The sequence below is a fragment of the Anomaloglossus baeobatrachus genome, chromosome 12 (assembly GCF_048569485.1).
Source record: "Anomaloglossus baeobatrachus isolate aAnoBae1 chromosome 12, aAnoBae1.hap1, whole genome shotgun sequence".
NCBI classification, from domain to species: domain Eukaryota; kingdom Metazoa; phylum Chordata; class Amphibia; order Anura; family Aromobatidae; genus Anomaloglossus; species Anomaloglossus baeobatrachus.
The window spans coordinates 30,182,137-30,254,225 of NC_134364.1; positions in this window are offsets into that span (position 1 = coordinate 30,182,137).

The following is a 72,089-nucleotide window of genomic DNA, read 5'->3' on the forward strand; positions in this document are numbered from 1 at the left end:
GAAGCTATTTCCTTCAGCAGACACCAGATGGGGCTGCGAATCTCGATGACATCCCCGCTTCTGCAGCATCAAGTAAACAGGTGGAGCACCAGACAATTGCTGGGTGTAGTGGCGCACACCTGTGATCCCAGCTTCCTGGGAGGCTGAGGCTGGTGGATTGCTTGAGTCCAGGAGTTCTGGGCTACCCTGTGCTATGTAGATCGGGTGTCCACACTAAGTTCTGTGTCAATATGGTGACTTTGAGGGAGCTCAGAGCTACCAGGTTGTCTTAAGGAGGGGTGAATCGGCCCAGGTCGGAAACGGAGCAGGTCAAACCTCCCGTGCAGATCAGTAGTGGGACTGCGCCTGTGAATAACCAGTGTAGAGCAGCCTGGACAACACAGCGAAACACAGACTTTTTCCTATTGGATGTGACAATCCTAACAGTGGATATCGACCCTTGCCACATGACTTAGGATAAGAAGCCAAACCAGAAACTCCATTTGCACATACATGTTCATATTCATCGTCCAGAAAAAGTTTAGTACTGGAAAATTTTATCACGTTGTCCAACAGACAGTAAATGGCGCTGTATGCATGGATGAATCCAGAGCTGATTGGGCGCCGCCAATTAGAAGCTATTTCCTTCAGCAGACACCAGATGGGGCTGCGAATCTCGATGACATCCCCGTTTCTGCAGCATCAAGTAAATAGGTGGAGCACCAGACAATTGCTGGGTGTAGTGGCGCACACCTGTGATCCCAGCTTCCTGGGAGGCTGAGCTGGTGGATTGCTTGAGTCCAGGAGTTCTGGGCTACCCTGTGCTATGTAGATCGGGTGTCCACACTAAGTTCTGTGTCAATATGGTGACTTTGAGGGAGCTCAGAGCTACCAGGTTGTCTTAAGGAGGGGTGAATCGGCCCAGGTCGGAAACGAAGCAGGTCAAAACTCCCGTGCAGATCAGTAGTGGGACTGCGCCTGTGAATAACCAGTGTAGAGCAGCCTGGACAACACAGCGAAACACAGACTTTTTCCTATTGGATGTGACAATCCTAACAGTGGATATCGACCCTTGCCACATGACTTAGGATAAGAAGCCAAACCAGAAACTCCATTTGCACATACATGTTCATATTCATCGTCCAGAAAAAGTTTAGTACTGGAAAACTTTATCACGTTGTCCAACAGACAGTAAATGGCGCTGTATGCATGGATGAATCCAGAGCTGATGGGGCGCCGCCAATTAGAAGCTATTTCCTTCAGCAGACACCAGATGGGGCTGCGAATCTCGATGACATCCCCGCTTCTGCAGCATCAAGTAAATAGGTAGAGCACCAGACAATTGCTGGGTGTAGTGGCGCACACCTGTGATCCCAGCTTCCTGGGAGGCTGAGGCTGGTGGATTGCTTGAGTCCAGGAGTTCTGGGCTACCCTGTGCTATGTAGATCGGGTGTCCACACTAAGTTCCGTGTCAATATGGTGACTTTGAGTGAGCTCAGAGCTACCAGGTTGTCTTAAGGAGGGGTGAATCGGCCCAGGTCGGAAAAGGAGCAGGTCAAAACTCCCGTGCAGATCAGTAGTGGGACTGCGCCTGTGAATAACCAGTGTAGAGCAGCCTGGACAACACAGCGAAAAACAGACTTTTTCCTATTGGATGTGACAATCCTAACAGTGGATATCGACCCTTGCCACATGACTTAGGATAAGAAGCCAAACCAGAAACTCCATTTGCACATACATGTTCATATTCATCGTCCAGAAAAAGTTTAGTACTGGAAAATTTTATCACGTTGTCCAACAGACAGTAAATGGCGCTGTATGCATGGATGAATCCAGAGCTGATGGGGCGCTGCCAATTAGAAGCTATTTCCTTCAGCAGACACCAGATGGGGCTGCGAATCTCGATGACATCCCCGTTTCTGCAGCATCAAGTAAATAGGTGGAGCACCAGACAATTGCTGGGTGTAGTGGCGCACACCTGTGATCCCAGCTTCCTGGGAGGCTGAGGCTGGTGGATTGCTTGAGTCCAGGAGTTCTGGGCTACCCTGTGCTATGTAGATCGGGTGTCCACACTAAGTTCTGTGTCAATATGGTGACTTTGAGGGAGCTCAGAGCTACCAGGTTGTTTTAAGGAGGGGTGAATCGGCCCAGGTCGGAAACGGAGCAGGTCAAAACTCCCGTGCAGATCAGTAGTGGGACTGCGCCTGTGAATAACCAGTGTAGAGCAGCCTGGACAACACAGCGTAACACAGACTTTTTCCTATTGGATGTGACAATCCTAACAGTGGATATCGACCCTTGCCACATGACTTAGGATAAGAAGCCAAACCAGAAACTCCATTTGCACATACATGTTCATATTCATCGTCCAGAAAAAGTTTAGTACTGGAAAATTTTATCACGTTGTCCAACAGACAGTAAATGGCGCTGTATGCATGGATGAATCCAGAGCTGATGGGGCGCCGCCAATTAGAAGCTATTTCCTTCAGCAGACACCAGATGAGGCTGCGAATCTCGATGACATCCCCGCTTCTGCAGCATCAAGTAAACAGGTGGAGCACCAGACAATTGCTGGGTGTAGTGGCGCACACCTGTGATCCCAGCTTCCTGGGAGGCTGAGGCTGGTGGATTGCTTGAGTCCAGGAGTTCTGGGCTACCCTGTGCTATGTAGATCAGGTGTCCACACTAAGTTCTGTGGCAATATGGTGACTTTGAGGGAGCTCAGAGCTACCAGGTTGTCTTAAGGAGGGGTGAATCGGCCCAGGTCGGAAACGGAGCAGGTCAAACCTCCCGTGCAGATCAGTAGTGGGACTGCGCCTGTGAATAACCAGTGTAGAGCAGCCTGGACAACACAGCGAAACACAGACTTTTTCCTATTGGATGTGACAATCCTAACAGTGGATATCGACCCTTGCCACATGACTTAGGATAAGAAGCCAAACCAGAAACTCCATTTGCACATACATGTTCATATTCATCGTCCAGAAAAAGTTTAGTACTGGAAAATTTTATCACGTTGTCCAACAGACAGTAAATGGCGCTGTATGCATGGATGAATCCAGAGCTGATGGGGCGCCGCCAATTAGAAGCTATTTCCTTCAGCAGACACCAGATGGGGCTGCGAATCTCGATGACATCCCCGCTTCTGCAGCATCAAGTAAATAGGTGGAGCACAAGACAGTTGCTGGGTGTAGTGGCGCACACCTGTGATCCCAGCTTCCTGGGAGGTTGAGGCTGGTGGATTGCTTGAGTCCAGGAGTTCTGGGCTACCCTGTACTATGTAGATCATGTGTCCACACTAAGTTCTGTGTCAATATGGTGACTTTGAGGGAGCTCAGAGCTACCAGGTTGTCTTAAGGAGGGGTGAATCGGCCCAGGTCGGAAACAGAGCAGGTCAAAACTCCCGTGCAGATCAGTAGTGGGACTGCGCCTGTGAATAACCAGTGTAGAGCAGCCTGGACAACACAGCGAAACACAGACTTTTTCTTATTGGATGTGACAATCCTAACAGTGGATATCGACCCTTGCCACATGACTTAGGATAAGAAGCCAAACCAGAAACTCCATTTGCACATACATGTTCATATTCATCGTCCAGAAAAAGTTTAGTACTGGAAAATTTTATCACGTTGTCCAACAGACAGTAAATGGCGCTGTATGCATGGATGAATCCAGAGCTGATGGGGCGCCGACAATTTGAAGCTATTTCCTTCAGCAGACACCAGATGGGGCTGCGAATCTCGATGACATCCCCGCTTCTGCAGCATCAAGTAAATAGGTGGAGCACCAGACAATTGCTGGGTGTAGTGGCGCACACCTGTGATCCCAGCTTCCTGGGAGGCTGAGGCTGGTGGATTGCTTGAGTCCAAGAGTTCTGGGATACCCTGTGCTATGTAGATCATGTGTCCACACTAAGTTCCGTGTCAATATGGTGACTTTGAGGGAGCTCAGAGCTACCAGGTTGTCTTAAGGAGGGGTGAATCGGCCCAGGTCGGAAACGGAGCAGGTCAAAACTCCCGTGCAGATCAGTAGTGGGACTGCGCCTGTGAATAACCAGTGTAGAGCAGCCTGTACAACACAGCGAAACACAGACTTTTTCCTATTGGATGTGACAATCCTAACAGTGGATATCGACCCTTGCCACATGACTTAGGATAAGAAGCCAAACCAGAAACTCCATTTGCACATACATGTTCATATTCATCGTCCAGAAAAAGTTTAGTACTGGAAAATTTTATCACGTTGTCCAACAGACAGTAAATGGCGCTGTATGCATGGATGAATCCAGAGCTGATGGGGCGCCGCCAATTAGAAGCTATTTCCTTCAGCAGACACCAGATGGGGCTGCGAATCTCGATGACATCCCCGCTTCTGCAGCATCAAGTAAACAGGTGGAGCACCAGACAATTGCTGGGTGTAGTGGCGCACACCTGTGATCCCAGCTTCCTGGGAGGCTGAGGCTGGTGGATTGCTTGAGTCCAGGAGTTCTGGGCTACCCTGTGCTATGTAGATCGGGTGTCCACACTAAGTTCTGTGTCAATATGGTGACTTTGAGGGAGCTCAGAGCTACCAGGTTGTCTTAAGGAGGGGTGAATCGGCCCAGGTCGGAAACGGAGCAGGTCAAACCTCCCGTGCAGATCAGTAGTGGGACTGCGCCTGTGAATAACCAGTGTAGAGCAGCCTGGACAACACAGCGAAACACAGACTTTTTCCTATTGGATGTGACAATCCTAACAGTGGATATCGACCCTTGCCACATGACTTAGGATAAGAAGCCAAACCAGAAACTCCATTTGCACATACATGTTCATATTCATCGTCCAGAAAAAGTTTAGTACTGGAAAATTTTATCACGTTGTCCAACAGACAGTAAATGGCGCTGTATGCATGGATGAATCCAGAGCTGATTGGGCGCCGCCAATTAGAAGCTATTTCCTTCAGCAGACACCAGATGGGGCTGCGAATCTCGATGACATCCCCGTTTCTGCAGCATCAAGTAAATAGGTGGAGCACCAGACAATTGCTGGGTGTAGTGGCGCACACCTGTGATCCCAGCTTCCTGGGAGGCTGAGCTGGTGGATTGCTTGAGTCCAGGAGTTCTGGGCTACCCTGTGCTATGTAGATCGGGTGTCCACACTAAGTTCTGTGTCAATATGGTGACTTTGAGGGAGCTCAGAGCTACCAGGTTGTCTTAAGGAGGGGTGAATCGGCCCAGGTCGGAAACGAAGCAGGTCAAAACTCCCGTGCAGATCAGTAGTGGGACTGCGCCTGTGAATAACCAGTGTAGAGCAGCCTGGACAACACAGCGAAACACAGACTTTTTCCTATTGGATGTGACAATCCTAACAGTGGATATCGACCCTTGCCACATGACTTAGGATAAGAAGCCAAACCAGAAACTCCATTTGCACATACATGTTCATATTCATCGTCCAGAAAAAGTTTAGTACTGGAAAATTTTATCACGTTGTCCAACAGACAGTAAATGGCGCTGTATGCATGGATGAATCCAGAGCTGATGGGGCGCCGCCAATTAGAAGCTATTTCCTTCAGCAGACACCAGATGGGGCTGCGAATCTCGATGACATCCCCGCTTCTGCAGCATCAAGTAAACAGGTGGAGCACCAGACAATTGCTGGGTGTAGTGGCGCACACCTGTGATCCCAGCTTCCTGGGAGGCTGAGGCTGGTGGATTGCTTGAGTCCAGGAGTTCTGGGCTACCCTGTGCTATGTAGATCGGGTGTCCACACTAAGTTCTGTGTCAATATGGTGACTTTGAGGGAGCTCAGAGCTACCAGGTTGTCTTAAGGAGGGGTGAATCGGCCCAGGTCGGAAACGGAGCAGGTCAAACCTCCCGTGCAGATCAGTAGTGGGACTGCGCCTGTGAATAACCAGTGTAGAGCAGCCTGGACAACACAGCGAAACACAGACTTTTTCCTATTGGATGTGACAATCCTAACAGTGGATATCGACCCTTGCCACATGACTTAGGATAAGAAGCCAAACCAGAAACTCCATTTGCACATACATGTTCATATTCATCGTCCAGAAAAAGTTTAGTACTGGAAAATTTTATCACGTTGTCCAACAGACATTAAATGGCGCTGTATGCATGGATGAATCCAGAGCTGATGGGGCGCCGCCAATTAGAAGCTATTTCCTTCAGCAGACACCAGATGGGGCTGCGAATCTCGATGACATCCCCGCTTCTGCAGCATCAAGTAAACAGGTGGAGCACCAGACAATTGCTGGGTGTAGTGGCGCACACCTGTGATCCCAGCTTCCTGGGAGGCTGAGGATGGTGGATTGCTTGAGTCCAGGAGTTCTGGGCTACCCTGTGCTATGTAGATCGGGTGTCCACACTAAGTTCTGTGGCAATATGGTGACTTTGAGGGAGCTCAGAGCTACCAGGTTGTCTTAAGGAGGGGTGAATCGGCCCAGGTCGGAAACGGAGCAGGTCAAACCTCCCGTGCAGATCAGTAGTGGGACTGCGCCTGTGAATAACCAGTGTAGAGCAGCCTGGACAACACAGCGAAACACAGACTTTTTCCTATTGGATGTGACAATCCTAACAGTGGATATCGACCCTTGCCACATGACTTAGGATAAGAAGCCAAACCAGAAACTCCATTTGCACATACATGTTCATATTCATCGTCCAGAAAAAGTTTAGTACTGGAAAATTTTATCACGTTGTCCAACAGACAGTAAATGGCGCTGTATGCATGGATGAATCCAGAGCTGATGGGGCGCCGCCAATTAGAAGCTATTTCCTTCAGCAGACACCAGATGGGGCTGCGAATCTCGATGACATCCCCGCTTCTGCAGCATCAAGTAAATAGGTGGAGCACAAGACAATTGCTGGGTGTAGTGGCGCACACCTGTGATCCCAGCTTCCTGGGAGGTTGAGGCTGGTGGATTGCTTGAGTCCAGGAGTTCTGGGCTACCCTGTGCTATGTAGATCATGTGTCCACACTAAGTTCTGTGTCAATATGGTGACTTTGAGGGAGCTCAGAGCTACCAGGTTGTCTTAAGGAGGGGTGAATCGGCCCAGGTCGGAAACGGAGCAGGTCAAAACTCCCGTGCAGATCAGTAGTGGGACTGCGCCTGTGAATAACCAGTGTAGAGCAGCCTGGACAACACAGCGAAACACAGACTTTTTCTTATTGGATGTGACAATCCTAACAGTGGATATCGACCCTTGCCACATGACTTAGGATAAGAAGCCAAACCAGAAACTCCATTTGCACATACATGTTCATATTCATCGTCCAGAAAAAGTTTAGTACTGGAAAATTTTATCACGTTGTCCAACAGACAGTAAATGGCGCTGTATGCATGGATGAATCCAGAGCTGATGGGGCGCCGACAATTTGAAGCTATTTCCTTCAGCAGACACCAGATGGGGCTGCGAATCTCGATGACATCCCCGCTTCTGCAGCATCAAGTAAATAGGTGGAGCACCAGACAATTGCTGGGTGTAGTGGCGCACACCTGTGATCCCAGCTTCCTGGGAGGCTGAGGCTGGTGGATTGCTTGAGTCCAAGAGTTCTGGGCTACCCTGTGCTATGTAGATCATGTGTCCACACTAAGTTCCGTGTCAATATGGTGACTTTGAGGGAGCTCAGAGCTACCAGGTTGTCTTAAGGAGGGGTGAATCGGCCCAGGTCGGAAACGGAGCAGGTCAAAACTCCCGTGCAGATCAGTAGTGGGACTGCGCCTGTGAATAACCAGTGTAGAGCAGCCTGTACAACACAGCGAAACACAGACTTTTTCCTATTGGATGTGACAATCCTAACAGTGGATATCGACCCTTGCCACATGACTTAGGATAAGAAGCCAAACCAGAAACTCCATTTGCACATACATGTTCATATTCATCGTCCAGAAAAAGTTTAGTACTGGAAAATTTTATCACGTTGTCCAACAGACAGTAAATGGCGCTGTATGCATGGATGAATCCAGAGCTGATGGGGCGCCGCCAATTAGAAGCTATTTCCTTCAGCAGACACCAGATGGGGCTGCGAATCTCGATGACATCCCCGCTTCTGCAGCATCAAGTAAACAGGTGGAGCACCAGACAATTGCTGGGTGTAGTGGCGCACACCTGTGATCCCAGCTTCCTGGGAGGCTGAGGCTGGTGGATTGCTTGAGTCCAGGAGTTCTGGGCTACCCTGTGCTATGTAGATCGGGTGTCCACACTAAGTTCTGTGTCAATATGGTGACTTTGAGGGAGCTCAGAGCTACCAGGTTGTCTTAAGGAGGGGTGAATCGGCCCAGGTCGGAAACGGAGCAGGTCAAACCTCCCGTGCAGATCAGTAGTGGGACTGCGCCTGTGAATAACCAGTGTAGAGCAGCCTGGACAACACAGCGAAACACAGACTTTTTCCTATTGGATGTGACAATCCTAACAGTGGATATCGACCCTTGCCACATGACTTAGGATAAGAAGCCAAACCAGAAACTCCATTTGCACATACATGTTCATATTCATCGTCCAGAAAAAGTTTAGTACTGGAAAATTTTATCACGTTGTCCAACAGACAGTAAATGGCGCTGTATGCATGGATGAATCCAGAGCTGATTGGGCGCCGCCAATTAGAAGCTATTTCCTTCAGCAGACACCAGATGGGGCTGCGAATCTCGATGACATCCCCGTTTCTGCAGCATCAAGTAAATAGGTGGAGCACCAGACAATTGCTGGGTGTAGTGGCGCACACCTGTGATCCCAGCTTCCTGGGAGGCTGAGCTGGTGGATTGCTTGAGTCCAGGAGTTCTGGGCTACCCTGTGCTATGTAGATCGGGTGTCCACACTAAGTTCTGTGTCAATATGGTGACTTTGAGGGAGCTCAGAGCTACCAGGTTGTCTTAAGGAGGGGTGAATCGGCCCAGGTCGGAAACGGAGCAGGTCAAAACTCCCGTGCAGATCAGTGGTGGGACTGTGCCTGTGAATAACCAGTGTAGAGCAGCCTGGACAACACAGCGAAACACAGACTTTTTCTTATTGGATGTGACAATCCTAACAGTGGATATCGACCCTTGCCACATGACTTAGGATAAGAAGCCAAACCAGAAACTCCATTTGAACATACATGTTCATATTCATCGTCCAGAAAAAGTTTAGTACTGGAAAATTTTATCACGTTGTCCAACAGACAGTAAATGGCGCTGTATGCATGGATGAATCCAGAGCTGATGGGGCGCCGCCAATTAGAAGCTATTTCCTTCAGCAGACACCAGATGGGGCTGCGAATCTCGATGACATCCCCGCTTCTGCAGCATCAAGTAAATAGGTAGAGCACCAGACAATTGCTGGGTGTAGTGGCGCACACCTGTGATCCCAGCTTCCTGGGAGGCTGAGGCTGGTGGATTGCTTGAGTCCAGGAGTTCTGGGCTACCCTGTGCTGTGTAGATCGGGTGTCCACACTAAGTTCCGTGTCAATATGGTGACTTTGAGTGAGCTCAGAGCTACCAGGTTGTCTTAAGGAGGGGTGAATCGGCCCAGGTCGGAAAAGGAGCAGGTCAAAACTCCCGTGCAGATCAGTAGTGGGACTGCGCCTGTGAATAACCAGTGTAGAGCAGCCTGGACAACACAGCGAAACACAGACTTTTTCCTATTGGATGTGACAATCCTAACAGTGGATATCGACCCTTGCCACATGACTTAGGATAAGAAGCCAAACCAGAAACTCCATTTGCACATACATGTTCATATTCATCGTCCAGAAAAAGTTTAGTACTGGAAAATTTTATCACGTTGTCCAACAGACAGTAAATGGCGCTGTATGCATGGATGAATCCAGAGCTGATGGGGCGCCGCCAATTAGAAGCTATTTCCTTCAGCAGACACCAGATGGGGCTGCGAATCTCGATGACATCCCCGCTTCTGCAGCATCAAGTAAATAGGTGGAGCACCAGACAATTGCTGGGTGTAGTGGCGCACACCTGTGATCCCAGCTTCCTGGGAGACTGAGGCTGGTGGATTGCTTGAGTCCAGGAGTTCTGGGCTACCCTGTGCTATGTAGATCGGGTGTCCACACTAAGTTCCGTGTCAATATGGTGACTTTGAGGGAGCTCAGAGCTACCAGGTTGTCTTAAGGAGGGGTGAATCGGCCCAGGTCGGAAACGGAGCAGGTCAAAACTCCCGTGCAGATCAGTAGTGGGACTGCGCCTGTGAATAACCAGTGTAGAGCAGCCTGGACAACACAGCGAAACACAGACTTTTTCCTATTGGATGTGACAATCCTAACAGTGGATATCGACCCTTGCCACATGACTTAGGATAAGAAGCCAAACCAGAAACTCCATTTGCACATACATGTTCATATTCATCGTCCAGAAAAAGTTTAGTACTGGAAAATTTTATCACGTTGTCCAACAGACAGTAAATGGCGCTGTATGCATGGATGAATCCAGAGCTGATGGGGCGCCGCCAATTAGAAGCTATTTCCTTCAGCAGACACCAGATGGGGCTGCGAATCTCGATGACATCCCCGCTTCTGCAGCATCAAGTAAATAGGTGGAGCACAAGACAATTGCTGGGTGTAGTGGCGCACACCTGTGATCCCAGCTTCCTGGGAGGTTGAGGCTGGTGGATTGCTTGAGTCCAGGAGTTCTGGGCTACCCTGTGCTATGTAGATCATGTGTCCACACTAAGTTCTGTGTCAATATGGTGACTTTGAGGGAGCTCAGAGCTACCAGGTTGTCTTAAGGAGGGGTGAATCGGCCCAGGTCGGAAACGGAGCAGGTCAAAACTCCCGTGCAGATCGGTAGTGGGACTGCGCCTGTGAATAACCCGTGTAGAGCAGCCTGGACAACACAGCGAAACACAGACTTTTTCTTATTGGATGTGACAATCCTAACAGTGGATATCGACCCTTGCCACATGACTTAGGATAAGAAGCCAAACCAGAAACTCCATTTGCACATACATGTTCATATTCATCGTCCAGAAAAAGTTTAGTACTGGAAAATTTTATCACGTTGTCCAACAGACAGTAAATGGCGCTGTATGCATGGATGAATCCAGAGCTGATGGGGCGCCGACAATTTGAAGCTATTTCCTTCAGCAGACACCAGATAGGGCTGCGAATCTCGATGACATCCCCGCTTCTGCAGCATCAAGTCAATAGGTGGAGCACCAGACAATTGCTGGGTGTAGTGGCGCACACCTGTGATCCCAGCTTCCTGGGAGGCTGAGGCTGGTGGATTGCTTGAGTCCAAGAGTTCTGGGCTACCCTGTGCTATGTAGATCATGTGTCCACACTAAGTTCCGTGTCAATATGGTGACTTTGAGGGAGCTCAGAGCTACCAGGTTGTCTTAAGGAGGGGTGAATCGGCCCAGGTCGGAAACGGAGCAGGTCAAAACTCCCGTGCAGATCAGTAGTGGGACTGCGCCTGTGAATAACCAGTGTAGAGCAGCCTGGACAACACAGCGAAACACAGACTTTTTCCTATTGGATGTGACAATCCTAACAGTGGATATCGACCCTTGCCACATGACTTAGGATAAGAAGCCAAACCAGAAACTCCATTTGCACATACATGTTCATATTCATCGTCCAGAAAAAGTTTAGTACTGGAAAATTTTATCACGTTGTCCAACAGACAGTAAATGGCGCTGTATGCATGGATGAATCCAGAGCTGATGGGGCGCCGACAATTAGAAGCTATTTCCTTCAGCAGACACCAGATGGGGCTGCGAATCTCGATGACATCCCCGCTTCTGCAGCATCAAGTAAATAGGTGGAGCACAAGACAATTGCTGGGTGTAGTGGCGCACACCTGTGATCCCAGCTTCCTGGGAGGCTGAGACTGGTGGATTGCTTGAGTCCAGGAGTTCTGGGCTACCCTGTGCTATGTAGATCGGGTGTCCACACTAAGTTCCGTGTCAATATGGTGACTTTGAGGGAGCTCAGAGCTACCAGGTTGTCTTAAGGACAGGTGAATCGGCCCAGGTCGGAAATGGAGCAGGTCAAAACTCCCGTGCAGATCAGTAGTGGGACTGCGCCTGTGAATAACCAGTGTAGAGCAGCCTGGACAACACAGCGAAACACAGATTTTTTCCTATTGGATGTGACAATCCTAACAGTGGATATCGACCCTTGCCACATGACTTAGGATAAGAAGCCAAACCAGAAACTCCATTTCCACATACATGTTCATATTCATCGTCCAGAAAAAGTTTTTTACTGGAAAATGTTATCACGTTGTCCAACAGACAGTAAATGGCGCTGTATGCATGGATAAATCCAGAGCTAATGGGGCGCTGCCAATTAGAAGCTATTTCCTTCAGCAGACACCAGATGGGGCTGCGAATCTCGATGACATCCCCGTTTCTGCAGCATCAAGTAAATAGGTGGAGCACCAGACAATTGCTGGGTGTAGTGGCGCACACCTGTGATCCCAGCTTCCTGGGAGGCTGAGGCTGGTGGATTGCTTGAGTCCAGGAGTTCTGGGCTACCCTGTGCTATGTAGATCAGGTGTCCACACTAAGTTCCGTGTCAATATGGTGACTTTGAGGGAGCTCAGAGCTACCAGGTTGTCTTAAGGAGGGGTGAATCGGCCCAGGTCGGAAACGGAGCAGGTCAAAACTCCCGTGCAGATCAGTAGTGGGACTGCGCCTGTGAATAACCAGTGTAGTGCAGCCTGGACAACACAGCGAAACACAGACTTTTTCCTATTGGATGTGACAATCCTAACAGTGGATATCGACCCTTGCCACATGACTTAGGATAAGAAGCCAAACCAGAAACTCCATTTGCACATACATGTTCATATTCATCGTCCAGAAAAAGTTTAGTACTGGAAAATTTTATCATGTTGTCCAACAGACAGTAAATGGCGCTGTATGCATGGATGAATCCAGAGCTGATGGGGCGCCGCCAATTAGAAGCTATTTCCTTCAGCAGACACCAGATAGGGCTGCGAATCTCGATGACATCCCCGCTTCTGCAGCATCAAGTAAATAGGTGGAGCACCAGACAATTGCTGGGTGTAGTGGCGCACACCTGTGATCCCAGCTTCCTGGGAGGCTGAGGCTGGTGGATTGCTTGAGTCCAGGAGTTCTGGGCTACTCTGTGCTATGTAGATCGGGTGTCCACACTAAGTTCCGTGTCAATATGGTGACTTTGAGGGAGCTCAGAGCTACCAGGTTGTCTTAAGGAGGGGTGAATCGGCCCAGGTCGGAAACGGAGCAGGTCAAAACTCCCGTGCAGATAAGTAGTGGGACTGCGCCTGTGAATAACCAGTGTAGAGCAGCCTGGACAACACAGCGAAACACAGACTTTTTCCTATTGGATGTGACAATCCTAACAGTGGATATCGACCCTTGCCACATGACTTAGGATAAGAAGCCAAACCAGAAACTCCATTTGCACATACATGTTCATATTCATCGTCCAGAAAAAGTTTAGTACTGGAAAATTTTATCACGTTGTCCAACAGACAATAAATGGCGCTGTATGCATGGATAAATCCAGAGCTGATGGGGCGCCGCCAACTAGAAGCTATTTCCTTCAGCAGACACCAGATGGGGCTGCGAATCTCGATGACATCCCCGTTTCTGCAGCATCAAGTAAATAGGTGGAGCACCAGACAACTGCTGGGTGTAGTGGCGCACACCTGTGATCCCAGCTTCCTGGGAGGCTGAGGCTGGTGGATTACTTGAGTCTAGGAGTTCTGGGCTACCCTGTGCTATGCAGATCGGGTGTCCACACTAAGTTCCGTGTCAATATGGTGACTTTGAGGGAGCTCAGAGCTACCAGGTTGTCTTAAGGAGGGGTGAATCGGCCCAGGTCGGAAACGGAGCAGGTCAAAACTCCCGTGCAGATCAGTAGTGGGACTGCGCCTGTGAATAACCAGTGTAGAGCAGCCTGGACAACACAGCGAAACACAGACTTTTTCCTATTGGATGTGACAATCCTAACAGTGGATATCGACCCTTGCCACATGACTTAGGATAAGAAGCCAAACCAGAAACTCCATTTGCACATACATGTTCATATTCATCGTCCAGAAAAAGTTTAGTACTGGAAAATTTTATCACGTTGTCCAACAGACAGTAAATGGCACTGTATGCATGGATGAATCCAGAGCTGATGGGGCGCCGCCAATTAGAAGCAATTTCCTTCAGCAGACACCAGATGGGGCTGCGAATCTCGATGACATCCCCGCTTCTGCAGCATCAAGTAAATAGGTGGAGCACCAGACAATTGCTGGGTGTAGTGGCGCACACCTGTGATCCCAGCTTCCTGGGAGGCTGAGGCTGGTGGATTGCTTGAGTCCAGGAGTTCTGGGCTACCCTGTGCTATGTAGATCGGGTGTCCACACTAAGTTCAGTGTCAATATGGTGACTTTGAGGGAGCTCAGAGCTACCAGGTTGTCTTAAGGAGGGGTGAATCGGCCCAGGTCGGAAACGGAGCAGGTCAAAACTCCCGTGCAGATCAGTAGTGGGACTGCGACTGTGAATAACCAGTGTAGAGCAGCCTGGGCAACACAGCGAAACGCAGACTTTTTCCTATTGGATGTGACAATCCTAACAGTGGATATCGACCCTTTCCACATGACTTAGGATAAGAAGCCAAACCAGAAACTCCATTTGCACATACATGTTCATATTCATCGTCCAGAAAAAGTTTAGTACTGGAAAATTTTATCACGTTGTCCAACTGACAGTAAATGGCGCTGTATGCATGGATGAATCCAGAGCTGATGGGGCGCCGCCAATTAGAAGCTATTTCCTTCAGCAGACACCAGATGGGGCTGCGAATCTCGATGACATCCCCGCTTCTGCAGCATCAAGTAAATAGGTGGAGCACCAGACCATTACTGGGTGTAGTAGCGCACACCTGTGATCCCAGCTTCCTGGGAGGCTGAGGCTGGTGGATTGCTTGAGTCCAGGAGTTCTGGGCTACCCTGTGCTATGTAGATCGGGTGTCCACACTAAGTTCCGTGTCAATATGGTGACTTTGAGGGAGCTCAGAGCTACCAGGTTGTCTTAAGGTGGGGTGAATCGGCCCAGGTCGGAAACGGAGCAGGTCAAAACTCCCGTGCAGATCAGTAGTGGGACTGTGCCTGTGAATAACCAGTGTAGAGCAGCCTGGACAACACAGCGAAACACAGACTTTTTTCCTATTGGATGTGACAATCCTAACAGTGGATATCGACCCTTGCCACATGACTTAGGATAAGAAGCCAAACCAGAAACTCCATTTGCACATACATGTTCATATTCATCGTCCAGAAAAAGTTTAGTACTGGAAAATTTTATCATGTTGTTTAACAGACAGTAAATGGCGCTGTATGCATGGATGAATCCAGAGCTGATGGGGCGCCGCCAATTAGAAGCTATTTCCTTCAGCAGACACCAGATAGGGCTGCGAATCTCGATGACATCCCCGCTTCTGCAGCATCAAGTAAATAGGTGGAGCACAAGACAATTGCTGGGTGTAGTGGCGCACACCTGTGATCCCAGCTTCCTGGGAGGCTGAGGCTGGTGGATTGCTTGAGTCCAGGAGTTCTGGGCTACCCTGTGCTATGTAGATCGGGTGTCCACACTAAGTTATGTGTCAATATGGTGACTTTGAGGGAGCTCAGAGCTACCAGGTTGTCTTAAGGAGGGGTGAATCGGCCCAGGTCGGAAACGGAGCAGGTCAAAACTCCCGTGCAGATCAGTAGTGGGACTGCACCTGTGAATAACCAGTGTAGAGCATCCTGGACAACACAGCGAAGCACAGACTTTTTCCTATTGGATGTGACAATCCTAACAGTGGATATCGACCCTTGCCACATGACTTAGGATCAGAAGCCAAACCAGAAACTCCAATTGCACATACATGTTCATATTCATCGTCCAGAAAAAGTTTACTACTGGAAAATTTTATCACGTTGTCCAACAGACAGTAAATGGCGCTGTATGCATGGATGAATCCAGAGCTGATGGGGCGCCGCCAATTAGAAGCTATTTCCTTCAGCAGACACCAGATGGGGCTGCGAATCTCAATGACATCCCCGCTTCTGCAGCATCAAGTAAATAGGTGGAGCACCAGGCAATTGCTGGGTGTAGTGGCGCACACCTGTGATCCCAGCTTCCTGGGTGGCTGAGGCTGGTGGATTGCTTGAGTCCAGGAGTTCTGGGCTACCCTGTGCTATGTAGATCGGGTGTCCACACTAAGTTCTGTGTCAATATGGTGACTTTGAGGGAGCTCAGATCTACCAGGTTGTCTTAAGGAGGGGTGAATCGGCCCAGGTCGGAAACGGAGCAGGTCAAAACTCCTGTGCAGATCAGTAGTGGGATTGTGCCTGTGAATAACCAGTGTAGAGCAGCCTGGACAACACAGCGAAACACAGACTTTTTCCTATTGGATGTGACAATCCTAACAGTGGATATCGACCCTTGCCACATGACTTAGGATAAGAAGCCAAACCAGAAACTCCATTTGCACATACATGTTCATATTCATCGTCCAGAAAAAGTTTAGTACTGGAAAATTTTATCACGTTGTCCAACAGACAGTAAATGGCGCTGTGTGCATGGATGAATCCAGAGCTGATGGGGCGCCGCCAATTAGAAGCTATTTCCTTCAGCAGACACCAGATGGGGCTGCGAATCTCGATGACATCCCCGCTTCTGCAGCATCAAGTAAATAGGTGGAGCACCAGACAATTGCTGGGTGTAGAGGCGCACACCTGTGATCCCAGCTTCCTGGGAGGCTGAGGCTGGTGGATTGCTTGAGTCCAGGAGTTCTGGGCTACCCTGTGCTATGTAGATCGGGTGTCCACACTAAGTTCCGTGTCAATATGGTGACTTTGAGGGAGCTCAGAGCTACCAGGTTGTCTTAAGGAGGGGTGAATCGGCCCAGGTCGGAAACGGAGCAGGTCAAAACTCCCGTGCAGATCAGTAGTGGAACTGCGCCTGTGAATAACCAGTGTAGAGCAGCCTGGACAACACAGCGAAACACAGACTTTTTCATATTGGATGTGACAATCCTAACAGTGGATATCGACCCTTGCCACATGACTTAGGATAAGAAGCCAAACCAGAAACTCCATTTGCACATACATGTTCATATTCATCGTCAAGAAAAAGTTTAGTACTGGAAAATTTTATCACGTTGTCCAACAGACAGTAAATGGCGCTGTATGCATGGATGAATCCAGAGCTGATGGGGCGCCGCCAATTAGAAGCTATTTCCTTCAGCAGACACCAGATGGGGCTGCGAATCTCGATGACATCCCCGCTTCTGCAGCATCAAGTAAATAGGTGGAGCACCAGACAATTGCTGGGTGTAGTGGCGCACACCTGTGATCCCAGCTTCCTGGGAGGCTGAGGCTGGTGGATTGCTTGAGTCCAGGAGTTCTGGGCTACCCTGTGCTATGTAGATCAGGTGTCCACACTAAGTTCCGTGTCAATATGGTGACTTTGAGGGAGCTCAGAGCTACCAGGTTGTCTTAAGAAGGGGTGAATCGGCCCAGGTCGGAAACGGAGCAGGTCAAAACTCCCGTGCAGATCAGTAGTGGGACTGCGCCTGTGAATAACCAGTGTAGAGCAGCCTGGACAACACAGCGAAACACAGACTTTTTCCTATTGGATGTGACAATCCTAACAGTGGATATCGACCCTTGCCACATGACTTAGGATAAGAAGCCAAACCAGAAACTCCATTTGCACATACATGTTCATATTCATCGTCCAGAAAAAGTTTAGTACTGGAAAATTTTATCACGTTGTCCAACAGACAGTAAATGGCGCTGTATGCATGGATGAATCCAGAGCTGATGGGGCGCCGCCAATTAGAAGCTATTTCCTTCAGCAGACACCAGATGGGGCTGCGAATCTCGATGACATCCCCGCTTCTGCAGCATCAAGTAAATAGGTGGAGCACCAGACAATTGCTGGGTGTAGTGGCGCACACCTGTGATCCCAGCTTCCTGAGAGGCTGAGGCTGGTGGATTGCTTGAGTCCAGGAGTTTTGGGCTACCCTGTGCTATGTAGATCGGGTATCCACACTAAGTTCTGTGTCAATATGGTGACTTTGAGGGAGCTCAGAGCTACCAGGTTGTCTTAAGGAGGGGTGAATCGGCCCAGGTCGGAAACGGAGTAGGTCAAAACTCCCGTGCAGATCAGTAGTGGGACTGCGCCTGTGAATAACCAGTGTAGAGCAGCCTGGACAACACAGCGAAACACTGACTTTCTCCTATTGGATGTGACAATCCTAACAGTGGATATCGACCCTTTCCACATGACTTAGGATAAGAAGCCAAACCAGAAACTCCATTTGCACATACATGTTCATATTCATCGTCCAGAAAAAGTTTAGTACTGGAAAATTTTATCACGTTGTCCAACAGACAGTAAATGGCGCTGTATGCATGGATGAATCCAGAGCTGATGGGGCGCCGCCAATTAGAAGCTATTTCCTTCAGCAGACACCAGATGGGGCTGCGAATCTCGATGACATCCCCGCTTCTGCAGCATCAAGTAAATAGGTGGAGCACAAGACAATTGCTGGGTGTAGTGGCGCACACCTGTGATCCCAGCTTCCTAGGTGGCTGAGGCTGGTGGATTGCTTGAGTCCAGGAGTTCTGGGCTACCCTGTGCTATGTAGATCGGGTGTCCACACTAAGTTCTGTGTCAATATGGTGACTTTGAGGGAGCTCAGAGCTACCAGGTTGTCTTAAGGAGGGGTGAATCGGCCCAGGTCGGAAACGGAGCAGGTCAAAACTCCCGTGCAGATCAGGAGTGGGACTGCACCTGTGAATAACCAGTGTAGAGCAGCCTGGACAACACAGCGAAACACAGACTTTTTCTTATTGGATGTGACAATCCTAACAGTGGATATCGACCCTTGCCACATGACTTAGGATAAGAAGCCAAACCAGAAACTCCATTTGCACATACATGTTCATATTCATCGTCCAGAAAAAGTTTAGTACTGGAAAATTTTATCACGTTGTCCAACAGACAGTAAATGGCGCTGTATGCATGGATGAATCCAGAGCTGATGGGGCGCCGCCAATTAGAAGCTATTTCCTTCAGCAGACACCAGATGGGGCTGCGAATCTCGATAACATCCCCGCTTCTGCAGCATCAAGTAAATAGGTGGAGCACCAGACAATTGCTGGGTGTAGTGGCGCACACCTGTGATCCCAGCTTCCTGGGAGGCTGAGGCTGGTGGATTGCTTGAGTACAGGAATTCTGGGCTACCCTGTGCTATGTAGATCAGGTGTCCACACTAAGTTCCGTGTCAATATGGTGACTTTGAGGGAGCTCAGAGCTACCAGGTTGTCTTAAGGAGGGGTGAATCGGCCCAGGTCGGAAACGGAGCAGGTCAAAACTCCCGTGCAGATCAGTAGTGGGACTGCGCCTGTGAATAACCAGTGTAGAGCAGCCTGGACAACACAGCGAAACACAGACTTTTTCTTATTGGATGTGACAATCCTAACAGTGGATATCGACCCTTGCCACATGACTTAGGATAAGAAGCCAAACCAGAAACTCCATTTGCACATACATGTTCATATTCATCGTCCAGAAAAAGTTTAGTACTGGAAAATTTTATCACGTTGTCCAACAGACAGTAAATGGCGCTGTATGCATGGATGAATCCAGAGCTGATGGGGCGCTGCCAATTAGAAGCTATTTCCTTCAGCAGACACCAGATGAGGCTGCGAATCTCGATAACATCCCCGTTTCTGCAGCATCAAGTAAATAGGTGGAGCACCAGACAATTGCTGGGTGTAGTGGCGCACACCTGTGATCCCAGCTTCCTGGGAGGCTGAGGCTGGTGGATTGCTTGAGTCCAGGAGTTCTGGGCTACCCTGTGCTATGTAGATCGGGTGTCCACACTAAGTTCTGTGTCAATATGGTGACTTTGAGGGAGCTCAGAGCTACCAGGTTGTCTTAAGGAGGGGTGAATCGCCCCAGGTCGGAAACGGAGCAGGTCAAAACTCCCGTGCAGATCAGTAGTGGGACTGCGCCTGTGAATAACCAGTGTAGAGCAGCCTGGACAACACAGCGTAATACAGACTTTTTCCTATTGGATGTGACAATCCTAACAGTGGATATCGACCCTTGCCACATGACTTAGGATAAGAAGCCAAACCAGAAACTCCATTTGCACATACATGTTCATATTCATCGTCCAGAAAAAGTTTAGTACTGGAAAATTTTATCACGTTGTCCAACAGACAGTAAATGGCGCTGTATGCATGGATGAATCCAGAGCTGATGGGGCGCCGCCAATTAGAAGCTATTTCCTTCAGCAGACACCAGATGGGGCTGCGAATCTCGATGACATCCCCGCTTCTGCAGCATCAAGTAAATAGGTGGAGCAACAGACAATTGCTGGGTGTAGTGGCGCACACCTGTGATCCCAGCTTCCTGGGAGGCTGAGGCTGGAGGATTGCTTGAGTCCAGGAGTTCTGGGCTACCCTGTGCTATGTAGATCAGGTGTCCACACTAAGTTCTGTGTCAATATGGTGACTTTGAGGGAGCTCAGAGCTACCAGGTTGTCTTAAGGAGGGGTGAATCGGCCCAGGTCGGACACGGAGCAGGTCAAAACTCCCGTGCAGATCAGTAGTGGGACTGCGCCTGTGAATAACCAGTGTAGAGCAGCATGGACAACACAGCGAAACACAGACTTTTTCCTATTGGATGTGACAATCCTAACAGTGGATATCGACCCTTGCCACATGACTTAGGATAAGAAGCCAAACCAGAAACTCCATTTGCACATACATGTTCATATTCATCGTCCAGAAAAAGTTTAGTGCTGGAAAATTTTATCACGGTGTCCAACAGACAGTAAATGGCGCTGTATGCATGGATGAGTCCAGAGCTGATGGGGCGCCGCCAATTAGAAGCTATTTCCTTCAGCAGACACCAGATGGGGCTGCGAATCTCGATGACATCCCCGCTTCTGCAGCATCAAGTAAATAGGTGGAGCACCAGACAATTGCTGGGTGTAGTGGCGCACACCTGTGATCCCAGCTTCCTGGGAGGCTGAGGCTGGTGGATTGCTTGAGTCTAGGAGTTCTGGGCTACCCTGTGCTATGTAGATCGGGTGTCCACACTAAGTTTTGTGTCAATATGGTGACTTTGAGGGAGCTCAGAGCTACCAGGTTGTCTTAAGGAGGGGTGAATCGGCCCAGGTCGGAAACGGAGCAGGTCAAAACTCCCGTGCAGATCAGTAGTGGGACTGCGCCTGTGAATAACCAGTGTAGAGCAGCCTGGACAACACAGCGAAACACAGACTTTTTCTTATTGGATGTGACAATCCTAACAGTGGATATCGACCCTTGCCACATGACTTAGGATATGAAGCCAAACCAGAAACTCCATTTGCACATACATGTTCATATTCATCGTCCAGAAAAAGTTTAGTACTGGAAAATTTTATCACGTTGTCCAACAGACAGTAAATGGCGCTGTATGCATGGATGAATCCAGAGCTGATGGGGCGCTGCCAATTAGAAGCTATTTCCTTCAGCAGACACCAGATGAGGCTGCGAATCTCGATAACATCCCCGTTTCTGCAGCATCAAGTAAATAGGTGGAGCACCAGACAATTGCTGGGTGTAGTGGCGCACACCTGTAATCCCAGCTTCCTGGGAGGCTGAGGCTGGTGGATTGCTTGAGTCCAGGAGTTCTGGGCTACCCTGTGCTATGTAGATCGGGTGTCCACACTAAGTTCTGTGTCAATATGGTGACTTTGAGGGAGCTCAGAGCTACCAGGTTGTCTTAAGGAGGGGTGAATCGGCCCAGGTCGGAAACGGAGCAGGTCAAAACTCCCGTGCAGATCAGTAGTGGGACTGCGCCTGTGAATAACCAGTGTAGAGCAGCCTGGACAACACAGCGTAACACAGACTTTTTCCTATTGGATGTGACAATCCTAACAGTGGATATCGACCCTTGCCACATGACTTAGGATAAGAAGCCAAACCAGAAACTCCATTTGCACATACATGTTCATATTCATCGTCCAGAAAAAGTTTAGTACTGGAAAATTTTATCACGTTGTCCAACAGACAGTAAATGGCGCTGTATGCATGGATGAATCCAGAGCTGATGGGGCGTCGCCAATTAGAAGCTATTTCCTTCAGCAGACACCAGATGGGGCTGCGAATCTCGATGACATCCCCGCTTCTGCAGCATCAAGTAAATAGGTGGAGCAACAGACAATTGCTGGGTGTAGTGGCGCACACCTGTGATCCCAGCTTCCTGGGAGGCTGAGGCTGGAGGATTGCTTGAGTCCAGGAGTTCTGGGCTACCCTGTGCTATGTAGATCGGGTGTCCACACTAAGTTCCGTGTCAATATGGTGACTTTGAGGGAGCTCAGAGCTACCAGGTTGTCTTAAGGAGGGGTGAATTGGCCCAGGTCGGAAATGGAGCAGGTCAAAACTCCCGTGCAGATCAGGAGTGGGACTGCGCCTGTGAATAACCAGTGTAGAGCAGCCTGGACAACACAGCGAAACACAGACTTTTTCTTATTGGATGTGACAATCCTAACAGTGGATATCGACCCTTGCCACATGACTTAGGATAAGAAGCCAAACCAGAAACTCCATTTGCACATACATGTTCATATTCATCGTCCAGAAAAAGTTTAGTACTGTAAAATTTTATCACGTTGTCCAACAGACAGTAAATGGCGCTGTATGCATGGATGAATCCAGAGCTGATGGGGCGCCGCCAATTAGAAGCTATTTCCTTCAGCAGACACCAGATGGGGCTGCGAATCTCGATGACATCCCCGCTTCTGCAGCATCAAGTAAATAGGTGGAGCACCAGACAATTGCTGGGTGTAGTGGCGCACACCTGTGATCCCAGCTTCCTGGGAGGCTGAGGCTGGTGGATTGCTTGAGTCTAGGAGTTCTGGGCTACCCTGTGCTATGTAGATCGGGTGTCCACACTAAGTTTTGTGTCAATATGGTGACTTTGAGGGAGCTCAGAGCTACCAGGTTGTCTTAAGGAGGGGTGAATCGGCCCAGGTCGGAAACGGAGCAGGTCAAAACTCCCGTGCAGATCAGTAGTGGGACTGCGCCTGTGAATAACCAGTGTAGAGCAGCATGGACAACACAGCGAAACACAGACTTTTTCCTATTGGATGTGACAATCCTAACAGTGGATATCGACCCTTGCCACATGACTTAGGATAAGAAGCCAAACCAGAAACTCCATTTGCACATACATGTTCATATTCATCGTCCAGAAAAAGTTTAGTACTGGAAAATTTTATCACGTTGTCCAACAGACAGTAAATGGCGCTGTATGCATGGATGAATCCAGAGCTGATGGGGCGCCGCCAATTAGAAGCTATTTCCTTCAGCAGACACCAGATGGGGCTGCGAATCTCGATGACATCCCCGCTTCTGCAGCATCAAGTAAATAGGTGGAGCACAAGACAATTGCTGGGTGTAGTGGCGCACACCTGTGATCCCAGCTTCCTGGGAGTTTGAGGCTGGTGGATTGCTTGAGTCCAGGAGTTCTGGGCTACCCTGTGCTATGTAGATCATGTGTCCACACTAAGTTCTGTGTCAATATGGTGACTTTGAGGGAGCTCAGAGCTACCAGGTTGTCTTAAGGAGGGGTGAATCGGCCCAGGACGGAAACGGAGCAGGTCAAAACTCCCGTGCAGATCAGGAGTGGGACTGCGCCTGTGAATAACCAGTGTAGAGCAGCCTGGACAACACAGCGAAACACAGACTTTTTCTTATTGGATGTGACAATCCTAACAGTGGATATCGACCCTTGCCACATGACTTAGGATAAGAAGCCAAACCAGAAACTCCATTTGCACATACATGTTCATATTCATCGTCCAGAAAAAGTTTAGTACTGTAAAATTTTATCACGTTGTCCAACAGACAGTAAATGGCGCTGTATGCATGGATGAATCCAGAGCTGATGGGGCGCCGCCAATTAGAAGCTATTTCCTTCAGCAGACACCAGATGGGGCTGCGAATCTCGATGACATCCCCGCTTCTGCAGCATCAAGTAAATAGGTGGAGCACCAGACAATTGCTGGGTGTAGTGGCGCACACCTGTGATCCCAGCTTCCTGGGAGGCTGAGGCTGGTGGATTGCTTGAGTCTAGGAGTTCTGGGCTACCCTGTGCTATGTAGATCGGGTGTCCACACTAAGTTTTGTGTCAATATGGTGACTTTGAGGGAGCTCAGAGCTACCAGATTGTCTTAAGGAGGGGTGAATCGGCCCAGGTCGGAAACGGAGCAGGTCAAAACTCCCGTGCAGATCAGTAGTGGGACTGCGCCTGTGAATAACCAGTGTAGAGCAGCCTGGACAACACAGCGAAACACAGACTTTTTCCTATTGGATGTGACAATCCTAACAGTGGATATCGACCCTTGCCACATGACTTAGGATAAGAAGCCAAACCAGAAACTCCATTTGCACATACATGTTTATATTCATCGTCCAGAAAAAGTTTAGTACTGGAAAATTTTATCACGTTGTCCAACAGACAGTAAATGGCGCTGTATGCATGGATGAATCCAGAGCTGATGGGGCGCCGCCAATTAGAAGCTATTTCCTTCAGCAGACACCAGATGGGGCTGCGAATCTCGATAACATCCCCGCTTCTGCAGCATCAAGTAAATAGGTGGAGCACCAGACAATTGCTGGGTGTAGTGGCACACACCTGTGATCCCAGCTTCCTGGGAGGCTGAGACTAGTGGATTGCTTGAGTCCAGGAGTTCTGGGCTACCCTGTGCTATGTAGATCAGGTGTCCACACTAAGTTCCGTGTCAATATGGTGACTTTGAGGGAGCTCAGAGCTACCAGGTTGTCTTAAGGAGGGGTGAATCGGCCCAGGTCGGAAACGGAGCAGGTCAAAACTCCCGTGCAGATCAGTAGTGGGACTGCGCCTGTGAATAACCAGTGTAGAGCAGCCTGGACAACACAGCGAAACACAGATTTTTTCCTATTGGATGTGACAATCCTAACAGTGGATATCGACCCTTGCCACATGACTTAGGATAAGAAGCCAAACCAGAAACTCCATTTGCACATACATGTTCATATTCATCGTCCAGAAAAAGTTTAGTACTGGAAAATTTTATCACGTTGTCCAACAGACAGTAAATGGCGCTGTATGCATGGATGAATCCAGAGCTGATGGGGCGCCGCCAATTAGAAGCTATTTCCTTCAGCAGACACCAGATGGGGCTGCGAATCTCGATGACATCCCCGCTTCTGCAGCATCAAGTAAATAGGTGGAGCACCAGACAATTGCTGGGTGTAGTGGCGCACACCTGTGATCCCAGCTTCCTGAGAGGCTGAGGCTGGTGGATTGCTTGCGTCCAGGAGTTCTGGGCTACCCTGTGCTATGTAGATCAGGTGTCCACACTAAGTTCCGTGTCAATATGATGATTTTGAGGGAGCTCAGAGCTACCAGGTTGTCTTAAGGAGGGGGGAAACGGAGCAGGTCAAAACTCCCGTTCAGATCAGTAGTGGGACTGCGCCTGTGAATAACCAGTGTAGAGCAGCCTGGACAACACAGCAAAACGCAGACTTTTTCTTATTGGATGTGACAATCCTAACAGTGGATATTGACCCTTGCCACATGACTTAGGATAAGAAGCCAAACCAGAAACTCCATTTGCACATACATGTTCATATTCATCGTCCAGAAAAAGTTTAGTACTGGAAAATTTTATCACGTTGTCCAACAGACAGTAAATGGCGCTGTATGCATGGATGAATCCAGAGCTGATGGGGCGCCGCCAATTAGAAGCTATTTCCTTCAGCAGACACCAGATGGGGCTGCGAATCTCGATGACATCCCCGCTTCTGCAGCATCAAGTAAATAGGTGGAGCACCAGACAATTGATGGGTGTAGTGGCGCACACCTGTGATCCCAGCTTCCTGGGAGGCTGAGGCTGGTGGATTGCTTGAGTCCAGGAGTTCTGGGCTACCCTGTGCTATGTAGATCGGGTGTCCACACTAAGTTCCGTGTCAATATGGTGACTTTGAGGGAGCTCAGAGCTACCAGGTTGTCTTAAGGAGGGGTGAATCGGCCCAGGTCGGAAACGGAGCAGGTCGAAACTCCCGTGCAGATCAGTAGTGGGACTGCGCCTGTGAATAACCAGTGTAGAGCAGCCTGGACAACACAGCGAAACACTGACTTTTTCCTATTGGATGTGACAATCCTAACAGTGGATATCGACCCTTGCCACATGACTTAGGATAAGAAGCCAAACCAGAAACTCCATTTGCACATACATGTTCATATTCATCGTCCAGAAAAAGTTTAGTACTGGAAAATTTTATCACGTTGTCCAACAGACAGTAAATGGCGCTGTATGCATGGATGAATCCAGAGCTGATGGGGCGCCGCCAATTAGAAGCTATTTCCTTCAGCAGACACCAGATGGGGCTGCGAATCTCGATGACATCCCCGCTTCTGCAGCATCAAGTAAATAGGTGGAGCACCAGACAATTGCTGGGTGTAGTGGCGCACACCTGTGATCCCAGCTTCCTGGGAGGCTGAGGCTGGTGGATTGCTTGAGTCCAGGAGTTCTGGGCTACCCTGTGCTATGTAGATCGGGTGTCCACACTAAGTTCTGTGTCAATATGGTGACTTTGAGGGAGCTCAGAGCTACCAGGTTGTCTTAAGGAGGGGTGAATCGGCCCAGGTCGGAAACGGAGCAGGTCAAAACTCCCGTGCAGATCAGTAGTGGGACTGCGCCTGTGAATAACCAGTGTAGAGCATCCTGGACAACACAGCGAAACACAGACTTTTTCCTATTGGATGTGACAATCCTAACAGTGGATATCGACCCTTACCACATGACTTAGGATCAGAAGCCAAACCAGAAACTCCATTTGCACATACATGTTCATATTCATCGTCCAGAAAAAGTTTAGTACTGGAAAATTTTATCACGTTGTCCAACAGACAGTAAATGGCGCTGTATGCATGGATGAATCCAGAGCTGATGGGGCGCCGCCAATTAGAAGCTATTTCTTTCAGCAGACACCAGATGGGGCTGCGAATCTCGATGACATCCCCGCTTCTGCAGCATCAAGTAAATAGGTGGAGCACCAGACTATTGCTGGATGTAGTGGCGCACACCTGTGATTCCAGCTTTCTGGGAGGCTGAGGCTGGTGGATTGCTTGAGTCCAGGAGTTCTGGGCTACCCTGTGCTATGTAGATCGGGTGTCCACACTAAGTTCCGTGTCAATATGGTGACTTTGAGGGAGCTCAGAGCTACCAGGTTGTCTTAAGGAGGGGTGAATCGGCCCAGGTCGGAAACGGAGCAGGTCAAAACTCCCGTGCAGATCAGTAGTGGGACTGCGCCTGTGAATAACCAGTGTAGAGCAGCCTGGACAACACAGCGAAACACAGATTTTTTCCTATTGGATGTGACAATCCTAACAGTGGATATCGACCCTTGCCACATGACTTAGGATAAGAAGCCAAACCAGAAACTCCATTTGCACATACATGTTCATATTCATCGTCCAGAAAAAGTTTAGTACTGGAAAATTTTATCACGTTGTCCAACAGACAGTAAATGGCGCTGTATGCATGGATGAATCCAGAGCTGATGGGGCGCCGCCAATTAGAAGCTATTTCCTTCAGCAGACACCAGATGGGGCTGCGAATCTCGATGACATCCCCGCTTCTGCAGCATCAAGTAAATAGGTGGAGCACCAGACAATTGCTGGGTGTAGTGGCGCACACCTGTGATCCCAGCTTCCTGGGAGGCTGAGGCTGGTGGATTGCTTGAGTCCAGGAGTTCTGGGCTACCCTGTGCTATGTAGATCGGGTGTCCACACTAAGTTCTGTGTCAATATGGTGACTTTGAGGGAGCTCAGAGCTACCAGGTTGTCTTAAGGAGGGGTGAATCGGCCCAGGTCGGAAACGGAGCAGGTCAAAACTCCCGTGCAGATCAGTAGTGGGACTGCGCCTGTGAATAACCAGTGTAGAGCAGCCTGGACAACACAGCGAAACACAGACTTTTTCCTATTGGATGTGACAATCCTAACAGTGGATATCGACCCTTGCCACATGACTTAGGATAAGAAGCCAAACCAGAAACTCCATTTGCACATACATGTTCATATTCATCGTCCAGAAAAAGTTTAGTACTGGAAAATTTTATCACGTTGTCCAACAGACAGTAAATGGCGCTGTATGCATGGATGAATCCAGAACTGATGGGGCGCCGCCTATTAGAAGCTAATTCCTTCAGCAGACACCAGATGGGGCTGCGAATCTCGATGATATCCCCGCTTCTGCAGCATCAAGTAAATAGGTGGAGCACCAGACAATTGCTGGGTGTAGTGGCGCACACCTGTGATCCCAGCTTCCTGAGAGGCTGAGGCTGGTGGATTGCTTGCGTCCAGGAGTTCTGGGCTACCCTGTGCTATGTAGATCGGGTGTCCACACTAAGTTCCGTGTCAATATGGTGACTTTGAGGGAGCTCATAGCTACCAGGTTGTCTTAAGGAGGGGGGAAACGGAGCAGGTCAAAACTCCCGTTCAGATCAGTAGTGGGACTGCGCCTGTGAATAACCAGTGTAGAGCAGCCTGGACAACACAGCAAAACGCAGACTTTTTCTTATTGGATGTGACAATCCTAACAGTGGATATCGACCCTTGCCACATGACTTAGGATAAGAAGCCAAACCAGAAACTCCATTTGCACATACATGTTCATATTCATCGTCCAGAAAAAGTTTAGTACTGGAAAATTTTATCACGTTGTCCAACAGACAGTAAATGGCGCTGTATGCATGGATGAATCCAGAGCTGATGGGGCGCCGCCAATTAGAAGCTATTTCCTTCAGCAGACACCAGATGGGGCTGCGAATCTCGATGACATCCCCGCTTCTGCAGCATCAAGTAAATAGGTGGAGCACCAGACAATTGATGGGTGTAGTGGCGCACACCTGTGATCCCAGCTTCCTGGGAGGCTGAGGCTGGTGGATTGCTTGAGTCCAGGAGTTCAGGGCTACCCTGTGCTATGTAGATCGGGTGTCCACACTAAGTTCCGTGTCAATATGGTGACTTTGAGGGAGCTCAGAGCTACCAGGTTGTCTTAAGGAGGGGTGAATCGGCCCAGGTCGGAAACGGAGCAGGTCGAAACTCCCGTGCAGATCAGTAGTGGGACTGCGCCTGTGAATAACCAGTGTAGAGCAGCCTGGACAACACAGCGAAACACAGACTTTTTCCTATTGGATGTGACAATCCTAACAGTGGATATCGACCCTTGCCACATGACCTAGGATAAGAAGCCAAATCAGAAACTCCATTTGCACATACATGTTCATATTCATCGTCCAGAAAAAGTTTAGTACTGTAAAATTTTATCACGTTGTCCAACAGACAGTAAATGGCGCTGTATGCATGGATGAATCCAGAGCTGATGGGGCGCCGCCAATTAGAAGCTATTTCCTTCAGCAGACACCAGATGGGGCTGCGAATCTCGATGACATCCCCGCTTCTGCAGCATCAAGTAAATAGGTGGAGCACCAGACAATTGCTGGGTGTAGTGGCGCACACCTGTGATCCCAGCTTCCTGGGAGGCTGAGGCTGGTGGATTGCTTGAGTCCAGGAGTTCTGAGCTACCCTGTGCTATGTAGATCGGTTGTCCACGCTAACTTCCGTGTCAATATGGTGACTTTGAGGGAGCTCAGAGCTACCAGGTTGTCTTAAGGAGGGGTGAATCGTCCCAGGTCGGAAACGGAGCAGATCAAAACTCCCGTGCAGATCAGTAGTGGGACTGCGCCTGTGAATAACCAGTGTAGAGCAGCTTGGACAACACAGCGAAACACAGACTTTTTCCTATTGGATGTGACAATCCTAACAGTGGATATCGACCCTTGCCACATGACTTAGGATAAGAAGCCAAACCAGAAACTCCATTTGCACATACATGTTCATATTCATCGTCCAGAAAAAGTTTAGTACTGGAAAATTTTATCACGTTGTCCAACAGACAGTAAATGGCGCTGTATGCATGGATGAATCCAGAGCTGATGGGGCGCCGCCAATTAGAAGCTATTTCCTTCAGCAGACACCAGATGGGGCTGCGAATCTCGATGACATCCCCGCTTCTGCAGCATCAAGTAAATAAGTGGAGCACCAGACAATTGCTGGGTGTAGTGGCGCACACCTGTGATCCCAGCTTTCCTGGGAGGCTGAGGCTGGTGGATTGCTTGAGTCCAGGAGTTCTGGGCTACCCTGTGCTATGTAGATCGGGTGTCCACACTAAGTTCTGAGTCAATATGGTGACTTTGAGGGAGCTCAGAGCTACCAGGTTGTCTTAAGGATGGGTGAATCGGCCCAGGTCGGAAACGGAGCAGGTCAAAACTCCCGTGCAGATCAGTAGTGGGACTGCGCCTGTGAATAACCAGTGTAGAGCAGCCTGGACAACACAGCGAAACACAGACTTTTTCCTATTGGATGTGACAATCCTAACAGTGGATATCGACCCTTGCCACATGACTTAGGATAAGAAGCCAAACCAGAAACTCCATTTGCACATACATGTTCATATTCATCATCCAGAAAAAGTTTAGTACTGGAAAATTTTATCACGTTGTCCAACAGACAGTAAATGGCGCTGTATGCATGGATGAATCCAGAGCTGATTGGGCGCCGCCAATTAGAAGCTATTTCCTTCAGCAGACACCAGATGGGGCTGCGAATCTCGATGACATCCCCGCTTCTGCAGCATCAAGTAAATAGGTGGAGCACCAGACAATTGCTGGGTGTAGTGGCGCACACCTGTGATCCCAGCTTTCCTGGGAGGCTGAGGCTGGTGGATTGCTTGAGTCCAGGAGTTCTGGGCTACCCTGTGCTATGTAGATCGGGTGTCCACACTAAGTTCTGTGTCAATATGGTGACTTTGAGGGAGCTCATAGCTACCAGGTTGTCTTAAGAAGGGGTGAATCGGCCCAGGTCGAAAACAGAGCAGGTCAAAACTCCCGTGCAGATCAGTAGTGGGACTGTGCCTGTGAATAACCAGTGTAGAGCATCCTGGACAACACAGCGAAACACAGACTTTTTCCTATTGGATGTGACAATCCTAACAGTGGATATCGACCCTTGCCACATGACTTAGGATAAGAAGCCAAACCAGAAACTCCATTTGCACATACATGTTCATATTCATCGTCCAGAAAAAGTTTAGTACTGGAAAATTTTATCACGTTGTCCAACAGACAGTAAATGGCGCTGTTTGCATGCATGAATCCAGAGCTGATGGGGCGCCGCCAATTAGAAGCTATTTCCTTCAGCAGACACCAGATGGGGCTGCGAATCTCGATGACATCCCCGCTTCTGCAGCATCAAGTCAATAGGTGGAGCACCAGACAATTGCTGGGTGTAGTGGCGCACACCTGTGATCCCAGCTTCCTGGGAGGCTGAGGCTGGTGGATTGCTTGAGTCTAGGAGTTCTGGGCTACCCTGTGCTATGTAGATCAGGTGTCCACACTAAGTTCCGTGTCAATATGGTGACTTTCAGGGAGCTCAGAGCTACCAGGTTGTCTTAAGGAGGGGTGAATCGGCCCAGGTCGGAAACGGAGCAGGTCAAAACTCCCGTGCAGATCAGGAGTGGGACTGCGCCTGTGAATAACCAGTGTAGAGCAGCCTGGACAACACAGCGAAACACAGACTTTTTCTTATTGGATGTGACAATCCTAACAGTGGATATCGACCCTTGCCACATGACTTAGGATAAGAAGCCAAACCAGAAACTCCATTTGCACATACATGTTCATATTCATCGTCCAGAAAAAGTTTAGTACTGGAAAATTTTATCACGTTGTCCAACAGACAGTAAATGGCGCTGTATGCATGGATGAATCCAGAGCTGATGGGGCGCCGCCAATTAGAAGCTATTTCCTTCAGCAGACACCAGATGGGGCTGCGAATCTCGATGACATCCCCGCTTCTGCAGCATCAAGTAAATAGGTGGAGCACCAGACAATTGCTGGGTGTAGTGGCGCACACTTGTGATCCCAGCTTCCTGGGCGGCTGAGGCTGGTGGATTGCTTGAGTCTAGGAGTTCTGGGCTACCCTGTGCTATGTAGATCGGGTGTCCACACTAAGTTCCGTGTCAATATGGTGACTTTGAGGGAGCTCAGAGCTACCAGGTTGTCTTAAGGAGGGGTGAATCGGCCCAGGTCGGAAACGGAGCAGGTCAAAACTCCCGTGCAGATCAGTAGTGGGACTGCGCCTGTGAATAACCAGTGTAGAGCAGCCTGGACAACACAGCAAAACGCAGACTTTTTCTTATTGGATGTGACAATCCTAACAGTGGATATCGACCCTTGCCACATGACTTAGGATAAGCAGCCAAACCAGAAACTCCATTTGCACATACATGTTCATATTCATCGTCCAGAAAAAGTTTAGTACTGGAAAATTTTATCACGTTGTCCAACAGACAGTAAATGGCGCTGTATGCATGGATGAATCCAGAGCTGATGGGGCGCCGCCAATTAGAAGCTATTTCCTTCAGCAGACACCAGATGGGGCTGCGAATCTCGATGACATCCCCGCTTCTGCAGCATCAAGTAAATAGGTGGAGCACCAGACAATTGATGGGTGTAGTGGCGCACACCTGTGATCCCAGCTTCCTGGGAGGCTGAGGCTGGTGGATTGCTTGAGTCCAGGAGTTCTGGGCTACCCTGTGCTATGTAGATCGGGTGTCCACACTAAGTTCCGTGTCAATATGGTGACTTTGAGGGAGCTCAGAGCTACCAGGTTGTCTTAAGGAGGGGTGAATCGGCCCAGGTCGGAAACGGAGCAGGTCGAAACTCCCGTGCAGATCAGTAGTGGGACTGCGCCTGTGAATAACCAGTGTAGAGCATCCTGGACAACACAGCGAAACACAGACTTTTTCCTATTGGATGTGACAATCCTAACAGTGGATATCGACCCTTGCCACATGACTTAGGATAAGAAGCCAAATCAGAAACTCCATTTGCACATACATGTTCATATTCATCGTCCAGAAAAAGTTTAGTACTGGAAAATTTTATCACGTTGTCCAACAGACAGTAAATGGCGCTGTATGCATGGATGAATCCAGAGTTGAAGGGGCGCCGCCAATTAGAAGCTATTTCCTTCAGCAGACACCAGATGGGGCTGAGAATCTCGATGACATCCCCGCTTCTGCAGCATCAAGTAAATAGGTTGTGCACCAGACAATTGCTGGGTGTAGTGGCGCACACCTGTGATCCCAGCTTTCCTGGGAGGCTGAGGCTGGTGGATTGCTTGAGTCCAGGAGTTCTGGGCTACCCTGTGCTATGTAGATCGGGTGTCCACACTAAGTTCTGTGTCAATATGGTGACTTTGAGGGAGCTCAGAGCTACCAGGTTGTCTTAAGGATGGGTGAATCGGCCCAGGTCGGAAACGGAGCAGGTCAAAACTCCCGTGCAGATCAGTAGTGGGACTGCGCCTGTGAATAACCAGTGTAGAGCAGCCTGGACAACACAGCGAAACACAGACTTTTTCCTATTGGATGTGACAATCCTAACAGTGGATATCGACCCTTGCCACATGACTTAGGATAAGAAGCCAAACCAGAAACTCCATTTGCACATACATGTTCATATTCATCGTCCAGAAAAAGTTTAGTACTGGAAAATTTTATCACGTTGTCCAACAGACAGTAAATGGCGCTGTATGCATGGATGAATCCAGAGCTGATGGGGCGCCGCCAATTAGAAGCTATTTCCTTCAGCAGACACCAGATGGGGCTGCGAATCTCGATGACATCCCCGCTTCTGCAGCATCAAGTAAATAGGTGGAGCACCAGACAATTGCTGGGTGTAGTGGCGCACACCTGTGATCCCAGCTTTCCTGGGAGGCTGAGGCTGGTGGATTGCTTGAGTCCAGGAGTTCTGGGCTACCCTGTGCTATGTAGATCGGGTGTCCACACTAAGTTCTGTGTCAATATGGTGACTTTGAGGGAGCTCAGAGCTACCAGGTTGTCTTAAGAAGGGGTGAATCGGCCCAGGTCGGAAACGGAGCAGGTCAAAACTCCCGTGCAGATCAGTAGTGGGACTGTGCCTGTGAATAACCAGTGTAGAGCAGCCTGGAAAACACAGCGAAACACAGACTTTTTCCTATTGGATGTGACAATCCTAACAGTGGATATCGACCCTTGCCACATGACTTAGGATAAGAAGCCAAACCAGAAACTCCATTTGCACATACATGTTCATATTCATCGTCCAGAAAAAGTTTAGTACTGGAAAATTTTATCACGTTGTCCAACAGACAGTAAATGGCGCTGTATGCATGCATGAATCCAGAGCTGATGGGGCGCCGCCAATTAGAAGCTATTTCCTTCAGCAGACACCAGATGGGGCTGCGAATCTCGATGACATCCCCGCTTCTGCAGCATCAAGTCAATAGGTGGAGCACCAGACAATTGCTGGGTGTAGTGGCGCACTCCTGTGATCCCAGCTTCCTGGGAGGCTGAGGCTGGTGGATTGCTTGAGTCTAGGAGTTCTGGGCTACCCTGTGCTATGTAGATCGGGTGTCCACACTAAGTTCCGTGTCAATATGGTGACTTTGAGGGAGCTCAGAGCTACCAGGTTGTCTTAAGGAGGGGTGAATCGACCCAGGTCGGAAACGGAGCAGGTCAAAACTCCCGTGCAGATCAGGAGTGGGACTGCGCCTGTGAATAACCAGTGTAGAGCATCCTGGACAACACAGCGAAACACAGACTTTTTCTTATTGGATGTGACAATCCTAACAGTGGATATCGACCCTTTCCACATGACTTAGGATAAGAAGCCAAACCAGAAACTCCATTTGCACATACATGTTCATATTCATCGTCCAGAAAAAGTTTAGTACTGGAAAATTTTATCACGTTGTCCAACAGACAGTAAATGGCGCTGTATGCATGGATGAATCCAGAGCTGATGGGGCGCCGCCAATTAGAAGCTATTTCCTTCAGCAGACACCAGATGGGGCTGCGAATCTCGATGACATCCCCGCTTCTGCAGCATCAAGTAAATTTGTGGAGCACCAGACAATTGCTGGGTGTAGTGGCGCACACCTGTGATCCCAGCTTCCTGGGCGGCTGAGGCTGGTGGATTGCTTGAGTCCAGGAGTTCTGGGCTACCCTGTGCTATGTAGATCGGGTGTCCACACTAAGTTCCGTGTCAATATGGTGACTTTGAGGGAGCTCAGAGCTACCAGGTTGTCTTAAGGAGGGGTGAATCGGCCCAGGTCGGAAACGGAGCAGGTCAAAACTCCCGTGCAGATCAGTAGTGGGGACTGCGCCTGTGAATAACCAGTGTAGAGCAGCCTGGACAACACAGCGAAACACAGACTTTTTCCTATTGGATGTGACAATCCTAACAGTGGATATCGACCCTTGCCACATGACTTAGGATAAGAAGCCAAACCAGAAACTCCATTTGCACATACATGTTCATATTCATCGTCCAGAAAAAGTTTAGTCCTGGAAAATTTTATCACGTTGTCCAACAGACAGTAAATGGCGCTGTATGCATGGATGCATCCAGAGCTGATGGGGCGCCGCCAATTAGAAGCTATTTCCTTCAGCAGACACCAGATGGGGCTGCGAATCTCGATGACATCCCCGTTTCTGCAGCATCAAGTAAATAGGTGGAGCACCAGACAATTGCTGGGTGTAGTGGCGCACACCTGTGATCCCAGCTTCCTGGGAGGCTGTGGCTGGTGGATTGCTTGAGTCCAGGAGTTCTGGGCTACCCTGTGCTATGTAGATCGGGTGTCCACACTAAGTTCTGTGTCAATATGGTGACTTTGAGGGAGCTCAGAGCTACCAGGTTGTCTTAAGGAGGGGTGAATCGGCCCAGGTCGGAAACGGAGCAGGTCAAAACTCCCGTGCAGATCAGTAGTGGGACTGCGCCTGTGAATAACCAGTGTAGAGCAGCCTGGACAACACAGCAAAACGCAGACTTTTTCTTATTGGATGTGACAATCCTAACAGTGGATATCGACCCTTGCCACATGACTTAGGATAAGAAGCCAAACCAGAAACTCCATTTGCACATACATGTTCATATTCATCGTCCAGAAAAAGTTTAGTACTGGAAAATTTTATCACGTTGTCCAACAGACAGTAAATGGCGCTGTATGCATGGATGAATCCAGAGCTGATGGGGCGCCGCCAATTAGAAGCTATTTCCTTCAGCAGACACCAGATGGGGCTGCGAATCTCGATGACATCCCCGCTTCTGCAGCATCAAGTAAATAGGTGGAGCACCAGACAATTGCTGGGTGTAGTGGCGCACACCTGTGATCCCAGCTTTCCTGGGAGGCTGAGGCTGGTGGATTGCTTGAGTCCAGGAGTTCTGGGCTACCCTGTGCTATGTAGATCGGGTGTCCACACTAAGTTCTGTGTCAATATGGTGACTTTGAGGGAGCTCAGAGCTACCAGGTTGTCTTAAGGATGGGTGAATCGGCCCAGGTCGGAAACGGAGCAGGTCAAAACTCCCGTGCAGATCAGTAGTGGGACTGCGCCTGTGAATAACCAGTGTAGAGCAGCCTGGACAACACAGCGAAACACAGACTTTTTCCTATTGGATGTGACAATCCTAACAGTGGATATCGACCCTTGCCACATGACTTAGGATAAGAAGCCAAACCAGAAACTCCATTTGCACATACATGTTCATATTCATCGTCCAGAAAAAGTTTAGTACTGGAAAATTTTATCACGTTGTCCAACAGACAGTAAATGGCGCTGTATGCATGGATGAATCCAGAGCTGATGGGGCGCCGCCAATTAGAAGCTATTTCCTTCAGCAGACACCAGATGGGGCTGCGAATCTCGATGACATCCCCGCTTCTGCAGCATCAAGTAAATAGGTGGAGCACCAGACAATTGCTGGGTGTAGTGGCGCACACCTGTGATCCCAGCTTTCCTGGGAGGCTGAGGCTGGTGGATTGCTTGAGTCCAGGAGTTCTGGGCTACCCTGTGCTATGTAGATCGGGTGTCCACACTAAGTTCTGTGTCAATATGGTGACTTTGAGGGAGCTCAGAGCTACCAGGTTGTCTTAAGAAGGGGTGAATCGGCCCAGGTCGGAAACGAAGCAGGTCAAAACTCCCGTGCAGATCAGTAGTGGGACTGCGCCTGTGAATAACCAGTGTAGAGCAGCCTGGACAACACAGCGAAACACAGACTTTTTCCTATTGGATGTGACAATCCTAACAGTGGATATCGACCCTTGCCACATGACTTAGGATAAGAAGCCAAACCAGAAACTCCATTTGCACATACATGTTCATATTCATCGTCCAGAAAAAGTTTAGTACTGGAAAATTTTATCACGTTGTCCAACAGACAGTAAATGGCGCTGTATGCATGCATGAATCCAGAGCTGATGGGGCGCCGCCAATTAGAAGCTATTTCCTTCAGCAGACACCAGATGGGGCTGCGAATCTCGATGACATCCCCGCTTCTGCAGCATCAAGTCAATAGGTGGAGCACCAGACAATTGCTGGGTGTAGTGGCGCACACCTGTGATCCCAGCTTCCTGGGAGGCTGAGGCTGGTGGATTGCTTGAGTCTAGGAGTTCTGGGCTACCCTGTGCTATGTAGATCGGGTGTCCACACTAAGTTCCGTGTCAATATGGTGACTTTGAGGGAGCTCAGAACTACCAGGTTGTCTTAAGGAGGGGTGAATCGGCCCAGGTCGGAAACGGAGCAGGTCAAAACTCCCGTGCAGATCAGGAGTGGGACTGCGCCTGTGAATAACCAGTGTAGAGCAGCCTGGACAACACAGCGAAACACAGACTTTTTCTTATTGGATGTGACAATCCTAACAGTGGATATCGACCCTTGCCACATGACTTAGGATAAGAAGCCAAACCAGAAACTCCATTTGCACATACATGTTCATATTCATCGTCCAGAAAAAGTTTAGTACTGGAAAATTTTATCACGTTGTCCAACAGACAGTAAATGGCGCTGTATGCATGGATGAATCCAGAGCTGATGGGGCGCCGCCAATTAGAAGCTATTTCCTTCAGCAGACACCAGATGGGGCTGCGAATCTCGATGACATCCCCGCTTCTGCAGCATCAAGTAAATAGGTGGAGCACCAGACAATTGCTGGGTGTAGTGGCGCACACCTGTGATCCCAGCTTCCTGGGAGGCTGAGGCTGGTGGATTGCTTGAGTCCAGGAGTTCTGGGCTACCCTGTGCTATGTAGATCGGGTGTCCACACTAAGTTCTGTGTCAATATGGTGACCTTGAGAGAGCTCAGAGCTACCAGGTTGTCTTAAGGAGGGGTGAATCGGCCCAGCTCGGAAACGGAGCAGGTCAAAACTCCCGTGCAGATCAGGAGTGGGACTGCGCCTGTGAATAACCAGTGTAGAGCAGCCTGGACAACACAGCGAAACACAGACTTTTTCTTATTGGATGTGACAATCCTAACAGTGGATATCGACCCTTGCCACATGACTTAGGATAAGAAGCCAAACCAGAAACTCCATTTGCACATACATGTTCATATTCATCGTCCAGAAAAAGTTAAGTACTGGAAAATTTTATCACGTTGTTCAACAGACAGTAAATGGCGCTGTATGCATGGATGAATCCAGAGCTGATGGGGCGCCGCCAATTAGAAGCTATTTCCTTCAGCAGACACCAGATGGGGCTGCGAATCTCAATGACATCCCCGCTTCTGCAGCATCAAGTAAACAGGTGGAGCACCAGACAATTGCTGGGTGTAGTGGCGCACACCTGTGATCCCAGCTTCCTGGGAGGCTGAGGCTGGTGGATTGCTTGAGTCCAGGAGTTCTGGGCTACCCTGTGCTATGTAGATCGGGTGTCCACACTAAGTTCCGTGTCAATATGGTGACTTTGAGGGAGCTCAGAGCTACCAGGTTGTCTTAAGGAGGGGTGAATCGGCCCAGGTCGGAAACGGAGCAGGTCAAAACTCCCGTGCAGATCAGTAGTGGGACTGCGCCTGTGAATAACCAGTGTAGAGCATCCTGGACAACACAGCGAAACACAGACTTTTTCCTATTGGATGTGACAATCCTAACAGTGGATATCGACCCTTGCCACATGACTTAGGATAAGAAGCCAAACCAGAAACTCCATTTGCACATACATGTTCATATTCATCGTCCAGAAAAAGTTTAGTACTGGAAAATTTTATCACGTTGTCCCACAGACAGTAAATGGCGCTGTATGCATGGATGAATCCAGAGCTGATGGGGCGCCGCCAATTAGAAGCTATTTCCTTCAGCAGACACCAGACGGGGCTGCGAATCTCGATGACATCCCCGTTTCTGCAGCATCAAGTAAATAGGTGGAGCACCAGACAATTGCTGGGTGTAGTGGCGCACACCTGTGATCCCAGCTTCCTGGGAGGCTGAGGCTGGTGGATTGCTTGAGTCCAGGAGTTCTGGGCTACCCTGTGCTATGTAGATCGGGTGTCCACACTAAGTTCTGTGTCAATATGGTGACTTTGAGGGAGCTCAGCGCTACCAGGTTGTCTTAAGGAGGGGTGAATCGGAGCAGGTCAAAACTCCTGTGCAGATCAGTAGTGGGACTGCACCTGTGAATAACCAGTGTAGAGCAGCCTGGACAACACAGCGAAACACAGACTTTTTCCTATTGGATGTGACAATCCTAACAGTGGATATCGACCCTTGCCACATGACTTAGGATAAGAAGCCAAACCAGAAACTCCATTTGCACATACATGTTCATATTCATCGTCCAGAAAAAGTTTAGTACTGGAAAATTTTATCACGTTGTCCAACAGACAGTAAATGGCGCTGTATGCATGGATGAATCCAGAGCTGATGGGGCGCCGCCAATTAGAAGCTATTTCCTTCAGCAGACACCAGATGGGGCTGCGAATCTCGATGACATCCCCGCTTCTGCAGCATCAAGTAAATAGGTGGAGCACCAGACAATTGATGGGTGTAGTGGCGCACACCTGTGATCCCAGCTTCCTGGGAGGCTGAGGCTGGTGGATTGCTTGAGTCCAGGAGTTCTGGGCTACCCTGGGCTATGTAGATCGGGTGTCCACACTAAGTTCCGTGTCAATATGGTGACTTTGAGGGAGCTCAGAGCTACCAGGTTGTCTTAAGGAGGGGTGAATCGGCCCAGGTCGGAAACGGAGCAGGTCAAAACTCCCGTGCAGATCAGTAGTGGGACTGCGCCTGTGAATAGCCAGTGTAGAGCAGCCTGGACAACACAGCGAAACATAGACTTTTTCCTATTGGATGTGACAATCCTAATAGTGGATATCGACCCTTGCCACATGACTTAGGATAAGAAGCCAAACCAGAAACTCCATTTGCACATACATGTTCATATTCATCGTCCAGAAAAAGTTTAGTACTGGAAAATTTTATCACGTTGTCCAACAGACAGTAAATGGCGCTGTATGCATGGATGAATCCAGAGCTGATGGGGCGCCGCCAATTAGAAGCTATTTCCTTCAGCAGACACCAGATGGGGCTGCAAATCTCGATGACATCCCCGCTTCTGCAGCATCAAGTAAATAGGTGGAGCACAAGACAATTGCTGGGTGTAGTGTCGCACACCTGTGATCCCAGCTTCCTGGGAGGCTGAGGCTGGTGGATTGCTTGAGTCCAGGAGTTCTGGGCTACCCTGTGCTATGTAGATCAGGTGTCCACACTAAGTTCCGTGTCAATATGGTGACTTTGAGGGAGCTCAGAGCTTCCAGGTTGTCTTAAGGAGGGGTGAATCGGCCCAGGTCGGAAACAGAACAGGTCAAAACTCCCGTGCAGATCAGTAGTGGGACTGCGCCTGTGAATAACCAGTGTAGAGCAGCCTGGACAACACAGCGAAACACAGACTTTTTCCTATTGGATGTGACAATCCTAACAGTGGATATCGACCCTTGCCACATGACTTAGGATAAGAAGCCAAACCAGAAACTCCATTTGCACATTCATGTTCATATTCATCGTCCAGAAAAAGTTTAGTACTGGAAAATTTTATCACGTTGTCCAACAGACAGTAAATGGCGCTGTATGCATGGATGAATCCAGAGCTGATGGGGCGCCGCCAATTAGAAGCTATTTCCTTCAGCAGACACCAGATGGGGCTGCGAATCTCGATGACATCCCCGCTTCTGCAGCATCAAGTAAATAGGTGGAGCACCAGACAATTGATGGGTGTAGTGGCGCACACCTGTGATCCCAGCTTCCTGGGAGGCTGAGGCTGGTGGATTGCTTGAGTCCAGGAGTTCTGGGCTACCCTGGGCTATGTAGATCGGGTGTCCACACTAAGTTCCGTGTCAATATGGTGACTTTGAGGGAGCTCAGAGCTACCAGGTTGTCTTAAGGAGGGGTGAATCGGCCCAGGTCGGAAACGGAGCAGGTCAAAACTCCCGTGCAGATCAGTAGTGGGACTGCGCCTGTGAATAACCAGTGTAGAGCAGCCTGGACAACACAGCGAAACATAGACTTTTTCCTATTGGATGTGACAATCCTAATAGTGGATATCGACCCTTGCCACATGACTTAGGATAAGAAGCCAAACCAGAAACTCCATTTGCACATACATGTTCATATTCATCGTCCAGAAAAAGTTTAGTACTGGAAAATTTTATCACGTTGTCCAACAGACAGTAAATGGCGCTGTATGCATGGATGAATCCAGAGCTGATGGGGCGCCGCCAATTAGAAGCTATTTCCTTCAGCAGACACCAGATGGGGCTGCAAATCTCGATGACATCCCCGCTTCTGCAGCATCAAGTAAATAGGTGGAGCACAAGACAATTGCTGGGTGTAGTGTCGCACACCTGTGATCCCAGCTTCCTGGGAGGCTGAGGCTGGTGGATTGCTTGAGTCCAGGAGTTCTGGGCTACCCTGTGCTATGTAGATCAGGTGTCCTCACTAAGTTCCGTGTCAATATGGTGACTTTGAGGGAGCTCAGAGCTTCCAGGTTGTCTTAAGGAGGGGTGAATCGGCCCAGGTCGGAAACAGAACAGGTCAAAACTCCCGTGCAGATCAGTAGTGGGACTGCGCCTGTGAATAACCAGTGTAGAGCAGCCTGGACAACACAGCGAAACACAGACTTTTTCCTATTGGATGTGACAATCCTAACAGTGGATATCAACCCTTGCCACATGACTTAGGATAAGAAGCCAAACCAGAAACTCCATTTGCACATACATGTTCATATTCATCGTCCAGAAAAAGTTTAGTACTGGAAAATTTTATCACGTTGTCCAACAGACAGTAAATGGCGCTGTATGCATGGATGAATCCAGAGCTGATGGGGCGCCGCCAATTAGAAGCTATTTCCTTCAGCAGACACCAGATGGGGCTGCGAATCTCGATGACATCCCCGCTTCTGCAGCATCAAGTAAATAGGTGGAGCACCAAACAATTGCTGGGTGTAGTGGCGCACACCTGTGATCCCAGCTTCCTGGGAGGCTGAGGCTGGTGGATTGCTTGAGTCCAGGAGTTCTGGGCTACCCTGTGCTATGTAGATCAGGTGTCCACACTAAGTTCTGTGTCAATGTGGTAACTTTGAGGGAGCTCAGAGCTACCAGGTTGTCTTAAGGAGGGGTGAATTGGCCCAGGTCGGAAACGGAGCAGGTCAAAACTCCCATGCAGATCAGTAGTGGGACTGCGCCTGTGAATAACCAGTGTAGAGCATCCTGGACAACACAGCGAAACACAGACTTTTTCCTATTGGATGTGACAATCCTAACAGTGGATATCGACCCTTGCCACATGACTTAGGATAAGAAGCCAAACCAGAAACTCCATTTGCACATACATGTTCATATTCATCGTCCAGAAAAAGTTTAGTACTGGAAAATTTTATCACGTTGTCCAACAGACAGTAAATGGCGCTGTATGCATGGATGAATCCAGAGCTGATGGGGCACCGCCAATTAGAAGCTATTTCCTTCAGCAGACACCAGATGGGGCTGCGAATCTCGATGACATCCCCGCTTCTGCAGCATCAAGTAAATAGGTGGCGCACCAGACAATTGCTGGGTGTAGTGGCGCACACCTGTGATCCCAGCTTCCTGGGAGGCTGAGGCTGGTGGATTGCTTGAGTCCAGGATTTCTGGGCTACCCTGTGCTATGTAGATCGGGTGTCCACACTAAGTTCCGTGTCAATATGGTGACTTTGAGGGAGCTCAGAGCTACCAGGTTGTCTTAAGGAGGAGTGAATCGGCCCAGGTCGGAAACGGAGCAGGTCAAAACTCCCGTGCAGATCAGTAGTGGGACTGCGCCTGTGAATAACCAGTGTACAGCAGCCTGGACAACACAGCGAAACACAGACTTTTTCCTATTGGATGTGACAATCCTAACAGTGGATATCAACCCTTGCCACATGACTTAGGATAAGAAGCCAAACCAGAAACTCCATTTGCACATACATGTTCATATTCATCGTCCAGAAAAAGTTTAGTACTGGAAAATTTTATCACGTTGTCCAACAGACAGTAAATGGCGCTGTATGCATGGATGAATCCAGAGCTGATGGGGCGCCGCCAATTAGAAGCTATTTCCTTCAGCAGACACCAGATGGGGCTGCGAATCTCGATGACATCCCCGCTTCTGCAGCATCAAGTAAATAGGTGGAGCACCAGACAATTGCTGGGTGTTGTGGCGCACACCTGTGATCCCAGGTTCCTGGGAGGCTGAGGCTGGTGGATTGCTTGAGTCCAGGAGTTCTGGGCTACCCTGTGCTATGTAGATCGGGTGTCCACACTAAGTTCCGTGTCAATATGGTGACTTTGAGGGAGCTCAGAGCTACCAGGTTGTCTTAAGGAGGGGTGAATCGGCCCAGGTCGGAAACGGAGCAGGTCAAAACTCCCGTGCAGATCAGTAGTGGGACTGCGCCTGTGAATAACCAGTGTAGAGCAGCCTGGACAACACAGCAAAACGCAGACTTTTTCTTATTGGATGTGACAATCCTAACAGTGGATATCGACCCTTGCCACATGACTTAGGATAAAAAGCCAAACCAGAAACTCCATTTGCACATACATGTTCATATTCATCGTCCAGAAAAAGTTTAGTACTGGAACATTTTATCACGTTGTCCAACAGACAGTAAATGGCGCTGTATGCATGGATGAATTCAGAGCTGATTGGGCGCCGCCAATTAGAAGCTATTTCCTTCAGCAGACACCAGATGGGGCTGCGAATCTCGATGACATCCCCATTTCTGCAGCATCAAGTAAATAGGTGGAGCACCAGACAATTGCTGGGTGTAGTGGCGCACACCTGTGATCCCAGCTTCCTGGGAGGCTGAGGCTGGTGGATTGCTTGAGTCTAGGAGTTCTGGGCTACCCTGTGCTATGTAGATCGGGTGTCCACACTTTGTTCCGTGTCAATATGGTGACTTTGAGGGAGCTCAGAGCTACCAGGTTGTCTTAAGAAGGGGTGAATCGGCCCAGGTCGGAAACGGAGCAGGTCAAAATGCCCGTGCAGATCAGTAGTGGGACTGCGCCTGTGAATAACCAGTGTAGAGCAGCCTGGACAACACAGCGAAACATAGACTTTTTCCTATTGGATGTGACAATCCTAATAGTGGATATCGACCCTTGCCACATGACTTAGGATAAGAAGCCAAACCAGAAACTCCATTTGCACATACATGTTCATATTCATCGTCCAGAAAAAGTTTAGTACTGGAAAATTTTATCACGTTGTCCAACAGACAGTAAATGGCGCTGTATGCATGGATGAATCCAGAGCTGATGGGGCGCCGCCAATTAGAAGCTATTTCCTTCAGCAGACACCAGATGGGGCTGCGAATCTCGATGACATCCCCGCTTCTGCAGCATCAAGTAAATAGGTGGAGCACCAGACAATTGCTGGGTGTAGTGGCGCACACCTGTGATCCCAACTTCCTGGGAGGCTGAGGCTGGTGGATTGCTTGAGTCTAGGACTTCTGGGTTACCCTGTGCTATGTAGATCAGGTGTCCACACTAAGTTCCGTGTCAATATGGTGACTTTGAGGGAGCTCAGAGCTACCAGGTTGTCTTAAGGAGGGGTGAATCGGCCCAGGTCGGAAACGGAGCAGGTCAAAACTCCCGTGCAGATCAGTAGTGGGACTGCGCCTGTGAATAACCAGTGTAGAGCAGCCTGGACAACACAGCGAAACACAGACTTTTTCCTATTGGATGTGACAATCCTAACAGTGGATATCGACCCTTGCCACATGACTTAGGATAAGAAGCCAAACCAGAAACTCCATTTGCACATACATGTTCATATTCATCGTCCAGAAAAAGTTTAGTACTGGAAAATTTTATCACGTTGTCCAACAGACAGTAAATGGCGCTGTATGCATGGATGAATCCAGAGCTGATGGGGCGCCGCCAATTAGAAGCTATTTCCTTCAGCAGATACCAGATGGGGCTGCGAATCTCGATGACATCCCCGTTTCTGCAGCATCAAGTAAAGAGGTGGAGCACCAGACAATTGCTGGGTGTAGTGGCGCACACCTGTGATCCCAGCTTCCTGGGTGGCTGAGGCTGGTGGATTGCTTGAGTCTAGGAGTTCTGGGCTACCCTGTGCTATGTAGATCGGGTGTCCACACTAAGTTCCGTGTCAATATGGTGACTTTGAGGGAGCTCAGAGCTACCAGGTTGTCTTAAGGAGGGGTGAATCGGCCCAGGTCGGAAACGGAGCAGGTCAAAACTCCCGTGCAGATCAGTAGTGGGACTGCGCCTGTGAATAACCAGTGTAGAGCAGCCTGGACAACACAGCGAAACACAGACTTTTTCCTATTGGATGTGACAATCCTAACAGTGGATATCGACTCTTGCCACATGACTTAGGATAAGAAGCCAAACCAGAAACTCCATTTGCACATACATGTTCATATTCATCGTCCAGAAAAAGTTTAGTACTGGAAAATTTTATCACGTTGTCCAACAGACAGTAAATGGCGCTGTATGCATGGATGAATCCAGAGCTGATGGGGCGCCGCCAATTAGAAGCTATTTCCTTCAGCAGACACCAGATGGGGCTGCGAATCTCGATGACATCCCCGCTTCTGCAGCATCAAGTCAATAGGTGGAGAACCAGACAATTGCTGGGTGTAGTGGCGCACACCTGTGATCCCAGCTTCCTGGGAGGCTGAGGCTGGTGGATTGCTTGAGTCCAGGAGTTCTGGGCTACCCTGTGCTATGTAGATCGGGTGTCCACACTAAGTTCCGTGTCAATATGGTGACTTTGAGGGAGCTCAGAGCTACCAGGTTGTCTTAAGAAGGGGTGAATCGGCCCAGGTCGGAAACGGAGCAGGTCAAAATTCCCGTGCAGATCAGTAGTGGGACTGCACCTGTGAATAACCAGTGTAGAGCAGCCTAGACAACACAGCGACACACAGACTTTTTTCCTATTGGATGTGACAATCCTAACAGTGGATATCGACCCTTGCCACATGACTTAGGATAAGAAGCCAAACCAGAAACTCCATTTGCACATACATGTTCATATTCATCGTCCAGAAAAAGTTTCGTACTGGAAAATTTTATCACGTTGTCCAACAGACAGTAAATGGCGCTGTATGCATGGATGAATCCAGAGCTGATGGGGCGCCGCCAATTAGAAGCTATTTCCTTCAGCAGATACCAGATGGGGCTGCGAATCTCGATGACATCCCCGTTTCTGCAGCATCAAGTAAAGAGGTGGAGCACCAGACAATTGCTGGGTGTAGTGGCGCACACCTGTGATCCCAGCTTCCTGGGTGGCTGAGGCTGGTGGATTGCTTGAGTCTAGGAGTTCTGGGCTACCCTGTGCTATGTAGATCGGGTGTCCACACTAAGTTCCGTGTCAATATGGTGACTTTGAGGGAGCTCAGAGCTACCAGGTTGTCTTAAGGAGGGGTGAATCGGCCCAGGTCGGAAACGGAGCAGGTCAAAACTCCCGTGCAGATCAGTAGTGGGACTGCGCCTGTGAATAACCAGTGTAGAGCAGCCTGGACAACACAGCGAAACACAGACTTTTTCCTATTGGATGTGACAATCCTAACAGTGGATATCGACTCTTGCCACATGACTTAGGATAAGAAGCCAAACCAGAAACTCCATTTGCACATACATGTTCATATTCATCGTCCAGAAAAAGTTTAGTACTGGAAAATTTTATCACGTTGTCCAACAGACAGTAAATGGCGCTGTATGCATGGATGAATCCAGAGCTGATGGGGCGCCGCCAATTAGAAGCTATTTCCTTCAGCAGACACCAGATGGGGCTGCGAATCTCGATGACATCCCCGCTTCTGCAGCATCAAGTCAATAGGTGGAGAACCAGACAATTGCTGGGTGTAGTGGCGCACACCTGTGATCCCAGCTTCCTGGGAGGCTGAGGCTGGTGGATTGCTTGAGTCCAGGAGTTCTGGGCTACCCTGTGCTATGTAGATCGGGTGTCCACACTAAGTTCCGTGTCAATATGGTGACTTTGAGGGAGCTCAGAGCTACCAGGTTGTCTTAAGAAGGGGTGAATCGGCCCAGGTCGGAAACGGAGCAGGTCAAAATTCCCGTGCAGATCAGTAGTGGGACTGCACCTGTGAATAACCAGTGTAGAGCAGCCTAGACAACACAGCGACACACAGACTTTTTTCCTATTGGATGTGACAATCCTAACAGTGGATATCGACCCTTGCCACATGACTTAGGATAAGAAGCCAAACCAGAAACTCCATTTGCACATACATGTTCATATTCATCGTCCAGAAAAAGTTTCGTACTGGAAAATGTTATCACGTTGTCCAACAGACAGTAAATGGCGCTGTATGCATGGATGAATCCAGAGCTGATGGGGCGCCGCCAATTAGAAGCTATTTCCTTCAGCAGACACCAGATGGGGCTGCGAATCTCGATGACATCCCCGTTTCTGCAGCATCAAGTAAATAGGTGGAGCACCAGACAATTGCTGGGTGTAGTGGCGCACACCTGTGATCCCAGCTTCCTGGGAGGCTGAGGCTGGTGGATTGCTTGAGTCCAGGAGTTCTCGGCTACCCTGTGCTATGTAGATCGGGTGTCCACACTAAGTTCTGTGTCAATATGGTAACTTTGAGGGCGCTCAGAGCTACCAGGTTGTGTTAAGGAGGGGTGAATCGTCCCAGGTCGGAAACGGAGCAGGTCAAAACTCCCGTGCAGATCAGTAGTGGGACTGCGCCTGTGAATAACCAGTGTAGAGCAGCCTGGACAACACAGCGAAACACAGACTTTTTCCTATTGGATGTGACAATCCTAACAGTGGATATCGACCCTTGCCACATGACTTAGGATAAGAAGCCAAACCAGAAACTCCATTTGCACATACATGTTCATATTTATCGTCCAGAAAAAGTTTAGTACTGGAAAATTTTATCACGTTGTCCAACAGACAGTAAATGGCGCTGTATGCATGGATGAATCCAGAGCTGATGGGGCGCCGCCAATTAGAAGCTATTTCCTTCAGCAGACACCAGATGGGGCTGCGAATCTCGATGACATCCCCGCTTCTGCAGCATTAAGTAAATAGGTGGAGCACAAGACAATTGCTGGGTGTAGTGGCGCACACCTGTGATCCCAGCTTCCTGGGAGGCTGAGGCTGGAAGATTGCTTGAGTCCAGGAGTTCTGGGCTACCCTGTGCTATGTAGATCGGGTGTCCACACTAAGTTCCGTGTCAATATGGTGACTTTGAGGGAGCTGAGAGCTGCCAGGTTGTCTTAAGGAGGGGTGAATCGGCCCAGGTCGGAAACGGAACAGGTCAAAACTCCCGTGCAGATGAGTAGTGGGACTGCACCTGTGAATAACCAGTGTAGAGCACCCTGGACAACACAGCGAAACACAGACTTTTTCCTATTGGATGTGACAATCCTAACAGTGGATATCGACCCTTGCCACATGACTTAGGATAAGAAGCCAAACCAGAAACTCCATTTGCACATACATGTTCATATTCATCGTCCAGAAAAAGTTTAGTACTGGAAAATGTTATCACGTTGTCCAACAGACAGTAAATGGCGCTGTATGCATGGATGAAGCCAGAGCTGATGGGGCGCCGCCAATTAGAAGCTATTTCCTTCAGCAGACACCAGATGGGGCTGCGAATCTCGATGACATCCCCGCTTCTGCAGCATCAAGTCAGTAGGTGGAGAACCAGACAATTGCTGGGTGTAGTGTCGCACACCTGTGATCCCAGCTTCCTGGGAGGCTGAGGCTGGTGGATTGCTTGAGTCCAGGAGCTCTGGGCTACCCTGTGCTATGTAGATCGGGTGTCCACACTAAGTTCCGTGTCAATATAGTGACTTGAGGGAGCTCAGATCTACCAGGTTGTCTTAAGGAGGGGTGAATCGGCCCAGGTCGGAAACGGAGCAGGTCAAAACTCCCGTGCAAATCAATAGTGGGACTGCGCATGTGAATAACCAGTGTAGAGCAGCCTGGACAACACAGCGAAACACAGACTTTTTCCTATTGGATGTGACAATCCTAACAGTGGATATCGACCCTTGCCACATGACTTAGAATAAGAAGCCAAACCAGAAACTCCATTTGCACATACATGTTCATATTCATTGTCCAGAAAAAGTTTAGTACTGGAAATTTTATCACGTTGTCCAACAGACAGTAAATGGCGCTGTATGCATGGATGAATCCAGAGCTGATGGGGCGCCGCCAATTAGAAGCTATTTCCTTCAGCAGACACCAGATGGGGCTGCGAATCTCGATGACATCCCAGCTTCTGCAGCATCAAGTAAATAGGTGGAGCACCAGACAATTGCTGGGTGTAGTGGCGCACACCTGTGATTCCAGCTTCCTGGGAGGCTGAGGCTGGTGGATTGCTTGAGTCCAGGAGTTCTGGGCTACCCTGTGCTATGTAGATCGGGTGTCCACACTAAGTTCCGTGTCAATATGGTGACTTTGAGGGAGCTCAGAGCTACCAGGTTGTCTTAAGAAGGAGTGAATCGGCCCAGGTCGGAAACGGAGCAGGGAAAAATTCCCGTGCAGATCAGTAGTGGGACTGCACCTGTGAATAACCAGTGTAGAGCAGCCTAGACAACACAGCGACACACAGACTTTTTTCCTATTGGATGTGACAATCCTAACAGTGGATATCGACCCTTGCCACATGACTTAGGATAAGAAGCCAAACCAGAAACTCCATTTGCACATACATGTTCATATTCATCGTCCAGAAAAAGTTTAGTACTGGAAAATTTTATCACGTTGTCCAACAGACAGTAAATGGCGCTGTATGCATGGATGAATCCAGAGCTGATGGGGCGCCGCCAATTAGAAGCTATTTCCTTCAGCAGACACCAGATGGGGCTGCGAATCTCGATGACATCCCCGCTTCTGCAGCATCAAGTCAATAGGTGGAGCACCAGACAATTGCTGGGTGTAGTGGCGCACACCTGTGATCCCAGCTTCCTGGGAGGCTGAGGCTGTTGGATTGCTTGAGTCCAGGAGTTCTGGGCTACCCTGTTCTATGTAGATCGGGTGTCCACACTAAGTTCCGTGTCAATATGGTGACTTTGAGGGAGCTCAGAGCTACCAGGTTGTCTTAAGGAGGGGTGAATCGGCCCAGGTCGGAAACGGAGCAGGTCAAAACTCCCGTGCAGATCAGTAGTGGGACTGCGCCTGTGAATAACCAGTGTAGAGCATCCTGGACAACACAGCAAAACGCAGACTTTTTCTTATTGGATGTGACAATCCTAACAGTGGATATCGACCCTTGCCACATGACTTAGGATAAGAAGCCAAACCAGAAACTCCATTTGCACATACATGTTCATATTCATCGTCCAGAAAAAGTTTAGTACTGGAAAATTTTATCACGTTGTCCAACAGACAGTAAATGGCGCTGTATGCATGGATGAATCCAGAGCTGATGGGGCGCCGCCAATTAGAAGCTATTTCCTTCAGCAGACACCAGATGGGGCTGCGAATCTCGATGACATCCACGTTTCTGCAGCATCAAGTAAATAGGTGGAGCACCGGACAATTGCTGGGTGTAGTGGCGCACACCTGTGATCCTAGCTTCCTGGGAGGCTGAGGCTGGTGGATTGCTTGCGTCCAGGAGTTCTGGGCTACCCTGTGCTATGTAGATCGGGTGTCCACACTAAGTTTCGTGTCAATATGGTGACTTTGAGGGAGCTCAGAGCTACCAGGTTGTCTTAAGGAGGGGTGAATCGGCCCAGGTCGGAAACGGAGCAGGTTAAAACTCCCGTACAGATCAGTAGTGGGACTGCGCCTGTGAATAACCAGTGTAGAGCAACCTGTACAACACAGCGAAACATAGACTTTTTCCTATTGGATGTGATAATCCTAACAGTGGATATCGACCCTTGCCACATGACTTAGGATAAGAAGCCAAACCAGAAACTCCATTTGCACATACATGTTCATATTCATCGTCCAGAAAAAGTTTAGTACTGGAAAATTTTATCACGTTGTCCAACAGACAGTAAATGGCGCTGTATGCATGGATGAATCCAGAGCTGATGGGGCGCCGCCAATTAGAAGCTATTTCCTTCAGCAGACACCAGATGGGGCTGCGAATCTCGATGACATCCCCGTTTCTGCAGCATCAAGTAAATAGGTGGAGCACCAGACAATTGCTGGGTGTAGTGGCGCACACCTGTGATCCCAGCTTCCTGGGAGGCTGAGCTGGTGGATTGCTTGAGTCTAGGAGTTTTGGGCTACCCTGTGCTATGTAGATCGGGTGTCCGCACTAAGTTCTGTGTCAATATGGTGACTTTGAGGGCGCTCAGAGCTACCAGGTTGTGTTAAGGAGGGGTGAATCGGCCCAGGTCGGAAACGGAGCAGGTCAAAACTCCCGTGCAGATCAGTAGTGGGACTGCGCCTGTGAATAACCAGTGTAGAGCAACCTGTACAACACAGCGAAACACAGACTTTTTCCTATTGGATGTGACAATCATAACAGTGGATATCGACCCTTGCCACATGACTTAGGATAAGAAGCCAAACCAGAAACTCCATTTGCACATACATGTTCATATTCATCGTCCAGAAAAAGTTTAGTACTGGAAAATTTTATCACGTTGTCCAACAGACAGTAAATGGCGCTGTATGCATGGATGAATCCAGAGCTGATGGGGCGCCGCCAATTAGAAGCTATTTCCTTCAGCAGACACCAGATGGGGCTGCGAATCTCGATGACATCCCCGCTTCTGCAGCATCAAGTCAGTAGGTGGAGAACCAGACAATTGCTGGGTGTAGTGTCGCACACCTGTGATCCCAGCTTCCTGGGAGGCTGAGGCTGGTGGATTGCTTGAGTCCAGGAGTTCTGGGCTACCCTGTGCTATGTAGATCGGGTGTCCACACTAAGTTCCGTGTCAATATAGTGACTTGAGGGAGCTCAGATCTACCAGGTTGTCTTAAGGAGGGGTGAATCGGCCCAGGTCGGAAACGGAGCAGGTCAAAACTCCCGTGCAAATCAATAGTGGGACTGCGCATGTGAATAACCAGTGTAGAGCAGCCTGGACAACACAGCGAAACACAGACTTTTTCCTATTGGATGTGACAATCCTAACAGTGGATATCGACCCTTGCCACATGACTTAGAATAAGAAGCCAAACCAGAAACTCCATTTGCACATACATGTTCATGTTCATTGTCCAGAAAAAGTTTAGTACTGGAAATTTTATCACGTTGTCCAACAGACAGTAAATGGCGCTGTATGCATGGATGAATCCAGAGCTGATGGGGCGCCGCCAATTAGAAGCTATTTCCTTCAGCAGACACCAGATGGGGCTGCGAATCTCGATGACATCCCAGCTTCTGCAGCATCAAGTAAATAGGTGGAGCACCAGACAATTGCTGGGTGTAGTGGCGCACACCTGTGATTCCAGCTTCCTGGGAGGCTGAGGCTGGTGGATTGCTTGAGTCCAGGAGTTCTGGGCTACCCTGTGCTATGTAGATCGGGTGTCCACACTAAGTTCCGTGTCAATATGGTGACTTTGAGGGAGCTCAGAGCTACCAGGTTGTCTTAAGAAGGAGTGAATCGGCCCAGGTCGGAAACGGAGCAGGGAAAAATTCCCGTGCAGATCAGTAGTGGGACTGCACCTGTGAATAACCAGTGTAGAGCAGCCTAGACAACACAGCGACACACAGACTTTTTTCCTATTGGATGTGACAATCCTAACAGTGGATATCGACCCTTGCCACATGACTTAGGATAAGAAGCCAAACCAGAAACTCCATTTGCACATACATGTTCATATTCATCGTCCAGAAAAAGTTTAGTACTGGAAAATTTTATCACGTTGTCCAACAGACAGTAAATGGCGCTGTATGCATGGATGAATCCAGAGCTGATGGGGCGCCGCCAATTAGAAGCTATTTCCTTCAGCAGACACCAGATGGGGCTGCGAATCTCGATGACATCCCCGCTTCTGCAGCATCAAGTCAATAGGTGGAGCACCAGACAATTGCTGGGTGTAGTGGCGCACACCTGTGATCCCAGCTTCCTGGGAGGCTGAGGCTGTTGGATTGCTTGAGTCCAGGAGTTCTGGGCTACCCTGTGCTATGTAGATCGGGTGTCCACACTAAGTTCCGTGTCAATATGGTGACTTTGAGGGAGCTCAGAGCTACCAGGTTGTCTTAAGGAGGGGTGAATCGGCCCAGGTCGGAAACGGAGCAGGTCAAAACTCCCGTGCAGATCAGTAGTGGGACTGCGCCTGTGAATAACCAGTGTAGAGCATCCTGGACAACACAGCAAAACGCAGACTTTTTCTTATTGGATGTGACAATCCTAACAGTGGATATCGACCCTTGCCACATGACTTAGGATAAGAAGCCAAACCAGAAACTCCATTTGCACATACATGTTCATATTCATCGTCCAGAAAAAGTTTAGTACTGGAAAATTTTATCACGTTGTCCAACAGACAGTAAATGGCGCTGTATGCATGGATGAATCCAGAGCTGATGGGGCGCCGCCAATTAGAAGCTATTTCCTTCAGCAGACACCAGATGGGGCTGCGAATCTCGATGACATCCCCGCTTCTGCAGCATTAAGTAAATAGGTGGAGCACAAGACAATTGCTGGGTGTAGTGGCGCACACCTGTGATCCCAGCTTCCTGGGAGGCTGAGGCTGGAAGATTGTTTGAGTCCAGGAGTTCTGGGCTACCCTGTGCTATGTAGATCGGGTGTCCACACTAAGTTCCGTGTCAATATGGTGACTTTGAGGGAGCTGAGAGCTACCAGGTTGTCTTAAGGAGGGGTGAATCGGCCCAGGTCGGAAACGGAACAGGTCAAAACTCCCGTGCAGATGAGTAGTGGGACTGCACCTGTGAATAACCAGTGTAGAGCACCCTGGACAACACAGCGAAACACAGACTTTTTCCTATTGGATGTGACAATCCTAACAGTGGATATCGACCCTTGCCACATGACTTAGGATAAGAAGCCAAACCAGAAACTCCATTTGCACATACATGTTCATATTCATCGTCCAGAAAAAGTTTAGTACTGGAAAATGTTATCACGTTGTCCAACAGACAGTAAATGGCGCTGTATGCATGGATGAAGCCAGAGCTGATGGGGCGCCGCCAATTAGAAGCTATTTCCTTCAGCAGACACCAGATGGGGCTGCGAATCTCGAAGACATCCCCGCTTCTGCAGCATCAAGTCAGTAGGTGGAGAACCAGACAATTGCTGGGTGTAGTGTCGCACACCTGTGATCCCAGCTTCCTGGGAGGCTGAGGCTGGTGGATTGCTTGAGTCCAGGAGTTCTGGGCTACCCTGTGCTATGTAGATCGGGTGTCCACACTAAGTTCCGTGTCAATATAGTGACTTGAGGGAGCTCAGATCTACCAGGTTGTCTTAAGGAGGGGTGAATCGGCCCAGGTCGGAAACGGAGCAGGTCAAAACTCCCGTGCAAATCAATAGTGGGACTGCGCATGTGAATAACCAGTGTAGAGCAGCCTGGACAACACAGCGAAACACAGACTTTTTCCTATTGGATGTGACAATCCTAACAGTGGATATCGACCCTTGCCACATGACTTAGAATAAGAAGCCAAACCAGAAACTCCATTTGCACATACATGTTCATATTCATCGTCCAGAAAAAGTTTAGTACTGGAAATTTTATCACGTTGTCCAACAGACAGTAAATGGCGCTGTATGCATGGATGAATCCAGAGCTGATGGGGCGCCGCCAATTAGAAGCTATTTCCTTCAGCAGACACCAGATGGGGCTGCGAATCTCGATGACATCCCAGCTTCTGCAGCATCAAGTAAATAGGTGGAGCACCAGACAATTGCTGGGTGTAGTGGCGCACACCTGTGATTCCAGCTTCCTGGGAGGCTGAGGCTGGTGGATTGCTTGAGTCCAGGAGTTCTGGGCTACCCTGTGCTATGTAGATCGGGTGTCCACACTAAGTTCCGTGTCAATATGGTGACTTTGAGGGAGCTCAGAGCTACCAGGTTGTCTTAAGAAGGAGTGAATCGGCCCAGGTCGGAAACGGAGCAGGGCAAAATTCCCGTGCAGATCAGTAGTGGGACTGCACCTGTGAATAACCAGTGTAGAGCAGCCTAGACAACACAGCGACACACAGACTTTTTTCCTATTGGATGTGACAATCCTAACAGTGGATATCGACCCTTGCCACATGACTTAGGATAAGAAGCCAAACCAGAAACTCCATTTGCACATACATGTTCATATTCATCGTCCAGAAAAAGTTTAGTACTGGAAAATTTTATCACGTTGTCCAACAGACAGTAAATGGCGCTGTATGCATGGATGAATCCAGAGCTGATGGGGCGCCGCCAATTAGAAGCTATTTCCTTCAGCAGACACCAGATGGGGCTGCGAATCTCGATGACATCCACGTTTCTGCAGCATCAAGTAAATAGGTGGAGCAACGGACAATTGCTGGGTGTAGTGGCGCACACCTGTGATCCTAGCTTCCTGGGAGGCTGAGGCTGGTGGATTGCTTGCGTCCAGGAGTTCTGGGCTACCCTGTGCTATGTAGATCGGGTGTCCACACTAAGTTTCGTGTCAATATGGTGACTTTGAGGGAGCTCAGAGCTACCAGGTTGTCTTAAGGAGGGGTGAATCGGCCCAGGTCGGAAACGGAGCAGGTTAAAACTCCCGTACAGATCAGTAGTGGGACTGCGCCTGTGAATAACCAGTGTAGAGCAACCTGTACAACACAGCGAAACATAGACTTTTTCCTATTGGATGTGATAATCCTAACAGTGGATATCGACCCTTGCCACATGACTTAGGATAAGAAGCCAAACCAGAAACTCCATTTGCACATACATGTTCATATTCATCGTCCAGAAAAAGTTTAGTACTGGAAAATTTTATCACGTTGTCCAACAGACAGTAAATGGCGCTGTATGCATGGATGAATCCAGAGCTGATGGGGCGCCGCCAATTAGAAGCTATTTCCTTCAGCAGACACCAGATGGGGCTGCGAATCTCGATGACATCCCCGTTTCTGCAGCATCAAGTAAATAGGTGGAGCACCAGACAATTGCTGGGTGTAGTGGCGCACATCTGTGATCCCAGCTTCCTGGGAGGCTGAGGCTGGTGGATTGCTTGAGTCTAGGAGTTTTGGGCTACCCTGTGCTATGTAGATCGGGTGTCCGCACTAAGTTCTGTGTCAATATGGTGACTTTGAGGGCGCTCAGAGCTACCAGGTTGTGTTAAGGAGGGGTGAATCGGCCCAGGTCGGAAACGGAGCAGGTCAAAACTCCCGTGCAGATCAGTAGTGGGACTGCGCCTGTGAATAACCAGTGTAGAGCAGCCTGGACAACACAGCGAAACACAGACTTTTTCCTATTGGATGTGACAATCCTAACAGTGGATATCGACCCTTGCCACATGACTTAGGATAAGAAGCCAAACCAGAAACTCCATTTGCACATACATGTTCATATTTATCGTCCAGAAAAAGTTTAGTACTGGAAAATTTTATCACGTTGTCCAACAGACAGTAAATGGCGCTGTATGCATGGATGAATCCAGAGCTGATGGGGCGCCGCCAATTAGAAGCTATTTCCTTCAGCAGACACCAGATGGGGCTGCGAATCTCGATGACATCCCCGCTTCTGCAGCATCAAGTAAATAGGTGGAGCACAAGACAATTGCTGGGTGTAGTGGCGCACACCTGTGATCCCAGCTTCCTGGGAGGCTGAGGCTGGTGGATTGCTTGAGTCCAGGAGTTCTGGGCTACCCTGTGCTATGTAGATCGGGTGTCCACACTAAGTTCCGTGTCAATATGGTGACTTTGAGGGAGCTCAGAGCTACCAGGTTGTCTTAAGGAGGGGTGAATCGGCCCAGGTCGGAAACGGAGCAGGTCAAAACTCCCGTGCAGATGAGTAGTGGGACTGCACCTGTGAATAACCAGTGTAGAGCACCCTGGACAACACAGCGAAACACAGACTTTTTCCTATTGGATGTGACAATCCTAACAGTGGATATCGACCCTTGCCACATGACTTAGGATAAGAAGCCAAACCAGAAACTCCATTTGCACATACATGTTCATATTCATCGTCCAGAAAAAGTTTAGTACTGGAAAATGTTATCACGTTGTCCAACAGACAGTAAATGGCGCTGTATGCATGGATGAAGCCAGAGCTGATGGGGCGCCGCCAATTAGAAGCTATTTCCTTCAGCAAACAACAGATGGGGCTGCGAATCTCGATGACATCCCCGCTTCTGCAGCATCAAGTCAATAGGTGGAGCACCAGACAATTGCTGGGTGTAGTGGCGCACACTTGTGATCCCAGTTTCCTGGGAGGCTGAGGCTGGTGGATTGCTTGAGTCTAGGAGTTCTGGGCTACCCTGTGCTATGTAGATCGGGTGTCCACACTAAGTTTCGTGTCAATATGGTGATTTTGAGGGAGCTCAGAGCTACCAGGTTGTCTTAAGGAGGGGTGAATCGGCCCAGGTCGGAAACGGAGCAGGTTAAAACTCCCGTACAGATCAGTAGTGGGACTGCGCCTGTGAATAACCAGTGTAAGGCAGCCTGGACAACACAGGGAAACATAGACTTTTTCCTATTGGATGTGATAATCCTAACAGTGGATATCGACCCTTGCCACATGACTTAGGATAAGAAGCCAAACCAGAAACTCCATTTGCACATACATGTTCATATTCATCGTCCAGAAAAAGTTTAGTACTGGAAAATTTTATCACGTTGTCCAACAGACAGTAAATGGCGCTGTATGCATGGATGAATCCAGAGCTGATGGGGCGCCGTCAATTAGAAGCTATTTCCTTCAGCAGACACCAGATGGGGCTGCGAATCTCGATGACATCCCCGCTTCTGCAGCATCAAGTAAATAGGTGGAGCACCAGACAATTGCTGGGTGTAGTGGCGCACACCTGTGATCCCAGCTTCCTGGGAGGCTGAGGCTGGTGGATTGCTTGAGTCCAGGAGTTCTGGGCTACCCTGTGCTATGTAGATCGGGTGTCCACACTAAGTTCTGTGTCAATATGGTGACTTTGAGGGAGCTCAGAGCTACCAGGTTGTCTTAAGGAGGGGTGAATCGGCCCAGGTCGGAAACGGAGCAGGTCAAAACTCCCGTGCAGATCAGTAGTGGGACTGCGCCTGTAAATAACCAGTCTAGTGCAACCTGGACAACACAGCGAAACACAGACTTTTTCCTATTGGATGTGACAATCCTAACAGTGGATATCGACCCTTGCCACATGACTTAGGATAGGAAGCCAAACCAGAAACTCCATTTGCACATACATGTTCATATTCATCGTCCAGAAAAAGTTTAGTACTGGAAATTTTATCACGTTGTCCAACAGACAGTAAATGGCAATGTATGCATGGATGAATCCAGAGCTGATAGGGCACCGCCAATTAGAAGCTATTTCCTTCAGCAGACACCAGATGGGGCTGCGAATCTCGATGACATCCCCGCTTCTGCAGCATCAAGTCAATAGGTGGAGCACCAGACAATTGCTGGGTATAGTGGCGCACACCTGTGATCCCAGCTTCCTGGGAGGCTGAGGCTGGTGGATTGCTTGAGTCTAGGAGTTCTGGCCTACCCTGTGCTATGTAGATCGGGTGTCCACACTACGTTCTGTGTCAATATGGTGACTTTGAGGGAGCTCAGAGCTACCAGGTTGTCTTAAGGAGGGGTGAATCGACCCAGGTCGGAAACGGAGCAGGTCCAAACTCCCGTGCAGATCAGTAGTGGGACTGCGCCTGTGAATAACCAGTGTAGAGCAGCCTGGACAACACAGCGAAACGCAGATTTTTTCTTATTGGATGTGACAATCCTAACAGTGGATATCGACCCTTGCCACATGACTTAGGATAAGAAGCCAAACCAGAAACTCCATTTGCACATACATGTTCATATTCATCGTCCAGAAAAAGTTTAGTACTGGAAAATTTTATCACGTTGTCCAACAGACAGTAAATGGCGCTGTATGCATGGATGAATCCAGAGCTGATGGGGCGCCGCCAATTAGAAGCTATTTCCTTCAGCAGACACCAGATGGGGCTGCGAATCTCGATGACATCCCCGTTTCTGCAGCATCAAGTAAATAGGTGGAGCACCAGACAATTGCTGGGTGTAGTGGCGCACACCTGTGATCCCAGCTTCCTGGGAGGCTGAGGCTGGTGGATTGCTTGCGTCCAGGAGTTCTGGGCTACCCTGTGCTATGTAGATCGGGTGTCCACACTAAGTTCCGTGTCAATATGGTGACTTTGAGGGAGCTCAGAGCTACCAGGTTGTCTTAAGGAGGGGTGAATCAGCCCAGGTCGGAAACGGAGCAGGTCAAAACTCCCGTGCAGATCAGTAGTGGGACTGCGCCTGTGAATAACCAGTGTAGGGCAGCCTGGACAACACAGCGAAACATCGACTTTTTCCTATTGGATTTGACAATCCTAACAGTGGATATCGACCCTTGCCACATGACTTAGGATAAGAAGCCAAACCAGAAACTCCATTTGCACATACATGTTCATATTCATCGTCCAGAAAAAGTTTAGTACTGGAAAATTTTATCACGTTGTCCAACAGACAGTAAATGGCGCTGTATGCATGGATGAATCCAGAGCTGATGAGGCGCCGTCAATTAGAAGCTATTTCCTTCAGCAGACACCAGATGGGGCTGCGAATCTCGATGACATCCCCGCTTCTGCAGCATCAAGTAAATAGGTGGAGCACCAGACAATTGCTGGGTGTAGTGGCGCACACCTGTGATCCCAGCTTCCTGGGAGGCTGAGGCTGGTGGATTGCTTGAGTCCAGGAGTCCAGGAGTTCTGGGCTACCCTGTGCTATGTAGATCGGGTGTCCACACTAACTTCTGTGTCAATATGGTGACTTTGAGGGAGCTCAGAGCTACCAGGTTGTCTTAAGGAGGGGTGAATCAGCCCAGGTCGGAAACGGAGCAGGTCAAAACTCCCGTGCAGATCAGTAGTGGGACTGCGCCTGTAAATAACCAGTGTAGAGCATCCTGGACAACACAGCAAAACGCAGACTTTTTCTTATTGGATGTGACAATCCTAACAGTGGATATCGACCCTTGCCACATGACTTAGGATAAGAAGCCAAACCAGAAACTCCATTTGCACATACATGTTCATATTCATCGTCCAGAAAAAGTTTAGTACTGGAAAATTTTATCACGTTGTCCAACAGACAGTAAATGGCGCTGTATGCATGGATGAATCCAGAGCTGATGGGGCGCCGTCAATCAGAAGCTATTTCCTTCAGCAGACACCAGATGGGGCTGCGAATCTCGATGACATCCCCGCTTCTGCAGCATCAAGTAAATAGGTGGAGCACCAGACAATTGCTGGGTGTAGTGGCGCACACCTGTGATCCCAGCTTCCTTGGAGGCTGAGGCTGGTGGATTGCTTGAGTCCAGGGGTTCTGGGCTACCCTGTGCTATGTAGATCGGGTGTCCACACTAAGTTCTGTGTCAATATGGTGACTTTGAGGGAGCTCAGAGCTACCAGGTTGTCTTAAGGAGGGGTGAATCAGCCCAGGTCGGAAACGGAGCAGGTCAAAACTCCCGTGCAGATCAGTAGTGGGACTGCGCCTGTGAATATCCAGTGTAGAGCAACCTGTACAACACAGCGAAACACAGACTTTTTCCTATTGGATGTGACAATCCTAACAGTGGATATCGACCCTTGCCACATGACTTAGGATAAGAAGCCAAACCAGAAACTCCATTTGCACATACATGTTCATATTCATCGTCCAGAAAAAGTTTAGTACTGGAAAATTTTATCACGTTGTCCAACAGACAGTAAATGGCGCTGTATGCATGGATGAATCCAGAGCTGATGGGGCGCCGCCAATTAGAAGCTATTTCCTTCAGCAGACACCAGATGGGGCTGCGAATCTCGATGACATCCCCGCTTCTGCAGCATCAAGTAAATAGGTGGAGCATAAGACAATTGCTGGGTGTAGTGGCGCACACCTGTGATCCCAGCTTCCTGGGAGGCTGAGGCTGGTGGATTGCTTGAGTCCAGGAGTTCTGGGCTACCCTGTGCTATGTAGATCGGGTGTCCACACTAAGCTCCGTGTCAATATGGTGACTTTGAAAAACCTCAGAGCTACCAGGTTGTCTTAAGGAGGGGTGAATCGTCCCAGGTCGGAAACGGAGCAGGTTAAAACTCCCGTGCAGATCAGTAGTGGGACTGCGCCTGTGAATAACCACTGTAGGGCAGCCTGGACAACACAGCGAAACATAGACTTTTTCCTATTGGATGTGACAATCCTAACAGTGGATATCGACCCTTGCCACATGACTTAGGATAAGAAGCCAAACCAGAAACTCCATTTGCATATACATGTTCATATTCATCGTCCAGAAAAAGTTTAGTACTGGAAAATTTTATCACGTTGTCCAACAGACAGTAAATGGCGCTGTATGCATGGATGAATCCAGAGCTGATGGGGCGCCGCCAATTAGAAGCTATTTCCTTCAGCAGACACCAGATGGGGCTGCGAATCTCGATGACATCCCAGCTTCTGCAGCATCAAGTCAATAGGTGGAGCACCAGACAATTGCTGGGTGTAGTGGCGCACACCTGTGATCCCAGCTGCCTGGGAGGCTGAGGCTGGTGGATTGCTTGAGCCTAGGAGTTCTGGGCTACCCTGTGCTATGTAGATCGGGTGTCCACACTAACTTCTGTGTCAATATGGTGACTTTAAGGAAGCTCAGAGCTACCAGGTTGTCTTAAGGAGGGGTGAATCAGCCCAGGTCGCAAAACGGAGCAGGTCAAAACTCCCGTGCAGATCAGTAGTGGGACTGCGCCTGTAAATAACCAGTGTAGAGCATCCTGGACAACACAGCAAAACGCAGACTTTTTCTTATTGGATGTGACAATCCTAACAGTGGATATCGACCCTTGCCACATGACTTAGGATAAGAAGCCAAACCAGAAACTCCATTTGCATATACATGTTCATATTCATCGTCCAGAAAAAGTTTAGTACTGGAAAATTTTATCACGTTGTCCAACAGACAGTAAATGGCGCTGTATGCATGGATGAATCCAGAGCTGATGGGGCGCCGTCAATCAGAAGCTATTTCCTTCAGCAGACACCAGATGGGGCTGCGAATCTCGATGACATCCCCGCTTCTGCAGCATCAAGTAAATAGGTGGAGCACCAGACAATTGCTGGGTGTAGTGGCGCACACCTGTGATCCCAGCTTCCTGGGAGGCTGAGGCTGGTGGATTGCTTGAGTCCAGGAGTTCTGGGCTACCCTGTGCTATGTAGATCGGGTGTCCACACTAAGTTCTGTGTCAATATGGTGACTTTGAGGGAGCTCAGAGCTACCAGGTTGTCTTAAGGAGGGGTGAATCAGCCCAGGTCGGAAACGGAGCAAGTCAAAACTCCCGTGCAGATCAGTAGTGGGACTGCGCCTGTGAATATCCAGTGTAGAGCAACCTGTACAACACAGCGAATCACAGACTTTTTCCTATTGGATGTGACAATCCTAACAGTGGATATCGACCCTTGCCACATGACTTAGGATAAGAAACCAAACCAGAAACTCCATTTGCACATACATGTTCATATTCATCGTCCAGAAAAAGTTTAGTACTGGAAAATTTTATCACGTTGTCCAACAGACAGTAAATGGCGCTGTATGCATGGATGAATCCAGAGCTGATGGGGCGCCGCCAATTAGAAGCTATTTCCTTCAGCAGACACCAGATGGGGCTGCGAATCTCGATGACATCCCCGCTTCTGCAGCATCAAGTAAATAGGTGGAGCATAAGACAATTGCTGGGAGTAGTGGCGCACACCTGTGATCCCAGCTTCCTGGGAGGCTGAGGCTGGTGGATTGCTTGAGTCCAGGAGTTCTGGGCTACCCTGTGCTATGTAGATCGGGTGTCCACACTAAGCTCCGTGTCAATATGGTGACTTTGAAAAACCTCAGAGCTACCAGGTTGTCTTAAGGAGGGGTGAATCGGCCCAGGTCGGAAACGGAGCAGGTTAAAACTCCCGTGCAGATCAGTAGTGGGACTGTGCCTGTGAATAACCAGTGTAGGGCAGCCTGGACAACACAGCGAAACATAGACTTTTTCCTATTGGATGTGACAATCCTAACAGTGGATATCGACCCTTGCCACATGACTTAGGATAAGAAGCCAAACCAGAAACTCCATTTGCACATACATGTTCATATTCATCGTCCAGAAAAAGTTTAGTACTGGAAAATTTTATCACGTTGTCCAACAGACAGTAAATGGCGCTGTATGCATGGATGAATCCAGAGCTGATGGGGCGCCGCCAATTAGAAGCTATTTCCTTCAGCAGACACCAGATGGGGCTGCGAATCTCGATGACATCCCCGCTTCTGCAGCATCAAGTCAATAGGTGGAGCACCAGACAATTGCTGGGTGTAGTGGCGCACACCTGTGATCCCAGCTGCCTGGGAGGCTGAGGCTGGTGGATTGCTTGAGTCTAGGAGTTCTGGGCTACCCTTTGCTATGTAGATCGGGTGTCCACACTAAGTTCCGTGTCAATATGGTGACTTTGAGGGAGCTCAGAGCTACCAGGTTGTCTTAAGGAGGGGTGAATCGGCCCAGGTCGGAAACGGAGCAGGTCAAAACTCCCGTGCAGATCAGTAGTGGGACTGCGCCTGTAAATAACCAGTGTAGTGCAACCTGGACAACACAGCGAAACACAGACTTTTTCCTATTGGATGTGACAATCCTAACAGTGGATATCGACCCTTGCCACATGACTTAGGATAAGAAGCCAAACCAGAAACTCCATTTGCACATACATGTTCATATTCATCGTCCAGAAAAAGTTTAGTACTGGAAATTTTATCACGTTGTCCAACAGACAGTAAATGGCGCTGTATGCATGGATGAATCCAGAGCTGATGGGGCGCCGCCAATTAGAAGCTATTTCCTTCAGCAGACACCAGATGGGGCTGCAAATCTCGATGACATCCCCGCTTCTGCAGCATCAAGTCAATAGGTGGAGCACCAGACAATTGCTGGGTGTAGTGGCGCACACCTGTGATCCCAGCTTCCTGGGAGGCTGAGGTTGGTGGATTGCTTGAGTCCAGGAGTTCTGGGCTACCCTGTGCCATGTAGATCGGGTGTCCACACTAAGTTCCGCGTCAATATGGTGACTTTGAGGGAGCTCAAAGCTACCAGGTTGTCTTATGGAGGGGTGAATCAGCCCAGGTCGTAAACGGAGCAGGTCAAAACTCCCGTGCAGATCAGTAGTGGGACTGCGCCTGTGAATAACCAGTGTAGAGCAGCCTGGACAACACAGCGAAACGCAGATTTTTTCTTATTGGATGTGACAATCCTAACAGTGGATATCGACCCTTGCCACATGACTTAGGATAAGAAGCCAAACCAGAAACTCCATTTGCACATACATGTTCATATTCATCGTCCAGAAAAAGTTTAGTACTGGAAAATTTTATCACGTTGTCCAACAGACAGTAAATGGCGCTGTATGCATGGATGAATCCAGAGCTGATGGGGCGCCGCCAATTAGAAGCTATTTCCTTCAGCAGACACCAGATGGGGCTGCGAATCTCGATGACATCCCCGTTTCTGCAGCATCAAGTAAATAGGTGGAGCACCAGACAATTGCTGGGTGTAGTGGCGCACACCTGTGATCCCAGCTTCCTGGGAGGCTGAGGCTGTTGGATTGCTTGAGTCGAGGAGTTCTGGGCTACCCTGTGCTATATAGATCGGGTGTCCACACTAAGTTCCGTGTCAATATGGTGACTTTGAGGGAGCTCAGAGCTACCAGGTTGTCTTAAGGAGGGGTGAATCGGCCCAGGTCGGAAACGGAGCAGGTCAAAACTCCCGTGCAGATCAGTAGTGGGACTGCGCCTGTGAATAACCAGTGTAGAGCAACCTGTACAACACAGCGAAACACAGACTTTTTCCTATTGGATGTGACAATCCTAACAGTGGATATCGACCCTTGCCACATGACTTAGGATAAGAAGCCAAACCAGAAACTCCATTTGCACATACATGTTCATATTCATCGTCCAGAAAAAGTTTAGTACTGGAAAATTCTATCACGTTGTCCAACAGACAGTAAATGGCGCTGTATGCATGGATGAATCCAGAGCTGATGGGGCGCCGCCAATTAGAAGCTATTTCCTTCAGCAGACACCAGATGGGGCTGCGAATCTCGATGACATCCCCGCTTCTGCAGCATCAAGTAAATAGGTGGAGCATAAGACAATTGCTGAGTGTAGTGGCGCACACCTGTGATCCCAGCTTCCTGGGAGGCTGAGGCTGGTGGATTGCTTGAGTCCAGGAGTTCTGGGCTACCCTGTGCTATGTAGATCGGGTGTCCACACTAAGCTCCGTGTCAATATGGTGACCTTGAAAAACCTCAGAGCTACCAGGTTGTCTTAAGGAGGGGTGAATTTCGCCCAGGTCGGAAACGGAGCAGGTCAAAACTCCCGTGCAGATCAGTAGTGGGACTGCGCCTGTGAAAAACCAGTGTAGAGCAGCATGGACAACACAGCAAAACACAGACTTTTTCTTATTGGATGTGACAATCCTAACAGTGGATATCGACCCTTGCCACATGACGTAGGATAAGAAGCAAAACCAGAAACTCCATTTGCACATACATGTTCATATTCATCGTCCAGAAAAAGTTTAGTACTGGAAAATTTTATCACGTTGTCCAACAAACAGTAAATGGCGCTGTATGCATGGATGAATCCAGAGCTGATGGGGCGCCGCCAATTAGAAGCTATTTCCTTCAGCAGACACCAGATGGGGCTGCGAATCTCGATGACATCCCCGCTTCTGCAGCATCAAGTCAATAGGTGGAGCACCAGACAATTGCTGGGTGTAGTGGCGCACACCTGTGATCCCAGCTTCCTGGGAGGCTGAGGCTGGTGGATTGCTTGAGTCTAAGAGTTCTGGGCTACCCTGTGCTATGTAGATCGGGTGTCCACACTAAGTTCCGTTTCAATATGGTGACTTTGAGGGAGCTCAGAGCTACCAGGTTGTCTTAAGGAGGGGTGAATCGGCCCAGGTCGGAAACGGAGCAGGTCAAAACTCCCGTGCAGATCAGTAGTGGGACTGCACTTGTGAATAACCAGTGTAGACCAGCCTGGACAACACAGCGAAACACAGACTTTTTCCTATTGGATGTGACAATCCTAACAGTGGATATCGACCCTTGCCACATGACTTAGGATAAGAAGCCAAACCAGAAACTCCATTTGCACATACATGTTCATATTCATCGTCCAGAAAAAGTTTAGTACTGGAAAATTTTATCACGTTGTCCAACAGACAGTAAATGGCGCTGTATGCATGGATGAATCCAGAGCTGATGGGGCGCCGCCAATTAGAAGCTATTTCCTTCAGCAGACACCAGATGGGGCTGCGAATCTCGATGACATCCCCGCTTCTGCAGCATCAAGTAAATAGGTGGAGCATAAGACAATTGCTGAGTGTAGTGGCGCACACCTGTGATCCCAGCTTCCTGGGAGGCTGAGGCTGGTGGATTGCTTGAGTCCAGGAGTTCTGGGCTACCCTGTGCTATGTAGATCGGGTGTCCACACTAAGCTCCGTGTCAATATGGTGACTTTGAAAAACCTCAGAGCTACCAGGTTGTCTTAAGGAGGGGTGAATCGGCCCAGGTCGGAAACGGAGCAGGTCAAAACTCCCGTGCAGATCAGTAGTGGGACTGCGCCTGTGAAAAACCAGTGTAGAGCAGCATGGACAACACAGCAAAACACTGACTTTTTCTTATTGGATGTGACAATCCTAACAGTGGATATCGACCCTTGCCACATGACGTAGGATAAGAAGCAAAACCAGAAACTCCATTTGCACATACATGTTCATATTCATCGTCCAGAAAAAGTTTAGTACTGGAAAATTTTATCACGTTGTCCAACAAACAGTAAATGGCGCTGTATGCATGGATGAATCCAGAGCTGATGGGGCGCCGCCAATTAGAAGCTATTTCCTTCAGCAGACACCAGATGGGGCTGCGAATCTCGATGACATCCCCGCTTCTGCAGCATCAAGTCAATAGGTGGAGCACCAGACAATTGCTGGGTGTAGTGGCTCACACCTGTGATCCCAGCTTCCTGGGAGGCTGAGGCTGGTGGATTGCTTGAGTCCAGAAGTTCTGGGCTACCCTGTACTATGTAGATCGGGTGTCCACACTAAGTTCCGTGTCAATATGGTGACTTTGAGGGAGCTCAGAGCTACCAGGTTGTCTTAAGGAGGGGTGAATCGGCCCAGGTCGGAAACGGAGCAGGTCAAAACTCCCGTGCAGATCAGTAGTGGGACTGCGCCTGTGAATAACCAGTGTAGAGCATCCTGGACAACACAGCGAAACACCGACTTTTTCCTATTGGATGTGACAATCCTAACAGTGGATATCGACCCTTGCCACATGACTTAGGATAAGAAGCCAAACCAGAAACTTCATTTGCACATACATGTTCATATTCATCGTCCAGAAAAAGTTTAGTACTGGAAAATTTTATCACGTTGTCCAACAGACAGTAAATGGCGCTGTATGCATGGATGAATCCAGAGCTGATGGGGCGCCGCCAATTAGAAGCTATTTCCTTCAGCAGACACCAGATGGGGCTGCGAATCTCGATGACATCCCCGCTTCTGCAGCATCAAGTCAATAGGTGGAGCACCAGACAATTGCTGGGTGTAGTGGCGCACACCTGTGATCCCAGCTTCCTGGGAGGCTGAGGCTGGTGGATTGCTTGAGTCTAAGAGTTCTGGGCTACCCTGTGCTATGTAGATCGGGTGTCCACACTAAGTTCCGTTTCAATATGTTGACTTTGAGGGAGCTCAGAGCTACCAGGTTGTCTTAAGGAGGGGTGAATCGGCCCAGGTCGGAAACGGAGCAGGTCAAAACTCCCGTGCAGATCAGTAGTGGGACTGCGCTTGTGAATAACCAGTGTAGACCAGCCTGGACAACACAGCGAAACACAGACTTTTTCCTATTGGATGTGACAATCCTAACAGTGGATATCGACCCTTGCCACATGACTTAGGATAAGAAGCCAAACCAGAAACTCCATTTGCACATACATGTTCATATTCATCGTCCAGAAAAAGTTTAGTACTGGAATATTTTATCACGTTGTCCAACAGACAGTAAATGGCGCTGTATGCATGGATGAATCCAGAGCTGATGGGGCGCCGCCAATTAGAAGCTATTTCCTTCAGGAGACACCAGATGGGGCTGCGAATCTCGATGACATCCCCGCTTCTGCAGCATCAAGTCAATAGGTGGAGCACCAGACAATTGCTGGGTGTAGTGACGCACACCTGTGATCCCAGCTTACTGGGAGGCTGAGGATGGTGGATTGCTTGCGTCCAGGAGTTCTGGGCTACCCTGTGCTATGTAGATCGAGTGTCCACACTAAGTTCGGTGTGAGTATGGTGACTTTGAGGGAGCTCAGAGCTACCAGGTTGTCTTAAGGAGGGGTGAATCGTCCCAGGTCGGAAACGGAGCAGGTCAAAACTCCCGTGCAGGTCAGTAGTGGGACTGCGCCTGTGAATAACCAGTGTAGAGCAGCCTGGACAACACAGCGAAACACAGACTTTTTCCTATTGGATGTGACAATTCTAACAGTGGCTATCGACCCTTGCCACATGACTTAGGATAAGAAGCCAAACCAGAAACTCCATTTGCACATACATGTTCATATTCATCGTCCAGAAAAAGTTTAGTACTGGAAAATTTTATCACGTTGTCCAACAGACAGTAAATAGCGCTGTATGCATGGATGAAGCCAGAGCTGATGGGGCGCCGCCAATTAGAAGCTATTTCCTTCAGCAGACACCAGATGGGGCTGCGAATCTCGATGACATCCCCGCTTCTGCAGCATCAAGTCAATAGGTGGAGCACCAGACAATTGCTGGGTGTAGTGGCGCACACCTGTGATCCCAGCTTCCTGGGAGGCTGAGGCTGGTGGATTGCTTGAGTCTAGGAGTTCTGGGCTACCCTGTGCTATGTAGATTGGGTGTCCACACTAAGTTCCGTGTCAATATGGTGACTTTGAGGGAGCTCAGAGCTACCAGGTTGTCTTAAGGAGGGGTGAATCGGCCCAGGTCGGAAACGGAGCAGGTCAAAACTCCCGTGCAGATCAGTAGTGGGACTGCGCTTGTGAATAATCTGTGTAGAGCAGCCTGGACAACACAGCGAATCACAGACTTTTTCCTGTTGGATGTGACAATCCTAACAGTGGCTATCGACATTTGCCACATGACTTAGGATAAGAAGCCAAACCAGAAACTGCATTTGCACATACATGTTCATTGTCATCGTCCAGAAAAAGTTTAGTACTGGAAAATTTTATCACGTTGTCCAAAAGACACTAAATGGCGCTGTATGCATGGATGAAGCCAGGGCTGATGGGGCGCCGCCAATTAGAAGCTATTTCCTTCATCAGACACCAGATGGGGCTGCGAATCTCGATGACATCCCCGCTTCTGCATCATCAAGTCAATAGGTGGAGCACCAGACAATTCCTGGGTGTAGTGGCGCGCACATGTGATCCCAGCTTCCTGGGAGGCTGAGGCTGGTGGATTGCTTGCGTCCAGGAGTTCTGGGCTACCCTGTGCTATGTAGATCGGGTGTCCACACTAAGTTCGGTGTCAATATGATGACTTTGAGGGAGCTCAGAGCTACCAGGTTGTCTTAAGGAGGGGTGAATCGGCCCAGGTCGGAAACGGAGCAGGTCAAAACTTCCGTGCAGATCAGTAGTGGGACTGTGCCTGTGAATAACCAGTGTAGAGCAGCCTGGACAACACAGCGAAACACAGACTTTTTCCTATTGGATGTGACAATCCTAACAGTGGATATCGACCCTTGCCACATGACTTAGGATAAGAAGCCAAACCAGAAACTCCATTTGCACATACATGTTCATATTCATCGTCCAGAAAAAGTTTAGTACTGGAAAATTTTATCACGTTGTCCAACAGACAGTAAATGGCGCTGTATGCATGGATGAATCCAGAGCTGATGGGGCGCCGCCAATTAGAAGCTATTTCCTTCAGCAGACACCAGATGGGGCTGCGAATCTCGATGACATCCCCGCTTCTGCAGCATCAAGTCAATAGGTGGAGCACCAGACAATTGCTGGGTGTAGTGGCGCGCACCTGTGATCCCAGCTTCCTGGGAGGCTACGGCTGGTGGATTGCTTGAGTCCAGGAGTTCTGGGCTACCCTGTGCTATGTAGATCGAGTGTCCACACTAAGTTCGGTATCAATATGGTGACTTTGAGGGAGCTCAGAGCTACCAGGTTGTCTTAAGGAGGGGTGAATCGGCTCAGGTCGGAAACGGAGCAGGTCAAAACTCCCGTGCAGATCAGTAGTGGGACTGTGCCTGTGAATAACCAGTGTAGACCAGCCTGGACAACACAGCAAAACACAGACTTTTTCCTATTGGATGTGACAATCCTATCAGTGGATATCGACCCTTGCCACATGACTTAGGATAAGAAGCCAAACCAGAAACTCCATTTGCACATACATGTTCATATTCATCGTCCAGAAAAAGTTTAGTACTGGAAAATTTTATCACGTTGTCCAAAAGACAGTAAATGGCGCTGTATGCATGGATGAATCCAGAGCTGATGGGGCGCCGCCAATTAGAAGCTATTTCCTTCAGCAGACACCAGATGGGGCTGCGAATCTCGATGACATCCCCGCTTCTGCATCATCAAGTCAATAGGTGGAGCACCAGACAATTGCTGGGTGTAGTGGCGCGCACCTGTGATCCCAGCTTCCTGGGAGGCTGAGGCTGGTAGATTGCTTGCGTCCAGGAGTTCTGGGCTACCTTGTGCTATGTAGATCGGGTGTCCACACTAAGTTCGGTGTCAATATGGTGACTTTGAGGGAGCTCAGAGCTACCAGGTTGTCTTAAGGAGGGGTGAATCGGCACAGGTTGGAAACGGAGCAGGTCAAAACTCCCGTGCAGGTCAGTAGTGGGACTGCGCCTGTGAATAACCAGTGTAGAGCATCCTGGACAACACAGCGAAACACAGACTTTTTCCTATTGGATGTGACAATCCTAACAGTGGATATCCACCCTTGCCACATGACTTAGGATAAAAAGCCAAACCAGAAACTCCATTTGCACATACATGTTCATATTCATCGTCCAGAAAAAGTTTAGTACTGGAAAATTTTATCACGTTTTCCAACAGACAGTAAATGGCGCTGTATGCATGGATGAATCCAGAGCTGATGGGGCGCCGCCAATTAGAAGCTATTTCCTTCAGCAGACACCAGATGGGGCTGCGAATCTCGATGACATCCCTGCTTCTGCAGCATCAAGTAAATACGTGGAGCACCAGACAATTGCTGGGTGTAGTGGCGCGCACCTGTGATCCCAGCTTTCTGGGAGGCTGAGGCTGGTGGATTGCTTGTGTCCAGGAGTTCTGGGCTACCCTGTGCTATGTAGATTGGGTGTCCACACTAAGTTCTTTGTCAATATGGTGACTTTGAGGGAGCTCAGAGCTACCAGGTTGTCTTAAGGAGGGGTGAATCGGCCCAGGTCGGAAACGGAGCAGGTCAAAACTCCCGTGCAGATCAGTAGTGGGACTGCGCCTGTGAATAACCAGTGTAGAGCAGCCTGGACAACACAGCGAAACACAGACTTTTTCCTAT